The following is a 72,089-nucleotide window of genomic DNA, read 5'->3' as shown; positions in this document are numbered from 1 at the left end:
GATTCCCACAATGGACAATTGGCTGCAAAAGTTGATGGAGTTAGCAGAGGTGGTTAAATTGACTGTTTTATCAAAGAAAAGAATATAAGTACTTTTGTTTCTATTTGAAACCACTTCTAGACTTTGTGCTTGAGGTAGAAAAAAATGAAACTTTGATTTTGGGTTTTACTGATTAGATAGATTTGTTGTTATAAAAATGGCCAGTTTATACTGTTATGGAAAAGTAAGAAGTTGAGGTTTGAGGTTAATGGCTTCTTCTACTGCACCAGAGGGAGTCAGAGGACAGTGCCTTTTTTTTAACTTTTCCCCCTTTTTCTCTACACTTCTCTTCTTCCCCTTTCCCTCCCTTCTGTTTCCTACTATTTGCTTTTGTATTTTTGTATTTTATATTTATAAGCTAATAAAAGTGTTAAAACTTGAAAAAAGTTACATTTATATGTGTCCCACATCTTGATTGTTAAACGTTCTTTTTCAATGGTTCAAGAGTTCTGCAAAGCTCAACAACTACTTGGCCATTTATTTTTATTTCCAAAGAACAACTCAAGCCAAATGAATATTCCTTACAAATGTTTTCTGTTTAAGCAAGAACAATAGAATGGTGGATAGCCAGCCTCCCACTGAATTTAAAAGGAATTTCATCCCACAAAAGTACATGCAGAATGCACCAAGCAGTGTACCATAAATGGATCTCTGTACAGAGGCTTCAGATTATGAGGGGTCCTTGTGATGGTTTTCTTGCAGACATTTTATTACCCTAACTAGGTAACATCATCAGGGCTAGCAATGTTTCCTAGTTAGAGTAATTAAATGTCTGCAGGGAAACAAGAAAGCTCAGAGAGCACTAAGCTCCCCTTCATTTCAACCCTGAGCTACAAATATTCTCCTTTATTGGTACATGGGATTATACATTACATGAAGCCGTAGTTTGTTTTAAGCCTGATTTGCTTTAAAAGCCACTATAACTGGGTTCAGTACTGCATTAAGCTATATCCCATGCCATGATGCCTGGCTTTATACAAGATATTGTACTAAAATTAAGCATACCATACCATTATTCATTAGCATGATAGTTTACATTAGCATGAATAATGAACCCAACCAATGCCTTTTTCCAAAAGGCATGACAGACATGACAGACATAACCACTTGTGGTGACCACATTTTTTCCTACATAGAAAGATTAACCAATGTTAAGGCAAGCTTCTTCAGCTAGATTTTTTCCATATATATCTTGCTATTAAAAATCCTAAAATTCCCAGCCAACATGACTAGATATGATTGAGATTCCCAGCCCGAATGGAAGATAATAGGTTATTTTATTTTATCATTTTATTTTATTTTTATCCTGCCTTTATTATTTTTGCAAATAACTTCAGGATGGCAAATGGACGTTGGTAAATTTACCTGTGAATGCCCTTTCTATCCATGCTATGAGAGAGACCAGGATGGGTAGACTCCTTCTTACGACGTCATTAAGCTGAGTCTGTACTTGTATATAAAAAGCCATCCACCAGGAGAATCCCCAGCTTTGGCGAAGATATTTGACAGACTGAAGAAGTGTCTCTGAAAGCAAACAATCCAATACATTAACATGCCTTACCATCTCCAGACGAACCAAGGGAGGGGCTGGGCTCTCTCGCAGCATAGAAAGGGCGTTCACAGGTAAATTTACCAACACCCATTCTCCTCCATGCTGCAGCGAGAGCCCAGGATGGTACATACCAAAGCTTGCATGTCCATGGGCGGGTCCTCATCTGGCCAATCACTCCGACGGTGGAACCACTCACTGAAGAACCCGTCTGCTGAAGGCCGCCATCGCTGAGGCAAAGGAATCCAGACGGTAGTGTCTGATGAAGGGAGACAGGGATGTCCACGTGGCCGTTCTGCAAATCTCTTCCAAGGATGCCTGGGTGGCCCAGGTGGCTGAAGTGGTTGCACCTCTGGTAGAGTGCGCTGTTAGACCACGGGCTACCGGAAGAGCCACCGCTTTGTAGGCTTGTACGATGCACGTCCTGACCCGCCTGCTAATAGTAGGGGAAGAAGCCTTGCTCCCCAAGTGAGAAGGTGAAAAGGAGACAAACATGGCTTCTGTCTTTCTAAAAGGGCAAGTGCGCTTGATGTAAATTCTAAGAGCCCTTCTGACATCTAGAGTATTACACTTGCGCTCTATAAGTCATGGTGTGGAAGGGGACAGAAGTCAGGTAACACAATGTTTTGGGACCAATGGAACCAAGTGTTAACCTTTGGGACAAAGGAGAGGTCCAGATGGAGAACAACCTTATCACTGTAAAAGGTGCAAAGATCCTGCCTGATAAAAAGGGCGGCCAGTTTTGACACCCTTCTGGCTGAAGTGATAGAAACAAGGAAAACTACCTTTAGAGTTAGGAATTGGAGAGACACTGTTCTAAGGGGTTCAAAGGGGGGCTTCGTAAGGGCATTAAGAACCAAGTGAAGGTCCCATGAAGGATACCTGTGCACCATAGGAGGGTGTAGGTTGGAAGCCCCTTTCAAAAATCTCCTGACTGAGGGGTGATGGGACAAGGAAGGAAGCGAACCCCATGAAAGAACTGAGGAGAGAGCCGCTACCTGGCGATGTAAGGTATTGGGGGCTAAACCTTTCTCTAAGCCATCCTGAAGGAATCTAAGAACCTCTGCCAACTGGGCTGAGGAAGGAGAGAGACCCTCCTTGAGGCACCATTGGAAGAAAACCCTCCAGGTGGCATCATAGAGGCACCTCGTAGAAGGTTTGCGAGATGCCTGGATGGTGAGGATAACCCCCTCTGGGAGATTAGCCTCCCTTAGCTGCTGCTGCTCAAGTGCCACAGGGTCAGCTTGAGCCACTGGGGCTCCGGATGGATCAGGGACAGGTTGACCAGGTCTGCAAACCAGAGCCTCCTTGGCCAATGGGGTGTCAGGAGAATTAGCTCCGCTTGTTCCACCAACAGCTTCCATATGACCGCTGGAATGATGGGAAGAGGGGGAAAGGCATAGAGGAGACCCGTGGGCCATTTGCAACGAAGAGCATTGGTCCCCTCCGCTCCCTGGCAAGGAAACCTGGTGAGGAATCTGTTGACTTGGGCATTTTGAGGAGAAGAGAAGAGATCCGCCTCCGGAGTTCCGAATCCAAGGGAAAGATCCCTGAATAGGGACGGAGGAATGGACCATTCTGCCTGGTCGACGAAACTCCTGCTCAGCCAGTCAGCTTGGGAATTGTCAACTCTGGAAATGTAATCCGTTGAGATCGACAGCAGGTGTTTCTCTGCCCATAACCCCAAATGTTCTGCCTCCCTCATAAGTGCCTTGAATCTCGTTCTACCGTCTGTTGACGTGTGCCTTTGCGGCCATATTGTCCATCAACATGAGAACGTGGGAGCCAGTCACTGAGGCTCTGAAACACTTGAGAGCCAGAGAGATAGCTTTGAGCTCTAACCAATTTATGGGATGGGTGCTGTCTGATCTGGACCAAACCCCTTGAGCTATCTGACCCTCCATATGGGAGCCCCAATCCAGAAGGCTGGCATCTGTGGTGATTACTAGCCTGTCCGGTTCCTTGAATTGGAGCCCTTTCCAGAGGGACAGGGAGACTCACCAACTGAGGGACCGCCAGGCCTGTTGAGAGAGCAGGACCTTGATTGATGAGTGGCTGGTTCCTGCTCATTGAAAGGGGAGCAGGAACCATTGGAGCGATCAGGAGTGAAGCCGTGCCCATGGGACGATACCAATACAGGAGACCATCTTCCCCAGTAGTTTGGACAGCAGCGACAGTGGAACAGTCTGTTGTTGTTGAATCTGGCTGATGATTTCTGCAAGGCTTTTTCCACGATCTGGAGACAGGAAAACCTGGCACAAGGTCATGTTGATGACTGCTCCCAAGTGTAGCAGTTTGGTTGTGGGTGAGAGATGGCTCTTCTTGGTGTTGATGGAAAACCCGTGGCTTTGGAGGCAAGACAGGGTAATTTGTAAGTCCCGATGGGCTGAATAGATGGAGGTGGACAGTATCAACATGTCATCCAAGTAGCACTGAATCCTCACTGGAACAGAACTGAGTGAAGCCACCAATGCTGCTAGAATCTTTGTGAAGACCCTTGGAGCTGATGAGAGGCTGAAGGGAAGGGCTCGATACTGGAAGTGGGCCTTCTGTTAACAGAAATGGAGAAACTGGCAATGATGAGGCCAGATGGGGATGTGGAGGTAAGCCTCCATGAGATCAGTGGAAGAGAGGAGGTCACCCTCCCCAAAACTCTCTAAGATAGAATGCAGTGTCTGCATTTTAAATCGCCTGTATTTGACAAATTGATTGAAAAATTTTAGGTCAAGGATGGCTTGCCACCCCCCCACCCCCCCAAGGCTTTGGGAACAACAAAAAGATGAGAGTAAAATCCACGTCTCCGTTGTAAAGTGGGAACTGGCTGAATAGACCTTATGTCGAGTAGGTGCCGAATGGCCGAATTCATAAGGGGTCTCTTTGAAGTGTCCCGTGAAATGGGACAAATCAAAAAATTTTCTGAGTGTGACGATAAAAATTCCAATTGTAGTCCTGACCTAACAGTGTTGAGCACCTAGGCATCCACTGTTGACTCCTCCCATTTGGAGGCAAAGAAGGCTAAGCGATCTCCGATGGATGGGGAGAATGAGGTATTACTTAGAGCGAGGGAAGGCACGATCCCTTCCCCACCGAAAGGGCCGTTTACCAGCAGAAGGTTGTTTTCTACCAGGTAGTTCTTGACATTGGTCTTGGCGCTGAGAATATGCCCTCTTTGGCTGAGGAAAGCGGGAGGTGGACTCCGCCTGAAAGGCAGGTAGGAGATAAGGAGCTGGGCGATAGTCAGCTTTTTTCCCCGAGGAAAGAATCTTATGTTTATCTCTGGTCTTGATGAGATACGGCTCTAGAGCCTCACTGAAAAGCTTGTCTCCTGCGCAGGGGGCAGAGGCCAACTTCCATTTGCGGCATGACTCTGCCCGCCAATTTTGGAGCCACAGAAGTCTTCTTGCCGCCACTGAAGATGCCATGGCCCTTGATGCAAATTTGGCGGAATAGAGGTTGGCATCTGCAGTGAATTCTGCCACTGCTATAATTTTGTTAAGGTCCTGATGAGACCTGAGGTCAGAGGCAGGCAATCGATCCTGCAGTTGATGCAACCATCATAGAGATGCCCTTGTGAAAAACGATGCAGCAGTCGAATCCTGAACAGCCCACACAGCTGCTTGGTGGTTGCACTTGAGGGTCTGTTCGGAACGCTTGTCCTCTGGTTTAAGGACATCCTCTGGCTCGATGGGAGTGCCAGAAGAAGAGAATGATGCCACAACTGGAGAGGGCACTGCAAGGGCATTGGCTAGGGATGTGCTAACATTGTAGAACCGCTTGTCCAAAGATGATGGATGAGGACCTGCCAAAGGGGAAGTGCACTGTTCCTTGACCATGTCGAGAAACAAAAGGGGAGAAGCCAAAACCTCTGTGTGTACTACTGGCTTGGAGAAGAGAGAGTCTCCTTGCCCGGAGGGTTCCCCTTGTGGTTCAGGTGTTGCTTCCTCAGGTGACAGTTTGGCAGTGACCAGGGCCTTGCTAAGTAGGAGTTTAAAGAGGGCTGGTTTAAAGACTAATGCAGAGGAGGGCTGATCTGGACGAGTCTTCTTCCTCTGAAAGATTGCAATCACAGATTTCGCCCTCTTCGCGCTCTGAACAAGAGGAGCAACTGTGTTCAGATGGGGAGGCACCCTCTTCCCCTTCATACTCCTCCCATTCTGCCTGTGAAGAATGGACCCTGAGGTCTTGGGGTCTGTGGAAATCTCGTTGCAGACGTAAGGAAGCCATAGACAGAGAAGGGCCTGAACCCTTTCCAGAGGCCGAAGAATCTGTTGAAAACCTTCAGCCAATCCCTGCCTAATGGCTAAGAAAACAACATCTTGGATCTTCCTGGGCCTGTTATCAAAGGTAGTGGAGGGCTGAAGGCCAGGTGTAGTGGGCGTGAAGGTGGCTTCCGGCCTGATCTGGGAGGCTTGAACTCTGGAGGGAAGAGAGGGGGCATAGGACCCAGAAGTTTGCTGGAAATATGGCCCAGACCTGCTGAAATCCTGAGGTTGTTTCTCAAATGCCTCAGGGGACCAGACGGGGGGGTCCAAAGGCTCCATGAACAACTTCTAGGGGGGCTTCTCTGGAAACCCTGATGTTCGGCTGTTGCAGTTGCCCTCTCATTTGTTGAATAGTCTTGTTAAACTGGCTCTCTAGAGCCACATGTCTGTGTTTCTCTGCCTTCAACCCAGCCTGAGTTGTCTTCTTAGGGGCTAGAGCCTTAGCTCTGATTTTTGCAGCCACTTCCCTCTGAGTAGTACGTTGTCTGCGTCTTTTTCTTTTAGTGGCTTGGAGGGCCTGTTCCACTGGGGGGTGGGGGGGAAAGCTCTCCATGAGCACTGTCCTGATCCATTTTAAAATAAGCAAGGCTCAAGCATTGAGAGAATGGCTCTCAAAAGTGCTTAAGGATGGCAGAGGGTGGAATTGGGTCTTTGGAGCCCTAAAAATGGCCACCAGGCCACTTAAAGTGGCCGCTCACTTTGTGTCTGAAGAGACTGCACTCAAAGATGGCTGCTGCTCGTTGAGGGCTCCGAGAAGTGAATTTCGCTCCTTAGGCTATTGCAAGCCCCGAACGATCAGATAAGCCAGAGAAGAGATGCCTCCCACGTGATCAGCTGGCTGGCTGTATTATCAGTTTGCCAATCAGTTTTACGATCGGACATACTGTGGCTATGGGGAAGGTCTCAGACGCTTCCCTGCTTGCCTAGCAGCGCTTGGGAAAATGTTTATCCCAATGTTGCAGGAGAACAGAGTCCTGCTATCCTGAAGTTGCAGCTGCTCAGATCCCCGGGAGCTGATTGAAGCAAGGGTAGCTTCTGTAGAAAATCACTGAATAAAATGCTAACGCTTTCAGAAACACAGCTTGTGACTTAAAGAAGCTGAGTCAAAGCTGGGGATTCTCCCAGGGATTGGCTTTTTATATACAAGTACAGACTCAGCTTAATGATGTCATAAGAAGGAGACTGTCCATCCTGGGCTCTCGCTGCAGCATGGAGGAGGACATATCCAACACACCTTCCACCTATTTTCCCCACAACAGCCATCCTATGAGGAGGGTTGGGCTAAGAGAGAGTGACCAGGCACAAGTCACCCTGCTACTTTTCATGGCTAAGGCAGAATTTGAACTCAACAGTCTCTTGCTTTCTAGTCTGGATCCTTAACTATTTAACCAAATTGGCTAAGGGAAATCTGTGTAAAGAAAAAAAAAAGTATACATTCACAGCAATGACTATTGTATCTCCTAATGAAAAGAATCCTTGTCCTTAGACCAACAGATATAAACAGAGGTAAACATTGTATTGAACTGTCATTATATGAGACAAACAATGCAGAGCAGCCTTAGAAAACCATTTTGAACTTGTTTTATAAAGGTAAATAGCAATAGCCCTTAGACTTATACACACCACTCCATAGTGCTCAATCCAAGTTTTAATATCATTGCCATAAGATTTAATGTTTTGAATTATTCTATACAATGCTGGGAGAGAGAAAATAAATAATTTTATGAGATAAAATGTCATGGAACTTTTGGAATTTTATTTTGGAAACTGAGTTATAAAAAAAAAACTATATAAACTACACCAAATAGTTTATGTGATCCAAGCCTTGAAAAAGTTTTCCCTTTACAATCTTCTAATGCATGTTTTGGATATGTTGTGTTTCATCAGAGACCATTATGGCTATGAAACTATTCTGTGTGAGGAATCAAAACTCTGATTCAAATTAACTTGCCAAATTAACTTGACATCTGAATCAATTTGGATAATTTCAGATGCTGCTTTGCACATGTAGATATTCCCTGAATATCGTTTCCAAATTGAAAACTGATACCAAGTCTCTTCCAAATATGAGGGCTGCATCAGCCTTAAATTATCACTACCACTGTGTCACTATCATACTATAGGAAAGGCATAATTCTTGGAAAACCACTAGACAGAAAATAAATAGGCTAGAAGTATGGCCTCAGGAGCTTTGTGATGACTCTTGTGATGATTACAAAAATATTTTACAGCAGAAGAACACCTTATGTGACACCCATCCTTTGCAACACCACACTACCCAAGGTTAAGTTGACTCATTTCACCTGCTGCAGTCTTTGAGAAAACCTGGCATGGAGATCAGAATAGTTGAACCTGTACTAAAGGTTGCAAGGTTTCCTTGATGGCCATGGCATGTTTTTTGCTCTGGTTGTTCCTAATTTAATGTACTGTTTTTTTTAATTTTTTGTTAAGTCTGTCTGAGTTGCATTTAGCAAAATATTTAGTAGGATGGGTGAAAATGGATGTGTCAGTTGAAATCAATAAGTTTCCGTTCCTGAAGTCAAAGTGCAACTCTTCAGGTGGGAATCAAGTAGCAACTGTGCCACTTTCTCTGAACAATCATCAGTGTTATTTTGGGTATTTTTTCCTCCCTGCCAAAACAATCAAACAAGAATTATGAGGCAAGGCAGTGGCTGCAATGCCAAGTTTTCTATTTCTATACTGTCCAACAACATAGCTATTCCATGGTTCCTCTTCTTTATCATTTAGGAAACAGCAGGGAAATGTTTGTATACTGGCCAATCCTGCATCAGAAGGTCATGGATGGTGACCTGCCCCGTGCCTTAAATAACTCACATCAACTATGCTCATATAAACATGAAACCCTAATCACATTTTTGGCTCAGCATGACACCTGAACATCACATCACATCAAAATTTAGCAGGCAAGTTTACAGGGTAAGGAGTGGGCGGGACGGTTCCCACGGGCCATGTGGGTGGCGCAGGCACTTGTGTTTCTGTGCATCCTGGATTACTTGTTTTGAGGGGGGTGCTCTTGAGGTGAGATTTCTCTGCAGCCCACCAAAATTTTCTCACAGCCCTCTGGTTGGCGACTGCTGCTTTAATACACAAAGGTGTTAACTTTCCTCCCAGGACTTATGCCCTTTCCGAGTACTGTAACTGGTGACCAAAAACAAACCTGCTTTCAAATATGCTCTTCTTTAGAAGAAGCTCTCTTTAAACTTCACACCATGAACATGTTGATTTATAGCAGTGTTTTTCAACCTTGGCAAATTTAAGATGTGTGGACCTCAACTCCCAGAATTTCTTAGACAGTATGGCTAGCTGGGGAACTCTGGGAGTTGGCATCCACACATCTTAAAGTTGTCAAGGATGCATTCTTGGTTTATGGAGTGACATTTAAAAGCTTTAAATGGGAGGTTGTGGCACTCAAAATGTGTTGTGTGTGTGTGTTAATTATGTAACATTTGATCTCAGTGAGCCATTTAAGAATCTAAGTCCCTTTTCTGAAAAATAAAAATATTGAACTTGGCTTACGGCACAAAGAACAGTGAAAATTGATATTTATAGCACATTTTAAAGGATATACTCCTCCCCTTAGAATTGTAACTTGGCATGATTAATGATAATTAATCACATGTATAGCACTTATTAATGTACCAAGTTGGTACATTCTCTATCTGTATCTTTGCCCACATATAACAGCATGCTAAAATTCCAAGGCTATTTTTACATGGGTAAAATAACAGTTAAACCACCCAGTCACCAGATGACATTTGAACTCTGAATTTGGAAGCCTGGAAGTTAGAACACCATCAATTTTACAATTTGCCTGGCTGGCCTATGTGACACGACTGAGATAAATTGATTACAATTGACGAAACATGTCTCCTACTGTTTTATTCCTTTAAAACCAAGGAGAGTTAGCAGATGTCATTCTATTCACAAACAACACCAGTAGATGTTGCAAGGGCAATCCATATTTGACAATTTCTACAACTAAGCACACATTTTTCCCTCTTATCTGTATCAACGTAAACAATTCTGAACGTTCAGTATAATGGTCCTTACAAATTATGGAAGAACAATGTGGAGACTTAAGATTGTACAGAGTTATAAGCTGTAAACCATAAACCACAGCCCTAATTGTAATTTAATCAATAAACATGTTCAAAACATGGCTTTTCACAAGGCTTAACCCCAGTTTGAGTTAGGGCTAATGACAGAGAACATGGTTTACCTGAAGGAATGTACCAATTCAATCATTTATTATCTCCTGTTTGTTGTATCACTGGAGTTGGGAGAAAAACTCATCTAAAAACATGGAAAACTTCAGTCAATGAACAGAGGCCACAAGTGGCATCCAAGGTCCACATCTTACTGTATATCATAAAAAATTTCAGATGTCTACGAGAGCACAGGAAAGAGGTTAGAATTTCCACCCTACTGTTTGCATGATTTGGGATAGTTAATTTTTACACAAGTAGGTGTGATAAGTATTTCAGAAGCTTAACATGTATTTCAGCAGGAAATAGCATAGCTGCATTTTCTGCTATTAACAAAATTAGCACACAAAAATTAAAGTCCCTTTGCTTTCTTCTTAGCCATCCCAAGCATTATTCTGTATTTAACAACTTAAAATATGGAATTGTATCTTAAAGGATGGAACACTGTATCCAAGTTTATTTTTTAAAAGTAGTTATAAAGTCAACTGAAAATGTAGCAACACTGAAGTCTTAGGTTTGGGCTTGTGTAGGGGCTAGAAATGCTGTGGCTGACACACTCTGAAGCAGACTGACTTACATAACATCTCCCAGTCTTATGCAACAAGGTGGCACTGCAGATACTTCTCCAGAGCGCCTCAAAGGAAAATAAAAGGACATAAATGAAATAAATTGAATCGTGCAAAAGCAAAATTCCAAAATCATTGATATATCTCCCTATAATGTATTCAGGATAAGAAAATAAATTTTCCATACGGGGATCCTAAGTGTTCTCTCTGTGTATATCTTATACAGTATTTATATATCAGTTAATTAAGCACTGTAAAACCCATAGGGATTAAGGCATGATACGTTGATGGCTGATGCTTTTAACACATTTATTGGAGATTTGTAGCATGACTGTTAAATGAATGTTTAAATGATCCTTTCTTTTTACCTTTCCATTTCAAATTGTTTCCATTAGACCTCTTATAATACTGATACACAATCTTTAAAAAAAAGGTTATACACAGAGATCTCTTTTCTTGATGTTTGGCAAAAAAACAAGCCTACACTCATTCACTTGCTGCTAGGTGTGCATAAGGCTGGAAACATAAAATAGATTTAGGGACTGTTTTGACTGGTAAAGGTGTTAACAGTATATTCCACTGGGAAAATACAGTATAATTTGAGAGTGAGAGTGGTACAGTGATTAAGATGTTGGATGAGGACAAGGAAGACTAGATTTAAGTCTAGCTTAAGACATGGATGCTCACTTGTCAGCATCAGACACTTTTCTAATTGGGCTGTTCTTCCAAGAGACAACTAGAAGAAAGGAGCACTGTGTATGCCTCCTAAATCTAAGGCAGGATATAAATCAAAGCAGCAAGCTGGCTGTCTTATTTATAGAAACCAAAGGAGGCCTGAGTGAAGCAGTGGGCTTCACCATTCTCTTGAAGCAGTTATCTCACACTTCCTTCCACGAGTAAGAGTTCTAACCTACATTTTAGTAAAAATATTCTTCTGTAAGAGCAACCCAGTAAAACATTAAGAGCCATTGGCTGGATTTATAAAACTCAGGACTAACCCTTGGTTAGTTTGGGACTCCACCTGCTGTGTGTGGATCCAGGCAAGAGTGGTTATCTAATGGTTCAGTATATGTTGAGCAAAGCCACACAATTGGAGCAATTCAGGAAACCGTGGTTTAGCTAGCTACAGGTAAACATGTTGTGAAACCACTTTAACTTCTGGATTCAGGTTCAAATCTTCATTCAACCAGTGGCTTTTCGTCAGTCTCAGGGTTGTCACTGTAAAGATAATAAGGATAATAATAATAAAAAAATAGAAGTATAAGCTGCTTCTATGCTTTTAAGGAATACTGTAGAAGAATACTTGTATGCTTTAAAAAAAAAGCAACCAAAACTTCTCCATTGCAGCAGGCAGGCAGGGAGGTGTACAGATGACATCCATGTCAGGAAATTCCAAACTTCCCAAATCCTGCTTCTCAAGTGCAGCCACAGAATTGCAACAGAAAGAAGAGGCAGGGATTCCTCTCGAGTTTATCTAAAAAGATCTCCTGCACCACAACAGAAGAAATTGTGCACTAAACTGGCCAGATGTCTGAGGCCATGAATTCACATGATTTCCAAAAAGGAGATGAATCTACCGCATCTGAAAAAGCAGGCGTTTGATAAAAGATCGCCGCTTGCCTTCTCTCTTTTCCTAAAACAAGTGTGGTTTTTAATCTTCTCTTTCCCGTTTTCTCTCTTGCACCTCCCGCCATTTTCCTTTCATCTGCTGGCTTTGTTTCTAAGGCCTAGAGATAAATGATTCCAAGTCTCGCCAGCCGCGTCTTCTCCTACAGCAACCCTCCAAGGCGTTATTCCTGACAATACCAAGCCCCCACCACCACCCCCGCAATGTGCGTTTCCAAGACAGGCAAGAAAACCGAGAGCAACAGAAGAAACCCGTTCATATGACTGGGATCAACCGTTCCTTCGGCTCGCAACCGGTCCCTCTTGGAGTCTCCTCCCCGCCGCTTGGAGGTCAGCCCATCTTCCTCCACCCTCCCTCCCCTTTAGGGTCCATCTGTTGGGCTTTTCAGCAACCCTTCTCCTCTAGCGCCTGGCTCACGCGAGCCCCTCCCTCCCCGCCTTGCAAATCTTCCCCGGCCGTCACCTAGGAAACTAGCCGATACCGTGTAAATAGGCACCCTGAAAAAGCAACGCAGCCGGTAACAAAGAAGCAATAAAGGAGCCGAGCTTCTCAAATGAGACTAAGAGAAAGAAAAGAGAGGGAGGGAGCGAAGGAAGGGAGAGGGAAAAAAAAAACACAACCCAGACTAGCTCAGTTTGTCCTCTCCACCCCTTTTGATGCAGATGCTGGAAGCGAAGCCTCTCGCCGCCTTCTAGACAGAATTCGCAGCAATTTGAACCAAGAGAGACCAGATAATGCAGATGGAACGTAACCGCGGTTTTTTGTTTTCCTTTTTTTTCTCCCAGTGAAGAAAATCAACAGGCTCCAAAGTGCATTTTACAAGCGCCTGGTTGTTAATGGATTTATCCAGATTACGTTTCGGTTCGGGAGTGCCATATATTCACAAAAGGGGTCGGTTTTCTTCCACTATAGCTCTGCCGACTGCCTGCCCGCGTTCCCTAAAGGACGATAAGCCATGCTTGTTGGCACTCTTCATGTCTGCCAAAAAAACAGCAGCTTTAGGGAAATATAGAAAGTGAATAATTCATCGAATTGAAACAGCGTGTTCCCTCCCCTTTCTAAAAAGAGAGGGGTGGGGGAATGAAGATGAGAATACAAGAAACGCGTTTTGCACGAATGGCTTTCCGACCGGAGATCCATATTCCCGGAGCAGACGATACTGGAGAAAGGAATTGTATCTGAAAGAATACCGCGGGGGGAGAAATGGCAATGAGGAAGGAAGGAGGAGTTTGATGTTAAAAAAAACAAAACAAAAACACAAATGCCTTGTGGTGAATTTTGCCCGCTAGAAATGAAATATTCCTTGACCGAGTGCCATCTTGCTAAAAATACTAGAATGTTGGCAGGGGAAGGGGGCTTTGGGTTCTGAATAGCGGCAAATGCATAAATCTGCACTCATCACACAATGAAACGCGAGGGGGGAGAAGAGGAGAGAAAAAGTACATGCCATTAATCTCGAATTTTTCACCTTCCCCTCCCAAACAGCCCACCGGCTTCTTAACATTTCCGGGAATATATGTAATTTGCTCGACCCCCTTGGTATGTGCTTTGCAAGCAACGAAGCGAGAGATATTTTTCCCCCCGACGTTTCCTATGGCTCCACTGTAGTGATTTAAACCCAAGGGGTAGAAGCGGCAACTCAGCAAGGATTAAGCAGTTAAGCGCATCTGCTCGCTCTGGCATGGATGGGGTTGCGGGGAAAATTAGAAACTTGCTAGGATCCGGCTGCTTCTTGCTCTTAAGACGAGCCCTCCTTTTCCTCCCCTTTCTTTCGAAATCCGGAATCTTGCAATTGTCATACAATACAAACCATCATGGCTCCGACAAGCAACCTATAAAACGATTTAGATTTGAGCTCCGTCGAGTTGGAAGTCTTTTTCATTTACACGTGGATGCTATTTAGGCACACAAGGAGAAACCGACATTCCTACGGTACTAGCTTCCTCATTAAAAAAAAAAAAAGGTTTCGCATTCTCGGCAGTTTCCAAAAAAGATTGAAATCAGAACTAATCAGGCAGCGAAATTTAATTAGAGCTGTAGGCTCCTCACATTCCCCCCTCACTCCGTATTGTTGGGGGAAGGGATTAAGCGTTGTACCGCCAAGGTAACAGCGGCAGCTGCTTTAAGCATTTTTCACATCTGGCCTACAGACCTCATACTTTTCAATTCATGATCTCCCTTAGCGAAACTCTATCTACGTGGTTTAAATACTTTCCAAATTGAGAGAATTGAACAATTGCAACCAATTAAAGGGGGGAAAGGACCAACCCTCCCTACCTGTTGATTTTTTTTTCGGTGGGGGGGAGAAGCTGGTGTGGGCAGGGGGAGGAATAGAGGGGGCGGCAGCGGGGGCGAGAAAATGAAATCACAAACGGACACAAGTCAAACCATTGTCTCTAACTTAACAGGGGTGGGGAGGGGGAAGAGACTCAAGACAGTAAACAGAGGCTACCAACCCTGCAAGTCAAAATCTTCCCCCCTCCCCTTTATTTTTTATATATATATATATATTACGGAGCATTTGGCAGGGGGCAGTAAACACCGCGTATCTTTCGATTTTTCTTTTTAGCAAGAAATCAGAGCACAAGTCTTTATGCCACTAATTTATTTATGTTCTTCGGAGCATTAATTATCAGTCCAAGGCCGAATTCAAATTATTGCAATCGCAGCTCCATTGTTCGCTCCAATTGGAGGCCCCGCCCTCTCTTTTGTCTGGCGGGGCGTTGATTGGTGGACGGCGGGTGGGGGCTGCCGTCAGTGCTTGGGAAGCCCATTCATCTGTGCACTTGGGCGTTGGACTCCGCATCTTATTAGCGACCAGGGAGATTTCTCCATTTTCCCCTTGTCTACAGTACGGCTACAAATCTGGGATTTTTTTTATTACTTCTCCTTTTTTTTTTGTACTAAACTTGGGCTTCTGATATTTTTGCTCGACTATTTTCCTGCCTTTTTAAAATCCCCCTTTCTTCCTCTGCTGCTGTCTCTCTTTTTTTGACCTCTTCAGCTTTATTAAAACAAACCAAAAAAAAAGGAGTGCATATATTTAAACATATTCGGCTCTCTTCTCTTTTTCCCCCCCTCCTCCCCCACTGGTGTGTGAGTGTGTGTGTGCGCGCGCGCGCCTGTGTGTATATCGCTGCTCTTCAGGCTGCTGGTCGCCCAGCATTTTATACGAACGAACCTACCGTGTTCTTTGTTTGCCTTCTTTTGGATCTGCCGAGTTTCTTTGTTGAATAAACCAGCATGGGCGCCCAGTTCTCGAAGAACGCTGCAAAAGGCGAAACTACTGTTGCTGAAAAACCCGGAGAAGCGGTAGCTGCATCTCCTTCCAAGGCGAACGGGCAGGTAAGAAGAGGAGCGGCTAATGGATTTGTTACTGATTTCTGGGCTGAGTGCAATGCTTATTCTGCTTCTCCCTTTTTCCGGGGTGGGGGTGGGGGGGTGGGGGCAGGAGAATGGCTTTCCAACCGATCACAACTCTTTTTAAAAATAAATAGTGGCTGTTTATGGCATCGTGTTTATGTGGGGTTTTATTTTTTGAACCGGTTGCATGTGTATAATGCGGTGGTAAGGAGGGGAGGGGGAGACAATGCGAGATGCTTGTCTGCTGTATGGTGTCTTCTTCCGAGTTGGTCTCCGCAGGAAGGCTTAATTTACCACCATCCTTTCTTTTTTCTTTTTGGCTTGTATATGCTTTGGTGGTCGGATTGAATGTGGCCTCCCGCGGTTTCCTGTACTTTTAACAGGCTGTGTGTGTCGTCCCCCCCACCCCATCCCCGCCTTTGGCGCCTTAAGGGAGATCTAGTTGATGGTGATAGAGCTGCCGGAGATACCTGAAAAGCAAGATTGAGATTAGGGGCGCTGGAGAGTTGTCCGCGTTATAGAGGAAGGGGCTGTCGTGCATAAATTTTGTTCTTCTCCATCTTGCTTGGCTGGCTTTGCTCGTAGCTTACTGCTTGGGCTGTGGTGGCCTCTTCTGCGTTCCCTTTCGCTGGGGCCCTCTTAACGCAGATGCTCTTCGGCGACTTTAGGATGAGAATGCGGGGAGGCGTTTGTGTGTGTGAAACGTAAATGGGGACACTTCTTGGGGAACTGGCCCGCGTGGGTCCCTTCGCCGCGGCTTGAACCTGGGATAGCGGTGTGTGTGTATGTGGAGAGTCTTACGAGGGTGTTGTAATCCGCCCCGTATTTATTTAGGCGCTTTGTGCTCCTTCCAGTAGTGTGTCTAAGAGGCATGGGGACTCGTCCCACCCGTGCTGTCGGCCGGTGCCAGCTTGGCCACCCTGTAGTTGCTCCAGAAAGAAACCTTTGAGGCGCGTTCAAGCCCCAGAGCCAGAGCGAGCAACAGATGTGATCGGGTGAGTGGCTGGAAAGCGCCTCTTGCCTCGATTAAACCGAGGCGGAAAAAGGAAGGCTGGCCGTTTTCTGCTTTGGAACTAAGGAAGAGGAGAGGAGAGGAAAGAAAAGAAAACGGGCTTGAGTAGATAGAAGCGGACTGGGGAAGCTTTGTTCGCTCATTGGAGCCGGTTCTGGCCGAGCTCGCTCCTCCCTCAGCCTTGTTTCCTGGGCTGTCCCACCGTCGGCCTCGAGGTGTGCAAGACGGAGCCACAGTGCCCTCTAGAGGCCGACGCTCGCTTATTAGCGGCGGCTTGGATCTGTGGAGGGAGAAAAAGAAGGGAAGAGCGGAACGAGGGCCGTGCGATGCGTCTGGAGAATGATGACGCGGGCTTCTTGCCGCGTAGCGCCCCTTAAGAGACTAGCTAGGGGAAAGGCGGGGGGGGGCGTGGCTTGGCTCGGCTCTGGATGGCGTGTTCTTCGCAGCCTTTGGCGACACGTCATGCGCTTTGCCTCCCAAGAAAGCCGCGGGAAGGTCTGGGGCAACGTGCTGCCACAGCCCACCAATTTGTGACTTGATCTTGCTCCGCCTCTCTCCTAACGGCTTGTAAGCCTTGGCTGGTTTTTATTTTGTTTTGCTTTGTTCTTTGGGTGCATTCAAGTCAATCATGAATCCTGATGACAAGTCACTACAGTTTTCTTGGCCTTTTTTGGGGTGGGGGGAGTGATTTACCATTGGTTTTTTTCCTAGGGCGGAGAAACAGCAACTGGCCCAAAGTCGCCCAGCTGGTTTTCAGCCCAAGGCAGGACTAGAACTCACAGTCTCTGGTTTTTTGGCTTTTTTTTAAGCCTGGTGTTTTACCCACTAGACCGAAGTGAGGCTGCTGTAGATGGGGCCGTTCCACTTTTGCTTTGGAGAAGTGCCAGGCAATGTTCCACCCCACCCCCCTTTGGTCCTTCTGAATTGGACTTCAACCTCCCAGAATTTCCCCCTTGGGCTTCTTCCAGAGCTTCTGGGAGATGAAGGCTCCAACCAGAGGCTGCCATGCACTGGGTCTTAAGAGAACGTGCCCTCCAATAATACAGTCATTTTCCTCTTCCAGGAGAACGGCCACGTGAAGGTGAACGGCGATGCCTCCCCAGCAGCTGCAGAGGCTGTCAAGGAGGAAGTCCAAGCAAACGGCAGTGCGCCAGCGGAGGAGTCGGTCAAGGAAGAGCAGAGCCCATCCGAGGCTGCCTCCGAAAAGGAGACTGCCGAAGCGGAGAGCACAGAGCCTGCCTCGCCTGTGGAAGGGGAGACCTCCTCCAAGACCGAGGAGGGAGCAACCCCGTCTTCCAGTAATGAGACCCCGAAAAAAAAAAAGAAGCGCTTTTCCTTCAAGAAGTCTTTTAAGCTAAGTGGCTTTTCTTTTAAAAAGAACAAAAAGGAGTCTGGGGAAGGAGCAGAGAATGACGCTGCGGCAGCTTCGGAAGGGGGGAAAGCTGACACGGCGGCGGCCGATGCAGAGCCTGGGGGCAATGAGGAGGCCAAGGCTTCCCAGGAGGTGTCGCCTTCAGCCCCTGCCGCTGGTAGCAGCACAGAGGACGCCAAAGAGGAGACCGGGGGTTCCCAGGAAGCTCAATTGGAAGAGACTGCCCCAGAGAAGCCTGCAGGAGAAGAGGCCAAGGCTCCTGAAGAGCAGAAGCCAGAGGAGAAACCAGAAGAGGTGCCAGCGGCTCAGGTCCCAAGCGCTACCACCGAAGCCACCTCAACTGAGCCAGAGGCAGCCAAAGCAGAGGAGCCAGTGGCGGCGGCGGCGGCGGCAGCAGCTCCTTCACAGGAAGCTGCCTCTGAGTCTAGTCCAGAAGCTCCACCCACCGAGTCGGCGGAGTAAAACAAGGCAATGAAAAGAATGGCAATTTTGAGATGATTGAACTTTTCTTCCCCCCTGTTTGTTTGTTTGGAGTGGTGCCAGGTACTGGTTTTGGAGAACTTGTCTACAACCAGGGATTGGTTTAAAAGATGTCTCTCTTTTCTCTTTCTCTCTCTTTCTCTCTATCTCTTGTCTCTATCCACAGATCCCATCTCAAATCATTCTGTTACCACCATTCCAACTCGGTAGAGGAGAGACTAAATGCCTCCCTTTGCCTTGTTCCTCCTTTTTTTTTTTTACATCAGTATTAATGTTTATTGCATATTTCGCATCTTTATTCAAAATGTAAACTTTCTTTTCTTTTGTCAATCTATGGACATGCCCATATATGAAGGAGATGGAGGAGTCAATAAGGGATAGCAAATGAAGTGATGGGTTCACAATGGGGAATTAGTGGTGCAGATAATTTGCCAAGAAAATGTGCCACAGGAAATAAGGGGTTAGTCTTTTTTTAAAAAAAGAAAGTTATTACAATGTATTTTGTGAGGCAGATGTTCTATAAGGTTTACAACACTACAAGTCTTGATTAAGAAAGAAAAAAATCCAATACTCAGATTTTAAAAAAAAAATCATAGTCTTAGGAAATTCATTTAAACCATAGGAACTTTCACTTATCTCATGTTAGCTGTACCAGTCAGTGATTAAGTAGAAATACAAGTTGTATAGGCTTTATTGTTTATTGCTGGTTTATGACCTTAATAAAGTGTAATTATGTATTACCAGCAGGGTGTTTTTAACTGTGACTATTGTATAAAAACAAATCTTGATATCCAGAAGCACATTAAGTTTGCAACTTTTTGCCACCCTGCCCATTTTTTTTTTGTAAAATTGCAGTAATCTTGGACCTTTAAAAAAAAACAAAAGCCACACACTATTTTAAACTCAACCAAGCTGTGATAAGTGGAATGGTTACTGTTTATACTGTGGTATGTTTTTGATGACAGCAGACAATGCTTTCTTTTTCCAGTTGTCTTTGAAAATAAAAAGAAAACAATTTCAGATGCAATGGTTTTTGTGTAGCATCATGTCTATCATGTTTTTTGTAAATACTGGAGAAGCTTTGACCAATTTGACTTAGAGATGGAATGTAACTTTGCTTACAAAATTGCTATTAAATTCCTGCTTAAGGTGTTCTAATTTTCTGTGAGCACACTAAAAGCGAAAAAATAAATGTGAATAAAATGTAGAATTTGGCTGTGTTTCTTTTTCTGGATACTCTTGGTAGCTTAGTTGATTACTTGTATTGTTTAAATTTGTATAAAAAAGGCACTTGTTTGCCCCTTAACATTACTCTCAATTTCTGTAGTATAGATTGCATGGCCTCCTGGCCCTATTAAAACTTATATCTGTAGACAGAAGATCTTTAAGGCCTTCTAAATAGATGTGTGAATTGGATTTTAAACTGGCCCTGCCAGTGTGGACACTTGATTGGCTAATTCTGAGTTCTGGGGAGAAACTAGATTAAGAGACCAAATGTGTTCACAACATGTTTGCACCAGTTGACTTCAGCTAGAATGGGTATGTATGTAATCAAATCCTTAAGGATCGCCTTAGTATATTAGTTATTTCTTAGCTTGAGTTGACTTGACACTTTAGCTGTGGTTATTTGGAATGTCTTGGGGCTGAACCTGAGTTTTCCAACAGGGACACCAGAATTCAGGTGTCAAGACAGCAAAAGGTCCAATCTTACATGCAAGTTCTTAACCATTTTCAACATTACTTCAGTGCCTAACTTGAACACAACCTTTTCTGGAAGTTTGGGCTAGAGTAAAAAAAAAGTTTGTTCTACCAAATGAATGAGCAATACTTTTTGTATATTACTCCCAACTATACATTAACAAAAATTGCTATATTTGTCTATAAAAGTCACTTGGTGCTTGCCTTTTAACTGTTTAGACATTTGGGCTAATTTCCACCTTGCTGCTCAGGGCAAAACAGGCCTTAATAAAACAGTAGTAGGCTTTTGTAAAAACAAATAATGGAGTATTAATGTTATTGGAGGATGGACATTGATTCAAAGAAGCATTGTTCCTTGGTTTATAGATGAAATTTAGTGTTACATTTAACTTCCCTTCCCTCTGTTTTCAGCTGTAACTTGCTTTAGAAGCAATTACACTTATTTTATGAGCGAGTGGCACATTAGCACCTTGTTCCCTGAAAAACGAAATCTGGGCTGAATGAGGTTCAATGGATTCCATTCCGAATACATACTCTTACTCAGCTATCCATATTTTTTTTTTGCTTGTATATATACTCTGGTCACCCTGGTATTTCTCTGTAGTGTTAGAAATGTATTGACTATTATGCTTTAAATGGCCATGGGATGAAATAAATGGATGTAAAATCTTCCATACCAGTGTCATTTTTGGACTCCATCTGTGAGACACTTTTCTAATCATAATTCTTGATAAGTATTGATGTGGTTGTACACCTGATCTGTGACTCTTGGCCCATCGTGTGTTTTTAAGTCATTAAAAAAATAATAAAACTAGCTGTCATTTACATCTGCATACAGAGTGATTTAAATGGAATTATTATTTTTTGTCCCTCTACCCAAGTTGGTTCGGCTGGGCCAAAATTGCAATGCAATTTATGCATTGCAAATGGTGGGGTTGTGTCCTGAGGGATATACCAAGGAGTCATCATTTGCTGCAACTGTGTAGAGTAGGGCTGTCAAACTTGTGGGCCGGATGCGCCACACGCTGGCCACGCCTATGACCAGTTTAGCGAAGAGGGAAAAGTCGTGATACATCATGTGATGCCACGAGTTTGACACCCCGAATGCAGAGTAACATTTAGGATTGGATTTGTCTATGTAGAATATGTGGTCTTAGAGCTGAATGCAAGTTGCAATGTTTTTTTTTTTTTTTTAAAGATGGCTTATTGCTGTTGTGCCAAATTCTTAAAAAGTAACCTCAAATTCTACTAATTTGCTTTGCACATTTTTTTCTTGGAAAGACATAGATTAAGTGCATACATGATACAGAAAGTAATTTATGCAAAGCCATGTCATGCTTTGCTTTTGCGCTGCTTTATTTCTACCAATACATCAAATTCTCCAACAGAAAGCAAAGGTGTAAATCTAATACAGTACAATTTTTAATTACACAATTAACATAGAAGTTGGATAATTTGTCTTGGTATTGGAAACTGGTTTTAATTTTGCCAGCTGCCTAGTAGGACACCTAATGTTTTGAGCTTGGCCTTACCCAGTATGGCCAGTGGTGAAAGATTGGGAGGATAGTGAGAATGTTAAGAAATGCCTTGTTCCCTCTTTACAGCTTGCCTACATTATTCAGGAAAGATTATTCAGGAAAGTCGTCTAATCTTAACTCCATTTTAAAATATAAGGCTGTTACTAGTACAACTATCCCCTTTTACTGATTTTCCATGAATTTAATGCACTAAAATGAAAATTTCTGCAGCTTCTGAAGAATGAAGCACAGGTTAATATTTTTGGAGGGAGAAGACCAATAGACCAATTTTATGCTGTAAAACTGGCACATGTGCGTGCTAAAATGAAAAATTTACAGCATATTTTAACAAAACGTAAGTTACAACTTTTGAACACTGTAACTTAAAACTATTTTCCTAATTTACCTAGAATAAACATTTCAATAATATTAAGTATCAATACTTAATATTAATTTTAACATCAGCTCTTTAGCAACAATAGAGTGAACAAATCCAGTTTGTAAAGATGTATTAGAAATCTCATAACTATGAATAGACTTCATCTCTCTCAAAAGAAAACCATAAAGAGCTGGTTCTTTCACCTGGCACTGGGCAAGATGGATGCATGTTTGGTGGGAAACATCCAAAGAAGTTAAATGAAGTGCTGGGGTTTTATTTTTATGTTTTTTTTATTGTGAGCTGTCTAGGTATGTGTTCTAAGATGAGAAGCCATGCAAACCTTTTAAATAAATGAGTATAAGTAGCCATCAAAAGCAACAATGATTGATTGTAAATCAGTGGTTCCTATTTTTTTTTTCATTACCCATAACCACAAATCAGCCCTTTTTACCCAATGTGGCTAAACTTCAATTTAAAAGTCCCTGTTGTGATTGTGTATTGGATTTTTGCCAATACACAAATCCATTTTATCCAATTTTGAATAATTTACCAAGGTTTGGGAAGCAATGATTTAAGTTTATATGCCACCTGACTCCCAACGACTCTGGGTAGTTGATAATTAGAATATACAGTGACTAAAGACTGTGCCAACCATGAGTGATTATGAGAATTTCCATGTATCCCTAAAAATTTAAAATTATCTCTACTGAGTATTACATGCAATATTTGGTAAATAGGATTTTGAAAAGATTTCCAAGACTTTAAGCTATTATAAATACTGCATAGCACACACTTGTTCATTTTAGAAAATGCCCATAATATATTAAAGGGAATGATTTTAATAGTTGATTCAAAATCCCAAAGGTGCTTTTTCAAAGAAGCAACTGGACTTTCACTTCTCATCCAAGAAGCTTCTTCAGCTCTGACTGGATGGTGGGAACTGGAAGGATATAGACTTCTTACAGACAGCTGGTCATTGTTAACGTCACCTGGAGGTTTATCTATGTCATCATGGTCACTTGAATGGTGCAATTGGGTGTGGAGCCATTTTGGTACTGTTGAAAGGACTGTGTTGTAGATTGGAGATGGATGATGTCATATCACTACCTCTGTTGAGAGGGCTGTTCAATTTTGACATAGATGGCCTATTTGTCCCCTTTCAAACCAAAATATGGACTTTGCTGTCTTCAAAACAGTGGCCAGTGTGTTTTAAATGCAAATGGACTGCTGAATCTTGTCCTGATGTGTTCTCCTATGTTGTGCCATGCAGTTATGAAGTAGTTGTTTTGTTTCCACAATGTATGTTTTGTTTCCCCATCTATCTCCAATCTACAACAGAGACCTTTCAACAGTTCCAAGAAGGTGCCACACATATTTGCACCATTCAGATGACCCTGATGACACAGGTAAACCTCTAGGTGATCTTAACAACTTGCTAAAAGAATGCAAATGACCAGCTGTTTGCAAGGAGTATATATCCTTCCATTCTTCACCAACCAGTCAGAGCTGAAGAAACTTCTTGGATGAGAAGTGAAAGGTTTTCAAAGAAAAAAAACAGAAAATCTAGTTGCCTCTTGAAGAAGCACCTTTGGGACAACCATGATCTGGATGACTAAGAATCTCCATAGACATTGATTCAAAATTGAAATATGGTGAAGAAATAAAGCATTTTGATAGTTTTTTTAGAAACTTTTTCTTCTGATGCATAGTGTTGCACATAATTGTTTTTGAATAACTTTTTCTGGAAAGAGTAGAAAAACTGCTGTATAACTCTAGTGATAGTTACTTTTGAATGACAAAATAACAATACTTGTGTATAATTACAAAGGATAATGTAGAAATAAATTGTCAGTAACCAATGTAACTGAAATTATCTAAGTAGTAAATATGTATTTGTTAACCACATGCCTGTCAGAATCCTTTAAGACAGGTGTCAAACTGGTGGTCCGCAGGCCAGATGCATCATGCCAACCTTGGCTCTTTAAAGGCAAAAAATATTGCAATATGTCATGTGACATCACATGATGTGAAAGAGTTTGACACCCATGTTTTAAAAAGTTTGTATTTTAATATGGATATGTATTGACTCCATTTTAAGAATTAGCTTGCTGCCTATGCAGTGTGATCTGCATTTTTTTTAAAAAAAAACTAGTTCTATTTCTTAAGCTAAAAAAGAAATCCAAGTCATTGTTGCTTCAACAGAAGACGAATTAAAGAAAGTTAAAAGAAATGGATTCAATAGAAGTGGATTTTTAAAATGTCCTATCAGCACAAAAGCACCGTGTGGGTTTACAAATCTTAATCTTGATATACACTTTCAGAAATCCTTGGAAAAGTATGGGCTACTGTTTTTATTGGATCAGAGCCAGAGGTCTGCTTTTTTTCCACCCAGACCTTAGCTGAACTATTTTTATTTGTTCTTACTTTTGGATACTGCAGACTGTTATTCAGAAACTATGCTCATCAGTATTTGAGATCTTTGGCTGATACCTTGATGGCTCTGAAGTGCCTTTGTCTCACTGGCTGGAATGTACTGTACTTGCTTATTATTAGTAGCACTGTTACTATCAACCTGGAATGATGAAGCTGCAGAGACAATAGCGAGAAAGCAAGAGAGCAAATAGACTGAAGCTGACTGGACACAGGTGAGGACAAACTTGGAATCTCTTCTATAGGAAGAATCATAAAACGGCTGATTTGTCTACTGCTATTTTATTGGTTCAACGTAATTTGCATTTGTTGGAGTTATTCTGATGATGAAATGGTTGTTATCTATCGCCTTTGACGGAAGCAAAAGATCCTGTTGGAAGCCAAAGTGACATATAGTGAAAGTTATCACAGCAATCCCAGTGCAGGGAATAAAGCAAGTCGAATAATGTGAAAATAGCATAATGTCAAAACAGTAAAAAAACAAACAAACCACTATTTGGTTCCCCATTTCCCAGTTAGTTATTGATGGCCTGAATTGCAAGAGTATTAAGTAAGAACTGGTCCTGATTTTATATTGTCCTCTCTTCCTCCCCATTCCTCATGTATGATGTCTTTTAGATGCTGTATCTGAAATTCTTCCTGTTTTAAACAGAGAGCTATACATATGTTTAAGCCTTTCTGCATTTCGCTTCAATGGAACTGAGAAGTAGAATACAAGGATTCAATCCTTTAATTTTGGGAGATTGATCCATAATTTAATGGTTATAAACAATTGTACAAGCGCAAGTGTATCAGCCACCAATGGACTGATACTATCTTTATGTGCAAATGCTTTAGAATTCCCTGACCCAGCCTGGTGACCACACCACTCATTACAGTATTCCTAACTGGAGGAGTACCCTTTTCATTCCTATGGATGTTTGCTAAAATACACTTCAGCTTCTATTTGCATTGGGATTATATTTTTTCCAGGCTTGCCATTGAAAAGAAGAAGATAGAAATCATCTGTAATTTGCAGACAACCAAAATTCAGTTTCATTGTATAACTTTTTTTTTTAAAAAAATCAGTGCCATTTTTAAAACACTAGTGGTAATTTACTCAGACTCTTATTCAGAAACTATGTTCAAATCTAGCACAGTGCTTGAAAGCAGATTGTGTTTCCCTTTGGATTAGAAAGCAGATCAGAGCTTTCTCTAAATATTAAATATAATTTTTGAAAGATTCAAAATGGTTTTTTAAGTGGATGCCCATTTATGGAAAACCTAATAGAGTTTGGACAGAGAAGCCACATTACAATTAAATACATTCACAGTACACACTTAAATTATTTACATAATATACATAGCCTGCTTTCCCCCCCCCTCCAGTTGGGTCCTGGAATATACAGTTCTTCCTTCTCTGTCCTCCTCTAGTCAAATCTTCACAATTTCTTTATCTTCCATGTTACTGAAGGCCGGTTACTGGTCTTACGTAATTATGGAAAAATCTGTCAATAATCAATCTGAATTAAAGAGGGGAGTGAGACACACCTGTAGATACGCTTGTAGTTATGAAGGGTTAATGGCAAGCCATACCTAATGAGCAGATTGTGCTTGCCCTTAAACTTTATACATTCTGGAATTATTCGATTTACATGTGTAGCCTGAGATAGGGCAAAATTGAGACAAAACTAATTCAAAGGACACTAACTTGCATTGAAACCCATTTTTGAGGTTCACCTATAACATTCTTTGCTGTGGTCATAAAATGTGTCACGTTGGGACCATTAGAAACTGTTGTAGATTTCAACCATTCATAGATTTGTTCTGAAAATTTACATGAGTTTTGTATTATACTGTAATGTTTTGTGGGCATGTATGTATCTCTGTAGGTATTTCTTTCTATGGAAGATAAACAGAACTGCCCCTAGAGGGATATTTTCAGTTCTCTACATGTTAATTCAAACTTATATTGGAGATTTTATTTACAATACTTCTAGCTTTTCAGAAAGCAGGATTCAATAATGGCCAGGCAAATACATTTTTATTAAGATTAAATCTTTATACAGAAATTGGGCGGGGGTGGGGGGTGGGGGGGGCAGATATGTGTTTCACTGACAGCTCCAAGAGTGCCACCAAGAGGCCACTGTGTTGCATTGCTGGGGATTCCCATTTCCTAGTTTGATGATGCCAATACATTGCTGCTTGACTTGGGAAAAACGTGAAAATAATAAGCTGGAATAGAATGTACCTTCTAGGTTTTCTCAATAATATGTTTTATTATTGGCATTTCACAGAGGCAATGCTTTTATTAGGCCACTCAGAACTATATGAACTAATAATTTATTTGGGCAAAATAGGTAAAAGTGCTGCCTTGCCATTCTCTGTAACTTTTTCTCACTGAGTACAATCCACAAAGTTATTTACCACGTAGTAAGATTAGCAGACCTCCCAGAGATATTCCAGCTGTTGTGTGTAAAAAGAGTCATTACAGAGGAAATGCAATGCCAGCAGGAATGTTTCATATCCCTATCACAGCCTAAGCAGAGTTTTTCCATCAGGAAAAAAATCCACAATGCCTGCACAAGTAAAGTTATCTAACATTCCACTGAAATCAGTGCAAGTAAGCAAAGTTTATTTATAGCCATTGATCAGTCAGATACAGTATACCTGATAATAACAGAAAAATGAGAAAATTAAATATGAGAATAACACCTGAAATAAAAACAGAATAATAAACATGATAATATGGTGCAAAGGGATTAAGCTGGGCTTTACAAATTTGGGAGACCCTCTGGATCATTGTGAATTAAACTTCAATGTTTTTTTAAACTCTGTACTTTAAAGCTACTGATTTTATGGGACTTAGTATTGCCATCCAGTAAATAAATAAAGCCATATACTAAAATAAATGGGACTTAATTCACTTTGATGAGCTGCATCCATAGTCTCTCTTTCAAAAACTTGCAGTAGGTCTTTAACTTTATTCTTAATATTTCATATACTGCTCATCCCTCTTCTCTACCTCATATGAGCAAACATGTCATTCCAATCATACACCGAATTTGGCTTGAGCAATACTCTATGGAATGACATCTACTTTTTGTCATTAAGCCTGGGATCCCACATCATGCTAAACCAATCAATGATTTGTTTGGTTCGGCCTCAAGATTCAGTTCGGATTTGGCCACTGATTAAATTGATAATCCAACAACATATGGCTTAGCAAGGATGGATCTGGTGAACACCCATCCTTAGAAGACATTGCCTGACAGCTGACAAGTCAATGGGAAGCCATCTCAAACTTGATGCAAGTTTGAAGATTGGGCCTCCAAAATCTTTATTTGTGTCTCCATGGATTGATGCTACTGTACCTACTCAGTAGTTTTGTGATCAGCTGGTAGCATCAATGCACACACATTGCTTGACATCAGATTGCCTTTCCCTTCTCAGTTTTGCTACACGAGCTCCCTATAATCATTTGAATCATAAAAGAATCAGAAAACTGACCTCACCTTAATAACTTAGAACATCTGCTACTTCACGACATCTTCTGTTGTTCAGAATATGCTGGCAAAGATCTCTTTAATATTGATCTGAACCTGGAAGGTTACATTTAGATATTCCTGTATTTCCATGGAGTGAGGCTTGAAATATGCTTTGTTTCTAAGGACTTCTACTATATATTTTAAAACAGTAATGTGAACAAAACCTGTCTTGAGAAGAGAACTAAATCTAAATACAGCCTGTTAGATTATCAAGAAAATAAAAATTTCTATGCAACTGCATTTATCTGCATTTATTTAGACTCCTTGTGTGGGCTGAAATTTTCCAGTGTGTTGTGTTTGTAGATGGCCATGCTGATGAGGGATTCAGGAGTTCCACGACCTCACTTATTTGGGGGAAACCAGAGAGGAGAAAAGTACTTTTTAGATTTCAGCTTGTAGGGATTTCTGAATGTTAGCTAAACAATTCTGTATAGCTAAATAGTATGTATAACTCAATTCTATAAAACTTTATCCCATGTCTTAATCTCCATAACCATAACTCGTAATTTTTTGAAAATAAAATATTGATAGTATAGAACTTTTTAAAAAAAATATATATAAGTATGAGCAGAATCATGTTATCTTTGAAATAAATTGCAATATTGTCAATGCAGACTTTTCTTTTTAATGATATCTCAAAGATTAGTAATAATTTCATGATATAATATAGACAGAAGAATTTCTAAAAATTCAAAGAATTTAAGGCAAAGTGTAATCTGTATCACTTTATAGATGCCCAGAGTCATTTTACAGGGGGTGGCATAAAAAATTAACAAATAATATAAAAAAAGAACAGGTGAAACTGTACAGGAGTAACAATAAAGTCACAAACCAATCTATGATTGAAGATAATATTATCACATACTAAGAAACTCCATACTAAACTGTATATGTTTGTGGGTGTGGATGTGCTTGGATTTATATACAATTAAATCTCACTGGCAAAGCAACAGTTTTTAGATGGTTGAATTAATTTTCTGATTCGCAAAAGTTTCATTCTGAAAAATGGCATGTGATCATTCTGCATTAGCAAACCTTTACAAGCAGGAAACACCTTAGACCTATCTATGGAATTCTTTCTGCTTAGGTAATTAGATGTGTCATGCAACAGTCAACCAATTCACTCATCAGCAAAAAGTTCATGGCAATTATTTTATCTTCCTCCACTAAAACTGAATTTGTGATTTATTTTACATCACATTACAAGATTTGTCCGGCAGACCAAATTTGTATTTGTCCAATGAAAGCACAAGGCCATTTACTAACCTGAACGAAGAGGTGTCAGTTTTAACTGTAACATAATCTATGTTCTGCAAAGAAAAAAAATATTCTGATGTTTAAAAAGAAAACAAAGAGAGAGAAAACTAAATGTATCATCCCTTGGCAAATATCCCAGCACAGAGCATAGATATTAGTTTAAACATAATAAATCAGTACCTTGTTCATGGATGTTTGTTCAGCATTTGTCAAAATCCAGCAACTTTTTCTCCCTTTTCACACACACACACACACACACACACACACACACACACACACACACCTTTTTTTTTTAAAGAAATCTCTGTGGAAATGCCATAATGATGATATAGTGGATATCAAATGGGCTGAGTTGGGTGGGACACACAAATAACATGAAATAAGAGCAGAATTATAGCCTTAATATTTTACTTTGTTGTTTGTTTTTTCTTCCTTTGGAGTGGAGGGGTTCATGTTTCCCTCCTATTGGGAGGGAAGTCTTCTTCTGTCAAAGAAGCTGAGACCAGGAATGTAGTGACATGGACAAATTACCTATGGTGAAGATTTTAAATAGGTTTCCCCAGTAAGAGAAAAGTGTTCACTTATTATTATTTTTTGAGGCTCTTATCTAAAGGAATGCATAGAGTTAAATCCTAAATATTCAAATGGAACAGAATTAATTCAAAGAGCATTGAAAAGATGAGAAATAGTCACCAATATTCTACAAACACCTGCATAAATACTAATAGAATAATTCATTCTGTTGTAGAATAGGAAACCTCCTAGCCTTCCAATGGCTTCTAATTTAAACTGTCATGCACTGTAGAATAAGCTAAAGAATGCGTTAGGAAATAATGTCATTTTTCTCATGTGGTAAATTTTTCCCATTCCTGGAATAAAAAACATCTTCTACTTTTGCATGCTTCTTTACATTCTTTAAGCACTTTACTGTTTTTATTATATCTGAAGGGAGAGCCAGCATGATGTATCAGTTAAGGTGGGTGTTGGCAACCCACGGCTGTGGAGCCACATGCAGCTCTTTCATCTCCCTGCTGTGGCTCTCTGTCAACTGAACACACCACTCACTGGCCATGCTCCTTGCCCTCCCCTCCCAGTTTTCCTCACCTGGCCTGAGAAGGTAATGGCGACGGCAGGGGATGGAGACTTGCTCCGCGTCATAATGGGCTCCAGGAGGAGGCGGGGATGCCATCTCCCCCATTGTGAAGCATGCTAAATTTAACTGTGCTGCACAAGGCAGCAGCGGGAAGGCTATGAAAGTGGCCACAGCAGTGGGCCAGTGTCTTGGGGTAGAGAGCAAATTGCACATCTCCCTGAGCAACTGAGGTGTGCACAGCACCAACAAGGGCCGAAAGGGGAGGCAAGTACAGGGGCGCTTCGTTCCTGTTCTTGACTATGGAGCGAATCTCCATCCCCCACCATTGTTCTTACCTTCTCAGACCAAGCAAGGAATGACTAGGTGTGGAGGGCGAGGGGCGGGGCCAACCAGTGGTGGGTTCAGTCAACAGGGAGCCACAGCAGTTGGATGAAAGAACTTCATTTACCTGGAAACCTGAAATGACTTTTGATTTAAATCGTATGGAAATAAAGCACCCAAAGAAGAAAGAACATCAGCAAAGAAACAACAACCCTCACCTGTTTAGGGAAATGGTTTAAGTGGGAACACACATGAGGGGTCGGAGAGAGAAAGGGAGAGAGAGGGAGAGAGATACCTGTTTCCCACAGAAAAAAACTACCCAGAAGCCACAAAACTTGGGTAGGCGTGGCTGGGGGTGTCATATGACTGGGTGGGAGTGAGTTATGTCAGGTTGGCTATGCCCACCCAGGTTTTGTGGCTCCTGTTTTCTTCTCTGTGGCAAATGGGTCCAAATGTGAGTTTTTAAGGTTGCAGACCCCTGGGTTAAGGGATCAGGCTAGGAACCAGGAGACCGTAAGCTAGTCCAGCCTTATGTATGAACGCCAGCTGGGAGAGGTTGGTCCAGTTACTTTCTCTCAGCCCTAGGAAGGAGACAATGATAAACCATTTCTGAAAAATTTTGCCAGGAAAGTTGCAAAGATTTGTCCAGAGAGTGTCTAAGAATCGGACGTGATAAAACATAAGAAAACAAAAGTAATTTCCTCTTCTTCCTTTTTCTTAATCTTTAAGTTGCAATAAAGGCTTGATGAAAAGTAATTACAAAGTTTCAACATACTGCACTCTTTTTCAATGAAGTGGAACCATCTGTTCTTTTCCCACAACATTTCTGTGAGCCCAGGGTGGAACAAAGTAGAAACCTATGCTTTAAAAATATAGTATTGAAGCAATAATGGTACAATAAAAAAAAAGAAAAAGGAACACTGAAATTTTCCAGTACTGTACTGTGGTGTGTTATGGTATCTTTTTGTGTTTTGTGAGTGCTAATACCTAAATTGGCTCTGAGTGACAACTCTCTTTTCTGCCATGAACACAATTAAATGGAAATTACTTGAGGCTCATTAGTTTGCTTTCAGTGAAACGGCTGCTTTTATCTACACATTTTCAACTCACTTCAAAAGGAGGACTTGGGGCAGTTATCTTGCTTGTGAAGGTTTTCCACTCTGGTTGAAGAATCATATTTTAATTTTCTACATTTTTGCTGCCAAATTGTGGCAGTACATTATACAGGGCTCTGGGACTACAAACAGGAAGGCTGGGAACCACATGTAATCTCTGGCCCAGAAGTTATTCTTTATTCTATTAATGAGTGACATAAACAAGAGCATATTTAATACTGGATAAACTGTATCAGCTGATTAAACTGTGGAGTTTTGCATGCCCAAGAAATGTCCCACATATCTCAGAAGTTGGAACACATCAATGGGCTATTGAAGAATCGGTATTAACTTAGGAGGAAAAGAAAATCTAAGGGTAGAGATGGGTAAAACCACCTCTTTCCTTTCTGCAAGTTTCAAGTTTTGGAAAGCTGAAGTCCGCTTTGTCCTACTCTAACATCAGTTTATAATTCGGTAGATGTATGCAGTTTTCACTCAGGAAACTGTAGCACATTATTTGGAGTTCCATTTTACCTGAACATTATAGTTAATGTGGGTTGCGTATTAAATTGTAAATCTCTCTCTCTCTCTCTCTCTCTCTCTCTCTCTCTCTCTCTCTCTCACACACACACACACACACACACACACACACACTAGAGAGAGAGAGACAGACATTGTTGTGGTGACTGCTTGAAACTATCTGAAGTTTTCTTGACAAGATTTCAAAAATGGTTAGACTTTCCTTCCCTTTTCCTAGGGCTGAGAGAAATCACCCAGTTTTTTCATGCTTAAAATGGGACTATAACCCATTGTTTTCCAGTTTCTACTACAGTTCCTACTTTGGTTTAACCACTAAACCAAACTGGCTCAACCCTCCCCTCTCCTAAAGACATAAAATAGGTTTTTTTCATATTAAAATGTGCATTAAATAAACATTTCTTCTGTATTTATATAAAAGACGCCCTGGGAACACAAAATTATTTATCAGCTCTTTTCTGCAGTCTCTTGAAAACTGGTTTATATTCAAAAAGAGAAACAGCCATATAAATGTATTGGTAGTTCATCCTTCAGTAAGTTTCAGGAAGATAATACCACAAGAACCATGTGAGTTATTGAAAAATGATTTAAGTCTGTCTATCCATCTATCCATCCAATCTAAATCTATTAGATGCTTGCTTCAATATTTCTAGAATATCTATATCTATTACATATACATATTCCAGAAATATTGGAGCAAGCATCCATGTTGTTTCTTCACAATGCACAAATAATAAAAATAAATAGGGAGGTTGTTGTCCAAAGTCCATGTTAAAGACCTCAGAAGAGAAGAAGCCAGTTTCTGACATGAACTGCTGAAATGTGCCAAGATATATTGAACCTTAACAATCTCTATGGCTACAGAAACCTAATTTTGAAACTATTCTTATTACATACTGGTGCAATGGACTTTGCATACAGTGGACCAAGTTTTTGTTTGTGATTGGTGTAATTTGTGAACAATGTGTCAAGGTAATTTATTATATCAAGGTGGTAATAAGGTAATAAAAGTATAGACAATATAAATACTTGTACTGCTACACTCTTCAATTGAAAGGATATTCCTGGATGGACAATCCTTCCTTAGTTAGACCATAAACATAAAGTTTTAAAGGAAAATATTTGTAATTCAGGGTTGAAATGTGAGGTCTTTGGTGTTCTTTGAGCTTGGTTGTTTTCTTGCAAATGTTTCATAACCCAAACTAGATAACTAGCACTGACAATGTTAACTAGTTTGGGTAATGAAATGTCTGTAAGAAAACAACCCAGCTCCCTCAGTATCAAAGATCCATCAACTGAAGCTTTGCTATATTTTCAATATCATGTGATCTACATTGCTGGACTGCAGTTCAGATTAGTTTCCTTCCTTGACCACACTTGTAAAAGATAGAAGACTTTTCTTTCTTTGAAGAAATCTCATTAAAAAAAATCTAGATTAGGAATTGTGCATATGTTTTGTTCTGTGTTAAACTCACTTTGCTGTAAACAAAGGAATATAGTTTCTTTCTTATCTTTTTGCATTTCAACATCTTTTAGAATAGAGTTTAAAGAATTATGTAAGAGATTTTCAATATAAAGAGCAATTGACAGGTTTGTTTGAAAAAGCTACCATAACTCTGATCAGTCTGAAATGATTACAGAAATATTCTTATCAAAGAAAATGAAAAAAGGGAAAAAATCTATTCTTTGAAAAATAAAATCTTTGGAAAGATTCCAAAGCATTTCACTCCTTTTTAACCCTTTTCCCCTTTTCCTTTTGCAAGTATAACCAAATTCTTTAACATCATAGAGATCTCAAAGGTAATTCATATACAATTGCATTTTAATTGAGCATTTTAAAATGCACAGGAGATACCTGCTTTTATTAAACAGCCAAAGTTAATTAGGTACATAATTCAGGCAATTTTTTCTGTCCATACAACCTGTGTAAATTCTCTAGGTTATTAATCATAACATTATGCAATTATTTTATTAACCATGTATTTGGTTGTGCATACACACATATGCATGTACATGTGTTATACACACATACAGCACACATAGAGAAATCTAAGTTATGTCTTCTAATAAACTATCTGACTGGCTTGCAATAAAAATGAATACCCTATAAAACAATCCCATATAAATGGACTAAAATAGTCTATAAATCAATACTATAAATAAACCATAGTAACATTTAAACCCCAAATGTAGGGTTGTTTTCTTATTTTATCTGATGTAAGAAACACATTCAAATAGAATTTGAAGCTTAAATCCAGCAGCATTAATTTTGTTTGTCCATATAATTCCTGAAATTGAATTAACCCATTTTGCAAGAGCGGGATGGTTTGGGCCAGATTCAGACACGGTTGATATAATACCTTTTCTGATTTGTTGACCAGTAACCAATGTTCCTTATATACCACCAATAACCAAATACTGTAAATGTTACTCAACACTGAAATTTCCCCATTCACTTTCCCCTAATTTTTTCCTCCTATTCCTAGTTTCTAAGTTTTTCTTACAAAGCACCTACTGGTTACCTATTAAGCTTTAAAACAAAGAAGTGGCTGTATACAAGAAGATAAACTTCACTATTATTTTTCCCATTGCAATTGCTTTGAAATCTTACCACTTTAAAAGCTCATGCTGCAATGGAGGATTTTCGATAGTTTATAAGATGAATAATGAAGCCTTTTCTACAAGTAGCCATCAATCTGAAAATATTTCCTGAAAATATTAGATTTTTTGAAACATTGCCATTAAAGAATTACTAAAGAATTTTAAAAACAACTGTTATTATAAAATGATATACATTTTCCTTGTATAAATATCGTTATGTACATTTACCTTGTATAAAAAAATATAAAAGATCAAAAGATAAGTACACTGGATCCACAAATTATATCTGCATCATACATTAAAACTCTTTCGTTTCTGCTAGTATAGCTTCTGTAGCAATAAATGTTATCATATTAAACACATTGGCTGATCTCTGGAATTTAGAGGAGACTTAATTTGAACAAGGAACTAAATTCTAAAGGTAATTAGGAGGTTAGAAAAGATTTTGTCTGGGACCTCAGATCTTGGGAGTTGCTGGTTTTTCTGAGAAGTTGTAGGAAATTAAAGTCAAAAGATACCTAGTGCAATGGTAGCAAAAAACTAAGCCAAAATGCAATCAAAACAAAATTGTATAATCATATTTGATAGCATTCCTTGGTGATAATGACAGTGAAGTATTTGTTTCTCTACACTTACTGAAACCTGACTCTCAGAATCAAGGTTGGGCATTTTCCTCCTCACTCACTGCTTCCTTTCATGGGTAAGCTGGTGTTTATCTAATAGCTATTGATATATACTTCAAAGCTATCTCTATGCTTATAACAGAATATCAGAGTTGGAAGGGATCTTCGAGGTCTTCTAGACCAAGCCCCTGCTCAGACAGGAACCCTATACCATTTCAGACAATAGTTATTTGATCTCTTAAAAACTTCTAGTGTTGGAGCATTGACTTCTGGAGGCAAGTTGTTCCACTGGTTAACTGTTCAGTCAGGAAATTTCTCCTTAGAGAAATTAGTTTCTATCCATTGCTTCTTATCCTGCTTTCAAGTGCTTTGGAGAATGAGTTGACCCTCTCTTCATGGCAACCCCTTTGATATTGGAACACTGCTATCATGTCACCCCTGGTTCTTCTTTTCATTAGTCATACTCAATTCCACCAACCATTCTTTATGTTTTAGCCTCCAGTCCCCTAATCATCTTTGTTGCTCTTCTCTGCATTCTAGTTTCTAGAGTCTCAGTATCTTTTTTACACTGTGGTGACCAAAACTCGGTGCAGTATTCGAAGTGTGGTCTTACCAAGGCATTATAATGTGGTACTTAAAACTTCACAGGATCTTGATTCAATCCATTAATGCAGCCTAGGATTGCATGGTCCTTTTTGGCAGCTGTATCACACTGCTGCTGGCTCATTTTTAAGTGATTTTTACTGGGACTCCAAGGTCCTTCTCAGTTACTGCTCTTGAGCCAGGTACTCCTATATTTTGTGCATTTGTGTTTTCTTGCCTAAATGTAGAACTTTATAGAACTTCTTTATATCCATACTCTCCCGAGTAGAGATGGAAGAACTTTCCGAAGAATACTGTGATATTTTTGCAAGTTTTTTTGCAGATAAAATTGCTTGTGTTTTCTTGGAGTTTGATGCTACTTGGTCAGAGGCTGACAAGATAAATGAACATTTGCCTGCAGCCTAGCTCATTTGTGTGCTAGTCCTGGCAATATAATCAGGAGGAAAATATTGGCATTGAACATCAATGAAAGCTATTTGGCAACATTCATTTCTGTCTGCCCATTGCCAACTCAGATGTCCTGTTCTTGGCATCCACCGGATATATTCTCAGGGTTAATGCATTATTTACAACCCAGAATATCAAGCAATGTAGCCAAAAACTCCTGAAGATGGTGAACAGCCAAATGTTAATGCTGGCCACTGTATATTTTTGCACCATCTGTGCAGGAGTATATGCCAATCAGGTTGAGCAGCGTGATGCAAAGAATTTCCTATAAATAGAAATTTAAATATTACAAAATATTAGGGGGATACTTAACAACATCAACAACTACACTACTCTTCGGACCTGTTTAAATGTAAAACTCTTGCAATGCAAGTTATAGGAAATGCTTAAATATTTATTATATTCTAAAAATAAATCTCTAAAAATACTTGACAACTATGAAATCCTGTACAAATTGTGTACTAATATGGTTAACCACAAATGCTTGTCTTCAGGAAGAAGCTGTCATGAAAAGATTAAAGTTGGCCAAAGATAGATAATTCCTATTTTTTTTTATTCTAAATGCTGATGCAATTGGCATCTGCATTGATTTATATGTTGTTAGAATAGTTTGGTGAAATTTTGAAGGCTGGTTGCTAGAAAATGATTGATAGCTTAATAGTAAATTATGAATACATTTAAATCAATTGCTACATGTAAATTGCTTTTTAAAAGGCAAGGAATATATTTCTGACCAAGTGTCATCCAAATTTGTTGGAAACTAGATTTTGAGAATTGCCAAGCTGTTACGATACACTGACTTTAGAAATGAATGACATCAAAAAACAGAAGTTTAAGCTATTGGAAGTGCTTTAAGAAGCTATCAAAGCAATAAAAACTGTGTTTATGAGGCAAATTATATTATACCTGTGCCTCACTGAGACTCTAACAATGTCTCTACAACGACAGCAGCTCTTCAGAATGATCTCCAAAATTGCTTTGGAGGACACAAGTTCAAATAAACACTTCTCTGCATCATCTTTATGCGGCCATTTATTTTCTATCGTTAACAAAATGAAGCCTTGATTTAATGATTTAATCCATTTAGTGGATTTCATATGCAAGAAACTGAAGTTCCACCTGGATTTCCCCAAACAAGGACATGTTTGCTGCATCTGAAATAATCTGGATGAGACAATTACATTTATCTTACTTTTAAATTAATTCGATGAACATTTGTGACATAAAAATGTATATTGCAGAGATGATGTTGCTGGTGTCATGAAGCAAATGTCCTATAATGTGTGAATTTGAATATAACAGACATTCTAGAAATAACAATCTAGTCTCACAGCAATGTGTTAAAAGTGAGGATTCATTAAACTCTCTTCTCCTTATTGAAATCATTTTTAAATAAACATAATTTTACAGTTAAACAAATTGTTAAAGTAACTGTTTTGGCTCTTGTTTTGCTGAACTTGGAAGAGAAGGAAGCAGAGTAGTGGATTTCATTGTGATTTTATCAACATGTTTGTTTTTTTCAATAATTATTTATAATTATTGAAATTATTTATTTATGAAATTATTTATAATTATTGTTTTTGTGAAGAAATAAAATAAAATAAAATAACACAATTTGTTTCAATTTTTCCTCAAACAATCCACCTATAAATAAAGATGCTACTTCTGGTTTGTAAAAGAACCATGGCATAGGTCATATTTAGATGTTACATCTGGAATGCTCACCTGATCTGCTACTCCTCACTCCCGCAAAAGGAGGCTGTGACTGTCAGCAGAAAAATACTGGTCTGCAGCTGTATGCTATACACTTTCACATAAGCAAAGACTGCATTGATTTGGGGAAATAGAAAACAAAAACAAAACTTTCCTACTAGAAGATAGATAAAAAGAGTTATATGAATTACTGTATAGTCATAGATCTTTAGACCTAAGTGGTTTTATCCAATGGCAATTATTTTAAAGCTGGGGCATTAACCAATATATTTTTCACCAAACTCAATTTAAAAGTTAAGGCTTTTTTCCTAACAGTAGTGTGATACATACATTTGTATATACTAGGTAATAATAGACAAATCAGCCAAGTACAGTTTGTTTGTTTTTTAATAAAGATATAATTACAAAAAGGGGATAAAATCAATCCGGGAAAAGGGAAATTTTAATAGATCAGTTTAGACGTTTAACTACATCTTAACTCACATCCATTTTAAATAGTATTACATAAAGCCTGGTGGAAGGAACAAATTTTGTATCATAATTGAGGAATTCACAATACAAGTTGCCAAAAATCAAAACACAGTTGTTTGAAAATAAATATGCTCCATGCCGAATTCTACTAGATGAAAATAAAAAGTCTCTTCCAGTACGAAAAGTTTCTCTTAGTATTTTTTTCATTATGGTATTGGGTCCTTTGACTGACATACTGTAAGGCTTTATGTTCAAGGATTGCTTAGCTGTTCTGATTTTGTGCTGGGGGGGGACAGAAAGAAAAGACAGTTATTAGTATAGGTCACATGTTAATACTGTGTGCATTTATTATGCAAAAAGTGCAGTCCAGAATCTGAATGCAGGCTATAAATATAATTTCTCAAGAGCCTCACAAATGGCTTGGGCTGTAACCTGGACTCATTTTTTGATTCTGGAGAACTTCTATGGGCCAAAGTGAGCGCTTTAAGCTTGGCATTTGTTTAAGGAATCTATTGCACCTTCAGAAAATTGTAGAAATTGCCTCCAAATGGGAATAGGCTGGCCTCACCCATTCAAGCATATACTATAAACAAATGCAATTGTTACCAATACAGAATTATTGTAATTTATAAGGGGCAGCAAGTAGATAATTAACATTTCAATAACATTTTAAAAGCAGATGGAGACTGTTCAGATGGAATATACTTACCCTTTGGTATCTACTTTCTCACTACTATTATCTTTAGATTTATCTTCTTCTTTAATATCTAGATAGAAAAAAGAGTAGCAGAATTTGCAAAAACAGTATAAGTAGTTATATGATGAAGAAACAATCTTCATTCAGCTTAACAGGACTCCCAGGGTAAGTAAATATAAGATTGCAGCTCACATAAAACTGAAACTGCACCTCAGAAATTAGCTATTAATTTCACAGTCAATTTACATGCATTGGGGGTAATCTAGAAAATATGACAGCTCACCTTAATATGTACTATTAACAGTATTACAAAATTTTTATGACTTCAGAAAAATCTACACACGTTTGGATCCTTCCTCTCGACCCAGGAAGGCAGCACTGCAGTTACTTTGGTTTAAGTCATAAAATGTGAGCTTTAGCTGGCTATTATCATACAAAGTTTTCTTCATCTAATCAGATGAACATTGGAAGGGTTCAAAGGGAAGACAGAATTAAGTTTTGTTTTTCTTTTGAGCTACGTACATGACTGGAGGCCTGAAAGATAGATAGTTTTTTTGGTTTTGTTTTTAAATTTTGCACAGCTTTGCACATGAGACAACTCTCCAGGAAGCAGGTGAAACAGGATCTAAGACCATACTCTTATTTTTAGCATAATTGTTTACATCTTTGTCTGAATGTGTGGTAGTTTAAGAAAACAGATAATGTGTCTCCATGCCTAGTCCAATTGTCTAGCTATTTATTCATTCAGTTGAACATTGGAAAGGAGCTATAATTATATGCAAAACAGATTACAAAATTTGCTTACCAGTGAATTTGGTATGTTTAGCTTAACAGAAAATATGTTTAATTTAGCACTGACTTACCTGCTTTTTTGTCTTCTGCCTCTTTCTTGTCTTCTTCTAAGCGTGCTTTCTTTGCCCCTTTCTTATGATCTGTAACATTTCTGCGTCCACCTTCTCCTTCATCTTCAGAATCAGAAAATTCTTCATCACAGGCTATCCTCTTATCAGAAGCACGAACTAGAATTAATATGGAAATTTAAAATAGATTATTCCAAGATTTTTCATACCTCTTTAAAATGTTACCTGATGACATAAAGGCTCTTCAGCAATGACACAGTATTTAACAACAACAAAGCCACGGTAACCTGACACCTACTGATGTAGATAAATTCAGCTGTCTTGTATTCAATTGTGCTGTTATAGTTTTTATGTTCAGGCTATCCCAGAAGGTCTGAACAAACTGAATGAATTTTAACACATTACTATTATTAATTGATAAGATACTTGTAATCTGTTCTCTCATGAAGCCTCATTTGCATAGCCACCCACCATCCCTATTTAAACGTTACGCCAGTTACAGCCATTCCACGCATCTGATGGAATAAGATGCAACTCATAAAGCTTATGTCTTATAATAAAATTTACTGATCTTAAAAGGTGCTACCAAACTCTAGATTTTGGGTTACCATGGAACAAATGTCTATAAAAAGAAACAAAATCATGTGAATACATTTAAACCAGTAATGACATATCAGTAAAAAAGCAATTACTTATTTATATCAATCCACAAGCAATTACAAAGAAGCAACGTGACTTTTTCTTCAAAAAAGCAATTGCGCTAGGATTGTCTTTTAATTATTTTCTTCTCAAAAACTGGAAGCAAAATCCAAAAATTCAAGGCCAACATTTTAAGCATTATCTATAAAATTTACTTACTAGAAATACGTTTGTCTGGATCTTCACCATCTTCATCACCACTGTCTTCATGAACAGCATCTTCTGGAATAGCCTGCATCTGCACACCAGGAGCATGGGGTAGCATGCGCAAGTTCTCAAATAAACGCTGCCTGCAAAGAAAGCAGTTTATTGTGAAATAACTTAGTTTTTCTCTTTGAAATTTTTAAGTATCGACAAAATTAGCTTTCTGATTGCAAGAAACTACTATAGAAAAATTGTATGGCAATAGGACTTCAAATAATAGAAATTCACAGAAAAACATGACTAATGTAACAAATATTTCTTCTGTAACCATAAAAACACCTGCATAAATGTTCACGCTACTTAAATACCAGCTTTGAACAATTATCCTGTTTTCAGTGTTCAATGTAAACTTACTGAAAATTGCTAATGTAACTTCATATTGATAACATATTCCAGTTTTCAAAATAGTATGTAACCTATGAACGTTAATGATAAAAAAGATTTCTTGAGACTTACCAGAGTTTACTTTCTAAGCAACAATGATTTTAATACAGGTAAGCCTCAGTTTAGAATAGGAAAAGTGATTTTTTTTTAGTTACTAAATGGGTAAACTGTTAGTTTTCATTTTCTATATTATTTAAGATTCCAGATATAATTAGAAAACCTAGTCCTTGCTTTCTATTATTATTGATAATTTAATAAAACATTTACAAATTTTCACAGCATTAATATCTTTACTAAAAATAGGACATTAATACTTACTTAATCTTTTCCATATATTCAGGAGTGTTTTGATTTGTCATATTTGATGGGCTTATATGCAGTTTGAAATCTGGTCCAAAGTACTCAAAATAATCGTTATATGGCAATTCTGTTAAAACGAAATTGAGATATAACATTTTTATCCTTGCTGAATTCCATAACAGGCGTATATTTGAAAGTATTACTATAAAATTTTCCAGTTATCAAAACAATAAATGCAATGATTTACTCTAAGAGAAACATAAGTTAAAGATAGTATGGTTCAGAATTATGGTTTGATTCAAATAGTATTATATTAAGTACATGCAGAATACTTATATTCGGTAAAAGAAGAAAAGTAGGGTTTGCACTGTCATAGGAAGTGACTTCCTTCAGTCGTGTTTTTGACACCTAGAATTTTGGAATGTATTCATTTAAACACTAAGTACATGTATTCATTTAAAGCTGTGCAAGTACAATATAAGTAGGATACAAAAGTTCTACAAAAGAGATATTTCCACACTTACATCTATTTTGAATTACTAAAGCTTGAAAGAATGAATCAGTATTGTGTACACTGGAAAAGACTTCAAATAAATCAATTAAAATAATTTACTTCAAAAATTTAAAATGTGTTTTATGCATAGTATCATACACAGTACGTTGATATAAGCGTTTAAAAATGCTGGAGTAAAAAAACTGGGAGGATAGCAGTGTTAATTCTGACTGAGGCATGGAAAACAGCCAGGTGACCAAGTCAGTCACTCCCCAAGAAAGAAGGCACTGACCAAACACATCTGAAAACGTCATCAAGAAAACTGGCCATTTCTATATACTGATTGGAAGGACTAAATAATTAATTTGAATCACTGTCTTAAGTTAAACAATTTATGAACATAATTACATACAGGGTTTTATGTGTTTTATTTATTTGCAATATTATTAAATTATTTTTAATAAGTATTATATTTATAAACTTGCATTTAAGAAACACCAGTTGAACTTTTATTTTTAAATAATTATTCAACCACAAGTAGAAACTTCAATAGGCAAGTAATTGTTACAAAAAGAATGTCTCTTTTAGTCAACAAAGGAATAGTAGAATGATATAAGCCTTATGATAATATATATATACACACACACATCAAATATTAAGGATGCCTTTTAAACAGTGCAAAATCCACTGGATTCAAAAGGGGAAATAAAACATATTTATACTTACTTTGGGAACATATTATAAATATATATTATTTTAAGATATAACATTTCCCACTCCTTTAATAATAAAAAAAAATCCTTACACTATAATTGTAACAATTACAAGTTACAATTACACTGTATATTTTAGTGTATAGTATAAGCTGTACACTGTAAATTTAATGATGTTTCCAGAGAGTGAGATCCCTGAGAGCAAACAGACAACACAGATTAACAGAGGAGGTGGAAGAATAAGGAAGATGCAGGCAAAGTACTGTTTTTCCATAATATGACAGAGGTCAGTCCAACAAAACAGACCAGGCTGAAAATTAATACCACAAAGATCAGGACTACTTTTATTGTAACAGCTATAGTAACAGAATCTTGCAAGAATGAATCCCCTCACTTTATCTTTGTGCAAATTAGGAAGGGGCTTATTTGAGATGTTTTCTTGGCCCAGGCTCAAGATCCTCTTATATGGCCATTGCATTGGTAGCAGTTCTTCCTCTTGCCCTTCAAGGTCATTCCCATTTCCCTCTATAAAACATTACCAACATTATTCAAACCCACCAACTATTCATTCCTTTTGATTCATATGGGGACAAATGGTATGGCCAAAAGAGATCCTGAAAGAATCTTTGGAGATTACAAAGCCTTCAGTTAGAAAATAAAGGAACTGGGAGTATAAATATTATTTTTGTCCGTATTTCCAATTGATGGTCGTGGCCCAAGAAGAGGACAAGATTCTGGAAGGTAATAACTAGTAACAGAGATGATGTTTGGATTCTACAATAATAGTGTATGTTACTTTCATGAAGGACTCAGGGGAAGAGATGAACGTAGGAAGTTATGGGAAGGGTAACTTTAAAGGGTACCTTACAGTCCCTTTCTGGACAGCATGAATCAAAACAAAAATGTTGAGCATAGCAAAAACCAAGAATCAAATATGCCACCATGTTTTGGAGCCAAGAAACCGAAACATAGAAGCAGCAGCAGGGGTAGAATTGGGTCTGAAGAACTTTGCAGGAAATTAGAACTGTAGGGCTTTTGGGTGGTGCAGTATTCCTGTTGGAATCAGGAATTTGTTAAGGCAGAGAAAAGTCTAAGTGACTTATATTAATTATAACTTTAAATTATTAAGCAATCTGCACTTTTTAGTATAATATTTACCATTAGGAATTTCGCAGTCTAAGGCTACAGCAGTCTCATATGTCCAACATCGAGCAACATTGCGTATGGTATAGCCACCTCCTCCAAGCATCAAAAGAGGCAAGTTGAAAGTCTTTACAACTTCCACACATTTGGCATGACCTGCCAGAATCATCGACATTTAAAAAGGAAACATGCAGTTATAAAAGACATACATATTTAATATGAAGATTACCAAATAAGGATTTTCTATATTGAGAACTCATAACTAAACAAAGTATATCTGAAATGATAGAAGAATAAAGTGGGGTGAAGCATATAGTACTTCAGTCTTAAATTCCAGATAATTTATTGATCTTAAGGACAATTAAGATGATCAATACTGTTATGATTACCCAAAATGTTTTAAAGTGTTTTGCATTAATGCACTGAGCTACCTGTATGTAAATTGTTTTCCAGGTTTTAAAAAAGGCACATAAGTGCCCACAATTAAGTGTAACTAATGAATGATTCTCTAAGAACTATGTTCCATTAATGGAACAACTTGTTAAGCATCAGCAACTTTATATAACATAATGCTATATTTAAGGAAAGGCTGAAAGACAATCCATAAATCAGGTCATTGTTTAAGATATTTCCTTTCTTTAAAAAAACAACAGAATGACCACAGATGGCAAAACAGCAGTGGGAGCAGGCGCAATTCCATCTTTCAGTTGGCTTCCTAACAGACTTTCCTCGTTGGAAGCTGGCAGGGAGTGTCAGAAATGTGACTACAAGCAGCTCAGTAACATAGCAGTAGTAAAGTGCCCACAAGTTTGCCAAATTTCAATCTCTTGAGAGCCATGGGTCATGGATTTTGGACACATTCTGGGTGTTGATTCAAAATCTGTTGCCCTATCACACAGTGTTTTAGCCAATTAAAGTTTATAAACAATCACATAGACACAAGAGTCTTAGTAGTATACTAGACAGCCTGTGCCCTGTTGGGTCATCATTTCAGAGACATTTTCTTAACTAAACAGACAAACAGAATGACCATGGGTGGGCAAAACAGCAGTGGGTACGGGAATTATTTCCCTCCAGGTTCCCCATTGAGCTTCCTTGTGGGAAGCTCCCTCCCTCCCCTTTCCAGAATTCTGGACAGCTTATTTTGCTTGTGGGAAGGTTGCAGAGAGGTGAAACAGTACGAACACTGGGGAAGCCAGAAAAAAATGGCAAATCTAAAGCCAGTAGGCAGGTAAGTGTCACAGAATATTGTGTATATGACTGCAGCAGCCAAAATTTCCCTAAATTTCATTCAGTCATGTATCCTAGATTTCAGATGCATTCTGTAAATTAGCCCATTTAAAATAACTTGGTTCAAAATGGTTGTCCTATGATGCACCATTTTGCCCAGTTAAATATTATGGAAACAAAGGTTTTAGTAGCATATACATTCTTCTGCATGTTTATGCATATGTATTTCTTCACATGCCATTTGATAAGCAAGGCTATCATATGTTAAAATGCTAAAATGAAACAACTTTTTAAGTTATTCCTTCAACTGCCTACTGTGTACAAGAAGGTACATACTTGAACAAATGTCAATAACAGGCATTTGAAGTTTTAGAAGGTGATACAAATTTTCTTAGAGGACCCTTTAATTTATATACAACACATTACAATTTAACCATAAGTTACTTAATTACTATTTTTACTTCAGCATGAATAAATAGTTTGATGGTTATATATAAATCGCTACATAAGCATTACAAAATACAGCTAAAATAAAAGAAAAATGTCTGAGATTGTTTAGAACTGGAAATCCATTGTAAGTCATAAAACTGAATTCTTCAGTGAATTAAAGCTCATAAAACACTTTCACCAAGAATTTCTAATGTTTTCAATAATATGAAACTGTAATGCTTCCGTAATGTTTTGTTCCCTTACCTTTAACAGTAAGATTAAAACATCCCAGTCGATCACCAGAGAGTGAATCGGCCCCACATTGCAATACTACTGCACTAGGTTGGTACATTTCCATCACTTTAGATATAATCTACAAAAAAGCAGGAATGATAGTAAACCTTTTGTTTACTACTACAATACCTATTTTAAAAGGTGTTTAGAATGTACTCACTGGTGACTTCCAGGCCCTTTGAAGGGCTTCGGCAACAGACAGGAATCCGCGATCGTTCGCGGTTTCTGCCTGGGCTCGCCGCTGGAGCGCCCCGAGCCGGCTGGTTTCAGGGCTAAGCCACCCCGTAGAGGTGGTGAAGAGGGGGGAGACCACCAGCAGGGTCGAGGAGAGCCACATCTCTCCTCCTCAGCTGGACATTACTCCCTTTCCCGAAGGCGGTAGGAGTGGTGGTCAGAAATGGCCACCTCAAAGAAGAGCTCAACCGGAAAAGAAAGTGCAGGAGGAAGATAAGAAGTGAAAGTTTTGGCTGACCGGGCTAACTTGAAAAAGCAACAACTAAGATACCCTGGAATTTAAATTTTACAAGAAATAACATCGCTCCCAAAGAAGAGTTGGAAGCAGCGAAAGAAAGTGAAAAGGGAAAGGTTTGGCTTTTTTCCCCCTCTCTCTCTTTCCTTATATTGACAACTAAGAGACCTAAATAAGAAATTGGAAAAATCCGCTTTGGCTTCAATAGGCAATTAAGTTGAAAATATAACTAAATGCCAAAGGGATAATAAAGATTTCTGGACATTTAAAACTTTTTCTTCTATAAGCAGGAAGGGAGAGAAAAAGAATAAGGGCAGCATCTGGATCTAAAATTTTAAAATGTATCTTTTAGAAGTCTTGTTATAATTTAACTTTAGATTCTTTTAAAGTCCAGGCAGTCTCCTCCTTCTTCCAGATCCAGATGCTGCCCTTATTCTTTTTCTCTCCCTTCCTACTTATAGAAGAAAAAGGTTTTAAATGTCCAGAAATCTTTATTATCCCTTTGGCATTTAGTTATATTTTCAACTTAACTGAAACTTTGCAACTAAATAGTAACCCCAGGAAGAGAAAGTGGAAAAAAAGAAAGAGCAAAAAGAAACAGCTTGTGTGTATTTGGATTACTTGGTGACTTTTGGATTTTTGGTTATTATATTTGAATGACTAAAATTAAACGGGTGGTTGTTTAAATTTTTTTTACAATGGCATCACTTTTGGATGAATTGAAAATGGAACTTAAAAAGTACAAAGAAGATGCACAAGAAGGGAAGGGTTCTTTTGGCTTCGTATTTCAATTCTTAGAAATGGAGATCTGGAACTATGAGAAACAACAAGACTGCAAAACAAGAAGATTGGGACAAAGAAGAAGCCATCTTTAATGAACAAGTAACTTTACGTGGGGAAGAAAAAGGAAAGGAGGGAAAGGGATGGAGAATTTAAGATTTAAAAAACAACCAAAGAAAAGAAAAATAATTTGAAAAATAAGTATAATACTGGAAAGCAACAGAAAAGGGGAATACAGAAAAGGGAAATTGAGGTAGAGAGACAAAGGGGTAAAAAGGAGAGAGAGAAGAAGAGAGGGAAGAAGGAAAGGAAAAGAAGTTACAAAGGTCTGGAGCAAGATATAAAGAAACAGGACCTATTTAGAGATAATGGGTGAAAATTTAACTGAAAAAGGGATTCTGTAAAGGTACATAAGATTGTATTGTTGTATTTGTAATAGAAGTAATTTTAGAAAATTGGAAACAACATATGATTAGAATGAGGGATAAAATAGTTACTGTAATTTAGTGAAATGTTTGTGAATAAAATAAGTGAAATAAAATAAATGAGAAAATTGAATCAGGAAGAAACGGGAACATTTTAATTAGTCAATGTCTTATAAAATATAAGTGAAGAGGATTCCCACAGAAGTATGATATCTAATTGAAAAGTAACATGAAAAATGTTAAGACTAATGAATAATAATATTAATGATAGAATTGAATTGGAATGTTGTTTCAATTATGTACATTTATAACTTTTTCTTTCTTTTTTAAGAATACTGTGTGTAGTTTAAGAATGTACCAAGCAGAATCCGAATGGAAGTTATGTATTATAGTGAGTGTTATAATTTTAGGGGAAGATATAAAGGCATCATACTCCAATCAGTAACTACAGGAGAAATTTTGTGTAATGAGAAAAGATGATAGACAATTGAAACAGGACAGACAAAAAATATAAATATAATGATTTGAATTGAGATGAAATAAATAAAATAAAATTGAGAAAATTAAAAGAGGGAAGAAGCCATGTAGAAAATGTAAAATAGTAATAAGATATGGAATAGAATATAAAAATGAGCACTTGAATTTGTGTCTGTATGAAGAAATGTAACCCGGGATTATGCTGCTTTCAAAAAAGATGTTTTATTTGTATTTCTTTTTGTGAAAACTCAAATAAAATTTACAAAAAAACAAAACAAAAAAGAATGTACTCACTGGTTTAAATATTTGTCCATATGACTCATCATCTATTCCATCTCTCATTGGAAAGTTAACTGCATAGTATTTGCCTTTTCCAGCTCCGATATCCTATAAGAAAAACACAAACAGAAGGCATTGCACATCAGTAGCCAAGGAGAGAAAACAGCATGGTATGCTGCATTTAATTCCAGATCAACATTGGCCATTATAAGTGATTTAAAAATGTTGCTTCTATATTGTAGCATGTGAGAAATATTAAGTAGAAAATAAACACAATGTATACCACAGAGGTATCAAACATATTTTACATGAATTTTTTTCATACACTATAAAGCATTTGATTTGTGCAATAGAAAAAATGTACAAAAGAAATATGTTCAGAGAAACAGGCTATAGACATGTGACAATACAGAAGAATCAGACCCAGAAGCAAAATTAGGATGCAATTTATCTCAGCAAAGCATGATTTGGAATCACTGTACAGGCAAATACAGTGTCTTTCACCAGGAATGAGGATTGCTTAAAATGCAGATATTCAGGCAGTTTAGATTTTATAAAACAACCAATTACCTGGGGTCTGCTCTGTCAGATCCGTAAAATCACATGCTATTTTATCTACAAGAAATGTGCCACATTCCACTAAGCAAAAGACACAAAAATAATATTCTTTTATGTTCATTCCTTTGTATTTTTATATAAATTCTAAATAAATCCTTCATTCAGTAATTTTAACAACTGCACTTCTTTAAACAATGGGTACTTTTCGTATTCACCAGAATGAAGTTACTCTTTATTTCCAGTGGAAATAACTTGTAATGTAAAAACAATGCAGTGTACCCAGAATGATCAACTTCTCAAAAATCTTTGTTTTGAACATAATTATCCCACATCCAACATTTCCTTTTTTTTTTCAATGTAAGTTATTGAAAATATTGAAAAGAGTCCTCTAGAGGAAACAGATCATTTGGACTTCTTCCATCTGGATTCAGGCTAGGCCCTATAAAATTGGCTGCTTTGGTGGCTGATGTTTGCTGTGACCTAGATGGAGGAAGTGCAACCTTTCAGATCTTGTTCAACTTCTCAATGGTATCACACTGTCAACTAACCCATTTTTGATAGGCATTCAATAGTATTATACTCGTAATCATGTGATTTCTGCTCAAAATCACCTGCGTTTAGCATGAAGCAATAGTACCATCTTGTGGTAAAACAGGTTGAAAAGAGTTTCTTACAGTTATTAAACTATTGTATTTAATTCCTATTAAAAAGGTAAAAGGAATGGAATTCCACCTTTAAAAAGATAAATTGGTATTAGTGTAAACATCAAGTCCATTATTAGTCTTAACATTTAATGACATCAAAAATCACCTAGTTTCTCTAATCTCAGAACACAGCCCTATTGATACCAAAGATTCAGCCAACCTGAAATTGGCAAAATAAGAATGTGCCTATTTTTTTCACAACTACCAAGAAACTCTGAAGCAATAAAAATTATCTCTGTTTTCTTAGCTGTTATAGTTTAGAGACACAAGCTTATGCACCCATATATATTATTATAGCTAGTTATTCTACTCAGAAAACTTGATCATAACCAGATTTATTATGTCTATTGCATTTATATTTTGACTTTCTTTTACAATTTTTAACATTATGTACATGGGCTTTGCCCCAATGCCCTTTCAAGTCAACCAATCAGCTTTCTGATCAAATGGGGAATTGAACTCAAGTCTCCTTAGTCTCCAACAATTTAAAACACTATACTGGCCCAACATTATTAGTATAGTATAGCATTACATAAGAACACAGCCATTGTAGCTTGTTCATCAAAACAGTGCTTAAAACATGATTTCTTGCAATGTCTTAAGGTTTTTGTGAAATATTTTTACTTGTTATTCTTTTAAGGTTTTTTAAAGCAGTATATTCAAAGGAGGCATTCTGTTTTTCAATGTGGGATACTAAAAAATAATAGCCAAGCATTGGCCCAGACTCAAATGTGTTTAATGGATTCTAGTGATACAGTAACATTTGTCATGGATACATCCTTAAATAATTATGAATTAAATTGTGTTTTGACACTGGATTATCTGAATTAATAATAGACCTTTGTTTTTTCCTGTATTCTGCCTTCTCTATTAAGCTCAAATTTCTATAATTCCTTTATAGTAACGACTGTTGTACAATGTAGCATTATCTCCAATAAAACAATACCCATTATACAACACAGTGAGTGTATTTATTCATGTTTTATAGGAACAAAATAAAGGCATATAATTTTTAATGCTAAATGTTATGTTTGCTGTCATACTAATACTAATCCTTGTAAATGAAGCAATGACTCTCTCTGTATTATAAATTATAATTATTGAGAAATCTTAAAGACATCTTGGTGTCTATTGGTTTTGACCAGCCATTTTTAGGTTTTTTGGATATTTATCTTGCAAGTGAAAATGGAGTCCAGATACTAGATTGGAAGAACTTCACAATCACTCTAGATCAGTGATGGTGAACCTTTTTGGCACCAAGTGCCAAAAAGGGAGTGCACGGTTTGTGCATGCATGCACATTGGGGACGTGACCTGGAAGAGAAGTTGCCCAGGGGGCATGCGCACACCGGGAAATTAACTTCCAGTTTCCAGCGCAAGTCTTCCAGTTACTGGCACATGTAACAACCAGCTGCACAACAGAAATTGGAAGACTAGCTCTTCCAGTTTTCGGCACTGCCCTACGCACAAAGGACAGCTGATCATCGTGCATGCATGTGTGCCAGAAACCTGGAAGAGGAACGGATGACTCCACACAATAAAATAACTTTTATTTAAAACATTAGTACCCTTCAGATGCGACATCTAATATAAAAAATGTAATTACTTTCAAAACATTATAGTACCTCTCCCACAAATGAACAAAAATAAGCATCTGGATTTACATTAATGTAGACCAATATCATATTAATGTCAATCTATTTAAATCCTGATGAATTTTAAATGAACTTAATGGAAAAGATGGACAGAAATTATTAACTAGTTTAACTTGAGAATGAGGCTGAAGAATAGCATTTCTAAAATATTATCTTAAATAAGCTTATAACTGAACTTACCCTTAAATCTCCTGTTCCAGGGAAATATTCACCGTATTTATGGAATGATACTGTCATAACTCGATCTGTGGTATAAAAAGCTTCTTCAACACCATCACCATGATGGATATCAATATCAATGTAAAGAACTCTTTGATGATATCTGGGCACAAAAGAAAAAAGAGTAAAGCAACAGAAAAAAATCTCACTACTCTTCTTCAGAGGAAAATGTAAGCTAGAAAAATTCTTGATTTTGTTTTCCATCCCAGATTTAACCAATTACCTTTAATATGCAGATTTAAGTTCCACAATACAATCATATTTTATTCTTGATGCAACTCCAGTAATATTAGAACATTTCCAAATATTAGCCTAGATGATAGTATAGAATGCAGTACTGTATATGCAATGTTATATGCATATTTAGTATATAATATGGACTATATTGACAATTGCAATTGACAACTATATTGACAATTGCATGTTAAGATTGCAAAAGTACAATTACGTACTGTTCCTTTTTTAACTCTGTGATATGCCTATTTTAGGTTTATGTTATAGTTTTTATATTTCCACTTTAAAGTTGAAGGAAGTTGTGCTATCAATTGTTGGCAGTCCTTGTGAAAGAGGCCTTTTTTCTTTAGGAAAAAAAAGAATAAAGTGCTTCAGGTCATCTGCAATGATACTTGTTTCTAATTTACAACCACCACCAATCATTCATGGTGGAAAATATCTTGTTTCAGATAATGATTTATTTCTTCATCCCTTGAATTAACCCAAGATAATGGACTTAATTTTATCGGTAATCAGGATTGCCAACTAATTATTGGCACATCAGTCTCTTAAATGTAATTAGCAAGCTTTATGTCAAGCATGTATAAATTCAACTCTCAACTGGCCAATATGCTGGCTGAAAATTTTTAGAAGTTATACATCAAGTTATAGCACTACCTTGAAAAATATATATCAAGTCAAAATTAGTGCTATATTTTACTGATATTAAGCTTGATTGAGCCATGGAGTGTAGTGGTTAGAGTGCAATATTGCAGGCTACTTTTGCTGACTGCTGATTGCCAGCAGTTTGGTACTTCAAGTCCCACCGGCTCAAGGTTGACTCAGCCTTCTCTCCTTCCAAGGTGGGTAAAATGAGGACCCAGATTGTTGGGGCAGTATGACTCTGTAAATTGCTTAGAGGGCTGTAAAGCACTCTAAAGTGATATATGAGTCTAAGTGCCATTGCCATTGTTATTTCATTTTATTTCCACATTTTAAATTGTAGTACAAATTAAAAACTATAGTTTAAATATATGTTTTCTCTGTGAGCTGGCATGATTTAAGTGGAGTCCAATGCATGCTTATGTACTGTTTTAAATTGGTTATAGCTACTACCTTTTACTTTGTGTAAGAGTTCTGATATTGGTTAATAGTTTTCAGTTGATTTGAAGAAGATTTCTTTATTAGAAATTGCTTTTCACAAGGTACTTTTACAAGCAGGTTTATCAGCTCTTAAATAAAATGTTATGCACAGAAAAAGGCAATTCAATCTGTCTGCCTTGGAGATATGTTTCTGACTCCCCCTTTTTATAGCCAGCAAAATATTTAAATAAAAATTCATAACCAATTTCAGAACAGAATTAACCTAACACATTTTGACACATTCTGTTTTTGACACATTCTGGCTGTTTTTGAGGGAAAATTCAGAAAATATAAAAACTCTATACTTGTGATGAAAGGCAATTGAAAATATGGTAAATGTTTCCTGCTGTCCATTTTATAAATCCCCACAGCTATCTTTTGTAATTTTCTTTATAACTAATTTTTCAGGACATTCAAATACATCCTTCATACGGCTGCTGTTAGCTAACTGATGTGACTAAATTTGAATGTGGCCAAGTTCTGTTTTATTATTTCTAAAATTTATTTAGACTGAATCATACTGTAAGTTGTTTTATTTGTAAGGTTTTTTTTTAAGTTTAGTTTGTATTATTTTTGGCATTTAATAGACTGTTGTACCAATGAGTGCAATAAAGGCTGTTTGGTACTATACATATACCCTTGTATTTTAGTTTCCCTTTTAATGTTATTATTTTTGGTTATTTTATAGATGAGTTAATAACATTAAAAAGAATCTACCAAAACTTTGGAAGCGCAGGTTTGGCAAATTCTCCTATCAAGTTTGGGGAAGGCACTGGATAAAAATTCTCCTTCCACAAGATTCGTGTGTGTGTGTGTGTAATTCAAAATGTAGCAATACATTTTAACATTAATTCACTATTTGATTTTTTTTCTTAAAGTGGAAACTACTTTCTTGAATTCTGTAGACAAAAATGCTACATATGACAGAAAAGTATATCCATATTATTTCTGCATGAAGCTATGACAAATCTTACCATAATTGCTGCCCCTCCTTGTATCATATTCCCAAGCCATACAACTTGTAAACATTCTGCAAATTATTTTTAAAATTAATCTATTTAAATTAGGTAGTCCCACTTTTTTTTGCAGATACAACACTCCTTTTTCTCCTAATCACACTAGTAACATATTTGGCAGCAAAATACTGATTTTCAAAGGCATGAATTTTGCAGAACATTATAAGAGTGATAGTGAAAATAAGGTAACGTACATGAAGCCCCTCTATATGTAAACCCTATTTCTTTACCTTTTACTTTCTTTTTACTTCCTTTTGTATTTTCTTTCTCTCTTCCTTAACTTCAATCTGCTTGCTGCATGCAATTAGGTCTTCTGTGAATCTCAATTTTCCTTGTTATATTTTTTGTTTAAATGTATATATTCTTTACATCATTTGACTTTAAAATTTAGCCTTGTTGCTATGATGCTTCCCAAAAAAGCCACTGCTTTAATGTGAAGCTGCTGATATTTTAATTACGCAATACCAATTAATCTTTCTTTTTGGGGGGGAAGAGAAGATGAATGTGCATATCTACATTTACACATAAGTTCTTTTTAAGCTTCAATTTCTAGTTATGGGTAATTTCATCTTAATATGGTGCCCATGAATATATTTTTAAGATCCTGAAAAAGTACTGTTTAAATATACACCTACACATCTGTGTTTATGACCATGTGTGAAATTGGTAAGAGTTTAAGCATAGGCTGATAATTGAATGGATAACTTGTAAATTCCACCTTTATTATGATTGCTCTACTTGTTATGATAATATTCATTCATAATCTTAGATTTAAGAAACTGGACTTTCCCCACTTGTATTTGTTAATCCAAAATAAGTAAACTAGCTATTTTAAATTAATTTACACCTTAATTTTATAGTAACATAATTTTGCATTTTTATATGAGACTGAAATAAACAGACTTAGCCAATTTTGTTTGTGTTATAAATTCATCAATAAATTATTAGTGAAAATGATAACACCAAGTGCACAGATACGCTGAAAGACTTTACAGACATCAAAAAAATCTGAAACTAAATGTAGCTATTAAAATATTAAAATTGTAATAAAGCTATTATAATAAATTAGACCAAACCATAATGAACTGATCTAAAGGTATAATGATTATCTATACTTTAAAAAAACATTCATGTCAATAAAAGCATTAATAAGAATCATATACTGTGAGGAACTATAGCTATCACATGACTGGAGATACAGGCTTCTTATAACTGTTCTTTCACTTTTACTAATTATAAGATTACAATCATAGTTTTGGAGTAGAACATGATATTTTTAAATTAAATTATTTAGAAAGAATGCATAAAGGAGAACTCAAGTTACCAAAAAACCCTTTCCTAACTCTGCTATTTCTTTTCTCAACATACTCACTTTCAATGCAACGCTCATATTTTCAACTTATTTACTGGGTAAGTTATGTATATAACCATACCAAAAACTTACTTCAATAACTCAAGAATGGCAAGTACAATATCATTGACATAACAGAAACCAGATGCCTCTGATTTCTTAGCATGATGAAGTCCTCCTGCCCAATTAACAGCCATATCTGTTTGTTGTCTATTCAATTTTACTGCTCCAGCTAAAGAAACATGAGAAAATGCAGTTAAAATATTTTGCAGAAATTAAAGACAAGATATAGTACCTAACAAGAAAAATAACAGTTTCACAATTCTGTTCTGGTTTGAATTTCAGCAGGCTTTTTTTTAAGCACTTCTGCTGCTGTGTTGCAAATCACATACAGATTGTGGTTCAACTACCACAATTGAGACCAGTAACTCCATTGTTAAGCAATGAGGTCATTAAATGAAACATTACTTGACTGCCCTACTTAGGAATGACAGAATCCCATGTAGCTGTTAGGCAAGGATCCAACTTGATCCAAGCCATTCTCATTTTGGTTTCATTCATCCCCAAGCCTTAATTCTTCCAACCCTCTTCAACTCCCCACCACTGTCAATCCCCACCCCCCAAAAAATATCTCTTTTTGTCTGTCTTGCAAAGTGATACTATTCAGAAGCATGAATTGGGACAGCCTGCTGCTACTGCCTCTGAGCCTCTACTTCTACTGAGGAGTACTACCTCAAGCCCCACTGCCACTGCATTTAGTCTCATTGATACAGTGAGGACAGATGCCCCAGCCTATAGTCTTCCATCCCATGAAGTCCCTTTGCCATACAGGAAGAACATGCCAATCACACTAACAGGGAGAAAGGGAGTGCTAGTCATAAATATGATCATGCTTGAATTTTAATCACGTAACCAGGGCGGTGCTGTGCTGGTTCTAAGTTTGAGGGCAAAAAGTCCATTTTTTCAATACCATTGTAACTCCAGTTAGTGAAAAAATGGATGTAAAAGGACTCCTGTAATACATTCAGTATGTCACTTTTAATAATGCTTTTTATTTATTCTACTGTCTTATTTTACATTTGTATTAATTTTCTCTCACTTAGCAATAAAAGCACAATTCCATTACCTATATTTTTGCCAAAAGTTCAGTATGTCACTTTTAATAATGCTTTTTATTTATTCTACTGTCTTATTTTACATTTGTATTAATTTTCTCTCACTTAGCAATAAAAGCACAATTCCATTACCTATATTTTTGCCAAAAGTTCAATGTGAAAATACCTTAATGTGAATAGAAGTGAACACATGGACTACAAGTGACACTAAGGTTTAATTTAATGGACCTCAGAGTTTTGCAACATTGTGCAGTTAAAAAGTATTGGCCAGATTGCCAAACTTCAGCAATGTAATTCCCTCACAGAAGACAAAAGAAATAAGGTAATGTAGTAGCTTAGCACTGTAAAAATGGCAAACTAGAAACAAGCCAACAAGTAAAATTAAAGCGGTGAGTTATTTCTGTTTATAAAGATGCTATCAAAAAATACATAATGATTTTAAAAATCTCCCCAACACAGAAAATGAAAAGATATCTAAAGTAACACTGTTAGTGCTACTTAATTAACAAAACTTTGAAAAACCAGTAAGAAAAAGAACTAAGGATAATAAACTTACCTACAGAGCCTCCTGTTGACAGCTGACAGAACTCAAACAGTCCATCAAACACAGGACAATCTTCCCCAACATTAACTAATAAAGAAAACTTCCATTAATCATTTAAAGTTCTCTCTCAAGGTACATGTACATTCTTTAGGTTTGTTTTGCTAATAATTTTTGACATTAAGAAACTAAAAAAAAAACAAATACTAATATTCCAAGTGAGGTCACGTTACCGGTATCCATTTATTATAGAAGTTAATTTTGTTTCGCAATTTCATTTCACTATAGATGCTGCACCTGTTGATTACCTTGCTCTAACAAACTTAATAATATATTCACATCAGAAGTTAAAAGAACTGTGGCTTTCCTCCTCCGATACATATAATCCTAAACTGTAGAGCAGAAATCTTCATTTTAAACTAGTATAGTTTCATGCATTTCAAACTTCATCATTAAAAAAAGATTCAAACTAATGCTGCTAAATCTCATAGTGTTGCCCTTTATTTATTATATCCTTTCCTGTTCATGCTGGTGCTAAGCAAATAACTAACTATATGACTAAAGGAAATAATTGCTTTCTGCCTCTGTTAATGGTGTTAGAAGCAATATGGTTATTCCAACAGAAGTGCATTGCTACTTCAAAATTCATTTTAACTAGAGAAAAAGCTGTGAATCCCAACAGAAAGGAACAACTGAATAACTTTCAGTACTTCAATTCTACAGAATGGTAATTAGGAACATTTTGTTTGAACAAAGTTTTGATTATTCTCCATATAACAGGCAATAAAAGAAATAAAACTATTGAAAATGCTAACAATTACTACAAAATCCAATAAGTAATAAAATATTTTGTAATTTTCTTCCTTAAATCAATTCTGTAATGTTGAAGAAAAATTAACTGCTTTAGTGCTCAGATTTTCTTTGTATGCAAGACATAGCATTTCTTATGCTATTCTTTTATTTAAAATCAATGGGAGACTTACATCTCTGCATTTGTTTGCTGTATTCAGACATATTGTCAGGTCTTATTGAACGAAGAAATTTGATGTATTCATCGCTGTGGTATTTAGTCATTTCTTCTGCTGTAGCTTTATGGGGACGCTAATAAGCAACAAGATTGACATGGCTGAAGTACAGGAAAACAGCTAGCAATATTTTAAGTAAATTTCATCAGACACATTAAACTGACTCAAAAAAGAAGATAATTTCAATTTTGTCCTTGCCACATAAGTATAATAGTTGCTGCATATATTTTATAATATAGTAGAAAGTAAGTATAGATTAAATGCAAAGTATTTTTGATCATAAAAGAAAACATACACCGCTCAAAAAAATAAAGGGAACACAAAAATAAGCATCCTAGATCTAAATGAATGAAGTATTCTTATTAAATACTTTGTTCATTACATAGTTGAATGTGCTGACAACAAAATCACACAAAAAATATCAATGGAAATCAAATTTAGCAACCCATGGAGGTCTGGATTTGGAGTTACACTCAAAATTAAAGTGGAAAAAAATACTACAGGCTGATCCAACTTTGATATAATGTCCTTAAAACAAGTCAAAATGAGGCTCAGTAGTGTGTGTGGCCCCCACGTGCCTGTATGACCTCCCTACAATGCCTGGGCATGCTCCTGGTGAGGTGGCAGATGGTCTCCTGAGGGATCTCCTCCCACACCTGGACTAAAGCATCCCACAACTCCTGGACAGTCTGTGGTGCAACATGGCGTTGGTTGATGGAGCGAGACATGATGTCCCAGATGTGCTCAATTGGATTCAGGTCTGGGGAACGGGCGGGCCAGTCTGTAGCATCAATGCCTTCGTCTTGCAGGAACTGCTGACACACTCCAGCCACATGAGGTCTAGCATTGTTGTGCATTAGGAAGAACCCAGGACCAACCGCACCAGCATATGGTCTCACAAGGGGTCTGAGGATCTCATCTCGGTACCTAATGGCAGTCAGGCTACCTCTGGAGAGTGCATGGAGGGCTGTGCGGCCCCCTAAAGAAATGCCACCCCACACCATTACTGACCCACTGCCAAAATGGTCATGCTGGAGGATGTTGCAGGCAGCAGAACGTTCTCCACGGTGTCTCCAGACCCTGTCATGTCTGTCACATGTGCTCAGTGTGAACCTGCTTTCATCTGTAAAGAGCGCAGGGCGCCAGTGGCGAATTTGCCAATCTTGGTGTTCTCTGGCAAATGCTAAACGTCCTGCATGGTGTTGGGCTGTAAGCACAACCCCCACCTGTGGACGTCGGGCCCTCATACCACCCTCATGGAGTCTGTTTCTGACCATTTGAGCAGCCATATGTACATTTGTGGCCTGCTGAAAGTCATTTTGCAGGGCTCTGGCAGTGCTCCTCCTGTCCTTCCTTGCACAAAGGTGGAGGTAGCGGTCCTGATGCTAGGTTGTTGCTCTCCTATGGCTTCCTCCACATCTCCTGATGTACTAGCCGGTCTCCTGGTAGCACTTCCATGCTCTGGACACCACGATGACAGACACAGCAAACCTTCTTGCCACAGCTCGCGTTGATGTGCCATCCTGGATGAGCTGCACTACCTGAGCCACTTTTGTGGGTTGTAGACTCCGTCTCATGCTACCACTAGAGTGAAAGCACCACCAGCATTCAAAAGTGACCAAACCATCAGCCAGAAAGCATAGGAAACTGAGAAGTGCCTATGCTTTCCACCTGTTGTCTATTCCATTTGCACAACAGCATGTGAAATTGATTGTCAATCAGTGCTGCTACCTAAGTGGACAGTTCGATTTCACAGAAGTGTGATTGACTTGGAGTTACATTGTGTTGTTTAAGTGTTCGCTTTATTTTTTTGAGCAGTGTATATTGTATCAAGTATATATCAAATAATTAAAATCAAGTTTTAGAGAACAAGGCGATGAAGTCCCTAGAAAAAAAAATCATTCTACTTTCTCCAGCATAAAGAAAATCATTCCATGAAGTGTACAACCTACAATTATCTCCCGCATTGCCTTGCATAGGATGCCATTACCTTTTCAAGGTGAAGCTGGGAGATTTTTTTCCAAGCCCATTTTGACTCATTCAACATGGAACACCTTCATCTCCCCTGACCCATCAAGAAAAGTATAAAATGTCCAGGTATAGCTGATTTTGAGGGCCTTTTAAATGCCTGTGTTACATGTCCTACAAGAACAAAGGCTAATATCCATATTTTCTCTCTCTCCAGAATTCATGCTGCTACACAGCATAACTCTTATGAGCAAAGTTCTGACAATTTTGGGTGCCTCTTTTCTTTCCCTGTCAGAGAGGGTGCAGGGTAGCTGAGATGAACTTTACCTATAGTGTTCACCTGAAGCATTGTGGCAGGACAGATCACATGAGTTTGAAATCTGTGTTCCAACAGATCACAGATTTCTTATTTTGACGTGATATCTAAAAAAAACCACTTCGTGTCTCCACAATAAAGTATAGTGTTGCATGGAGTTTAAAATTTGAAGATGTACAACTATTATTTAAAGGGCTATATTCTTTTCACTGATCAACTTTTAAGTGATAGCAATAAATGCATACTTACATAGATTTCCATTTTTCTGTACAAGCCATAATTTAACAATAAATTATGTGTCATACGGATTCTGTGAGGCTTCATTGGGTGACCCTGGCCATAATAATAGTTTCCAATGTCACCTAGAACCAAAAAAACAACAGTCCTATTATTACTTTTTTCTAGTTTTAAGTTTTATGATACATTCACCAGTCATCTCTTGTGTATCACTTCATTAGTGAACATTCTTTAAAACAAAACTAAAAACCCACTGGGGTTTGGAACCCTTCAGAATTTATACAGACATACAAACATTGCAACTCATTTACATATTCTTGACACTGGAAGAAACAGTGATAGCTACCAATAATTGATGGCTTAACAGTGTTTAAAACAGAATTATGGCACAAATTATGTTACTACTTGCTGCCATCCCCATCTTAATGCAGACTAAAGCTACAAAACTTACATAACATGTTCTTGACATTCCCAAAGAATCATACTTTCGTCTACATTCTGAAAATGCCCATGGAATAATTTCTCTCTAGTGCAAAGCTGATAAATGAGCTGTGTGATCTGCATGTGCAAACTATTATTTGAACCGAAGGCAAAATATTAATCCTGGTAATATTAGTCTTATCTCATATTCAAAACAGGTATGTTTAACAAAAGCCGTAAACTGCATTTAATTTTTTCAATTAAACAATAAACATATTAAACAATAAATTGATGAAATATACTATTATCCTTTTAATTCTTAAGCCCTAATCAATAGAGTAATAGAGATCAATTCATAATTGATCTCAATTTATAATCTCAATCAATTCATAATCAATTCATAATTGATCGTTTAACAAGCGTTTGCAGCCACCATGGTTTCAGAACAGGTCCTTTATAGCCTGTAAAGCATTTCCAGGTATCATAAAACATCAAGGTGCCCTCCACTCAAATTACTTCAACTTGGGGACTTAGCAACCTGTTGTTAATGTACAACTGGTTGAGAATATTTGCAAACCTTTCACTTGGGAAGCCAGCAGGGAAGGTTGCAAGCAGAAGTGACATTGGATATGTTGGGTATTCCCTTAGACTGAGGGATTTTCCCTCCACTCCATACAGGGAGGGAAAAATCATGCTGTGCAGTGCAAGAAGAGACTTTAAATCTGATGAAAAAGCTAACAAATGTTCTGAGCCTTTCAATATACTGGTGTTGTCTAGCATTTTCCTCTTTGGAGGGGAAGCAACCAGTCTGCAAATATTTCTATTAGTCTGTCAGAGAAAGAATAGAGAGCTGAACATTTATGCTGCATGTGGAGGAGAAACACATTTCTCTAGTCTTCAGCCAGTCCTTGATATATGAACACAATTGGGACTGGAATTTCAGTCACTATGCAGTGGAATAGTTAAGTGAGTCACCATGTGACTGGAGCCATTTACAATCATTCTTACTGTGGTCATTAAGCAAACCAGGCTTCTCCTTCGATATTGCTTGTTAAGACGACAGCTGGGGAAGATCACAAATGGTTGCATGTATCAAGACTGATGATCTGACGAAGGGGGTGGTGTAACAATCATAACTTTAGGGGCAGATTGCAAGTCATGTTTTTCAATGCCATCATAAACTCCACACAGTCATTAAATGAATAGTCGTAAGTCAAGAACTAGGTGTATTGCATTTGCAAATTTTTGCTCAGTGATTTGCATGGAATTATTGGTTTTAAATGCCTACCAAGCATTTATCTAGAATTTAAGCTAATGCATTTATCCATTCATTCAAAGTTCTTTAAACAAAACAGTGATTTTTAAGTAAAGACAACAATAAAACTGTTTTGTTATTTTTAGGAAATTATGAAGGGAATTTTAACTGAACAATCCAAAAACAGTCAACTTTCTTTTTACTATTTAACATGCCATTCCACATCACAAGTGCAACAATGTATTATGATTATTACTGTTAGAATGGGGTAAATATAAAATGAATCAGACACAATAAGTCTATTATTTTGACTCTCAGTTCCATAATACTGAGTCAAATGTAATATAAAATGTTAATTTTTATATAGAAAATAGTTTTTTCTAACTCCTGCTCCTTTATTTCTTCAAGAATTCTTATTATGTGCCATCAAATTAGCATGGATTCTTAGCAACACTTTCTCCAGGTCAATGTCTTTCAATCCCAGCCTTCTGGTTTTCCAGTGGTGTGGCTACCACTGTTATAATCAGCTCCTTCTACCAGCTCCAGGAATTTTTACTGGTCTTATTGTGTAGGCTGCCATATTTTTGTAGATATGAGGTTCAAGATTTCAAAGCAATCCCACAACTTCTTGAAAATGGTGTGTATACATTTAAGATTATACATTTCTCATTAGATCTAGTTTCTTAGCTAAAATACTAAGAGACCACTAATCTTGTGGTTCCCAAACTGCACAATGCTGCCTTAACAAACTCATAGGGGCACCATAGGATATTTTACTACGTAAGTAATGAGATTTTCCTTAGCTTCCTTGAGGTAAGTACACATTTTGGGAACCATTGTGTACTATGGTGTACCATGAAATTATTAAAATATTAAGGGCACTGTGAATTGAAAAGTGTGGAAGCCTCTGCATTAACCTAAGCATTTCCTTTCCAGTAAGATTTAAACAGGAAAGAGATATTTTATTTTTCTACATTAATAATTTCAATACTGACACATTATCCTCATTTTTTTTAAAAAAAATATCCCTGTCAATTTGGGGTTCTGGGAAAATTGTTCACTCATGAAACATACAAGGCATTTGTGCCCCAAGTTTTAATTTTTTTCCATAGTGATTTGAGCACAAGACGACAAAAAAAGTTTACATCATGTCAGCTTACAACAACTTATTCAAACAGATCAGCCACAACCTGTAGGATTTCATTTGGGCAATTATCTCTACTTTAAAGAACAGCACAAGGCTGATTCTCATTTCCCTTTAATTATGGCATGAACATGGTTCATTTAATATTTTTAAATGATATGCTCTCATGACATTGCATGTATCTCATCTCTAGCCCAATTTTTTTTATCTGTCCCAGTTTCAAAGTAGAAGACACCTCTTCTTCTGATGCAATTTTCAGTTAGGACATATCTATCACACTTCACTAACTGAAGTTTAATTGTTGATGCAGTCAAGATTTAAGATCTGCTACCTCTTTTAGGCTGCTGCAAACATGCTTCTTACCAACTGGTTACATAGCTATTTTAGCTTTGACTACATGATAGGCTGTGCAGAAGAACTGCCTCTGGTACATCAGGCTGGTGATTTCTGAAGAGATTTTAAAGTTTTATATAGGCTCCTTTATGAATAAGTATGCTAATCTGTATTTCTGAAAGAATATTAGATATTTACTTTTACTCACTTTTGAGTGACATAAAATGTATTATTCAGAATGAGCAAGTAGCAATAAACACCACAAAGAGACAAGGAGCAAGAATAATAGTATTAAAAAAACAGCGAACCCTGCAACATGTTGTTTAGGTTATTTTTAACATAGGTACTTTCAGAAGAGCCAAGTTCATACTAGCCAGGATAACAAGTCACAACCACAAAGAACTAATAACTCAAGGAATATAAAAGATAGCTAAATCTTACATACCCAATACCCCCCTATGCTCCTTCACCCATTAAGAGGAGAATTTTTCCCATTAGCAGCCAAGACTCAGAGAAAAAACAGTTATGAGGATCTACCAGTACATTTGATTTTCTTGAAGTATAAGGACAGCAACACTTGCCAGTTTGATTCCTGAGGCAGAATAGGAATCAGTAGTCAGGACAACAGAGTTGATGGCAAAATACTTTCCAGGAGATTGAAGGACTGGAGGATAACTTTTCAGCATGATCATTAGGAACAGCCCATCTTTAATTTGTGCCCTCCCATCATTATTCAAGCAGCAGTTACCTGTATCTTATATCACTGTATTCATATTGTGAGAATCATTCTACTCTGAGAATATTTGTTTTCAATTAAGACTTTAACAATTCTTCTAAACAGAAACTTCTCAGTAATTTCCCCATAAAAACACTTTTTGCTCATTCTTGGAATTTTTGCAGGCTGATAGTTTTACTATTCTTTTACTTTGTGTGGCTTGATCAATTTATCTGAGGAAAAAAATAGCTATTGGAAAATTTCAAACTGAAATATTTGATCTTCTATTGATTAGCTCAGATGTCCTATTATATATTCCAAATCACAAGAAACATTTTTGATTTTGGATATTAACATTAAAAATACCTGGAGAACATTTTTAATTGTTTTAAATGCTGTTTTGTAATGGGCTTCCTCTGATGAGGGACACAATCTTACATTTCTCCTTGTAATGGGAATTAAAACCTTTCCTTTCCTTTTCAAAAACAACCTGAAAAACTTGAGAGAGTTTGCATTAATCTTCTCAAACAGTAAAAACGGTTATTTGATGACCAGGAAAATATCCTGTTAATTAAATCAATTCTCCCTGCCAGTGGTATTTATTTTGCATTCTATTGGGAGGGGGAGGGCAAGAATCAGAAAAACAAAACCCTCCACGGCGTTTTCGAGAGCTCTGCGTTTTAAGGCGGGTTTATTTCTGCAACTTTGGAGTTCTCCGTCCCATACCCCAACGGAGAGCAATTCCCATTTGCAGCAGTGAACGCGTTTATTTCGGAGTTGTAGTCAAAATGGGATAACGACAAAATGGGAACGGTGGGGGCGGGGGGAAGAGGGCAAAAGAGCCACCGGTTTTCCATACAAGGGTTATGCGCGGACTTTTGCAAAACAGCTATTAAGTTGAGCTGCAGACTGGAAGAAAGATTGCAAGAGTAAAAAAAAAAAAAAAAGAAGGAATAAAGAGCGGGGTGAGCAGAAATCACAAACGAGACGAGCTACCAGCCGCGTCTCACATCCAAATGCACGCCAGGCAAACACAATAGGTAGAAGCAACAGTACCAGACAAACTAGGGGGAGGGGATGCCTGCGGCGCGTGCGCCGGGGAAAAAAAAAAAAGAAGGCGCGCGAGGATAAGAGGGTGTATGGGAGGGGCGACGCGAGGAGCGCAACCAACGAACACCCTTCAACGTTTAAAAGGGGGGGTGGGGGGTTTCAAGTGGACAGACAGAAGGACAGCAGTCCTTGGGCATATTACACCCCTTTCCTTGCAGCCTCGCCCTACTTACACCCTTCTCTCACCGTCATAGTAGTAACAGACTTTCTTCTTGCCGCCTCCCTGACTATACGCCATGAAGCCGTCTGAAGGAGGCTCCCTTGGAGGGGACGGGAGGGGTAGATTCGATTCGACAACAGGACCGAAGCCGAACTATCTGGGAAGGCAGCGAACGGCACGGCAACACAGATGCCGGAGCCGGGAACAGCGTAAGGGAGCTGGGGTCCCGCCTCCTCCAAACGTGACTGCTGTCAGCCGAAGGTACCATTGAAGAAGAGGGGAGGAATTAAAGTTTTGGGCTCGTTTCACATAGTACTTTTATTTTTAAAAGTTACTGTGTGGTTACACACTGCATAGTAGGAAAGATCACGTTAATTTGTGGGCGCTACAGAAAATGTGATGGGAAGACACCCAGTGGGGAAAAAAAATGTAGGCTACTCGTCCCCCTTCTCAACATAGATATATTGGTATGGTCTGCGTAAAGAAGCAGGCCGCTCTCCTCGCTCTGCCCATTTTAAACAACGCATGTGCAAAAGCTTCTTTGGGTGGTAGCGATGCTTTGGGCCTTACATTGCAGTAAATAAAAGTTATTCTTTCCCCCCTGCTCATCAAATAGGAACGAGGAGGGCTCTGTTTTGAGATAAAAAGGAGTGAGAATTAGTGGGTAGTTTATGCTTCAGCTCTGATGGAAAAAAAATTAATAAAAAAAGTTTCGAGGCGTGCATCTTTGTTTAGGCTTTTTTTTTTTGAAAACCTTTTATTCTCTTAAAGCTTCAGTCTATCAGTATTTTTGAAACTGCTCATTGAGAGCTAGTCCTTTAAGAATCAGGCCCAGTAAGAAATAAGTAGTTATAGTGGAACAAAATATATAAAGGAATATATACATATAAATGTACATATAGTTAAAATCTATGTAAATATATATATATATACTGATATAGAAGCGTTGGAATGAATGGAAAATGTTGTAAAATAAGGAAAACTGATTAATAAAAAAGATCTTAAAAAAACAAGCCCAGTAAGATCTGTTTTATGTAAATCCAAAAGAACAGTAAACCTTTGAATAAAGTAAACATTCCTGCTTTGGCCTATAAACAAGAATTGCCCCTCATCTGAATAACAAGTGGTGGCAGAAACTTACTGATGGGGAAAGCTGCCTGTTCTGTTGTTTGTCATCTGATAGTTGGCTTTATGAAAGAAAAAATGGAGTCCTGAGAACCAATGAAAGGGATGGGTCAGATTGTGAAGTGATTCATTTCTCTTGATTGTGAACCCTAACTGCAGAAATAGTGGCTTCACTCCCTCTTCTTTTAATGTTTAGCCTCCAATCCCTTCTGAGACAAACAAGTTACTAGGAAGAAATATGCCAAATTCTTGTTTTTATAAGTTTTTCTTGCTAACAGGTTTGGCTTTTAGGAGCTCCTTGTAAGCATCCTAGTCCTTGATTATGTTATGTAAAAAATACCGGTAAATATATAAATATGTGAAGAAATGAAAAATGGGATACATGTATTGATGAGTAATGTTATTTATTTATTTATACATCTTTTTAATAGAGGCTCTTGATAACTTACAAAATGAAAACCCTATATACTTCATAACAGATGAACCTATAAACCCTAAATGTCAAAGTACCACATTTTCTGAGGAACCATCTCATTGAAAACACTTCAAGAAACAGCATTTTAGTTGGAAAAATAATTCATTCCTACCTCAGTAGGATTTGTGACAGTATTCTTTTAAGTATTTCTATAGAGAAGAATGGCAACAACTGATTCCTAAATATCAGTACAATGTTAGGGCGCCATAGTGAAAAAAAACCCAGCATCTGTGTATTATAGCACTTTATGTTGCTACACAATTAAGAAACAAATCATGTTTGTTGTATAATCATGATATTAGGTTCTAGCAATTAGATGCAATATGATATGAAATTAATTGGTTTCCGATGTAAAAAGCACTGAAAATCTACTTCCAAAATTTGACTGTGAGGAAAAACATGAAACTTTTTACTGTCTTATTACTTGGTGCTGGATATGTTAAAGTAGCATTAAGCCTAAAGGAATATATCTGGAAATTTTTGGATGAAAAGTCAACAAACAGAATCAAGTTTATGAGCAAAGAAGGATTAAGTTCCTTTTTTTCTGAATCAATGCATCCTGGAAGAAAAAAAAAAACACAAGTCACACACGCACACACGTTAAATGTCCTTACATTTTAAAATTGTATTTTTGAATAGAATAGAATTCTTTATTGGATACACAAGTAATTGGTCTTGGTGCAAATGCTCTCGGTGTACATAAAAGAAAAGATACATTTGTCAAGAGTCAAGAATCATAAGGTACAACACTTAATGATAGTCATAGGGTACAATAAGCAATCAAATACTAGGAAACAGTCCATATAAATGGTAAGGATACAAGCAACAAAGTTACAGTCATACAGCCACAAGTGGGAGGGGATGGGTGATAAGGAGTGATGAGAAGATTAATAGTATTAGTAATACAGACTTTGTAAATAGTTGGACAGTGTTGAGGGAACTATTTGTTTAGCAGAGTGATGGCGTTTGGGAAAAACCTGTTCTTGTGTCTAGTTGTTCTGGTGTGCAGTCCTCTAGCGTCGTTTTGAGGGTAGGTATTGAAACAGTTTATGTCCAGGATGTGGGGGATCTAAATATTTTCACAGCCCTCTTTTTGATTCATACAATATACAGGTCCTCGATTGAAGGCAGGTTGGTTTTTTTTGCAGTCCTAATTACTCTTTGAAGTCTGTGTCTGTCTTGTTGGGTTGCAGAACCAAATACTTATACTCTATCAACAATGAATATATTTAAAATACATTGATATTTTTCTATTATATAATCTTTAGAAATTGTTTTTGGGAATCTGGGTCAATATTATACGAATGTTTTTCTTAGTTACATGTACTCTTCAACTTATGGCTGGTTGTTTTGCGACTGTTCAAAGTTATAATGGATCTCTCCAGAGCTACTCACATCTTGGTTTCAAACTTCTAATGCCCCACCTTTTGGTGCTTGGCAACTGGCCCACATTTATATTTATTTCTAGTTTCTGGCAAAAAATGCCCATTGGATACAATGAGTTTATCTAATGACTATTGCATTTACTTAGTGGCCACTGCAAAAAATATAAAATCAGACATGGTCACTTGATGACCTCCTTAATGACTGCCACAACCATAATTCTGGGTTGTAAATTATGGTTGTAAATTGAGGACTACCTGAATTTTATAAATAATTTAAAAATAAAATATTAGAAACATTTCATAAACACTCTGTATGGAACTGCCCATGAAGAAAGGAAGAGAATCAGCGTAAAATACTGCAGTCAATCCAGAAGGATACCTTGATTGTTTTTATTAAAAGCTGCAGAGAAATGAAGGAATGTAATAGCACGGCCAATTCTGTCTTTAGGGGTGGGCTTCAAAAATTTCAGCAACGGGTTCTCTTCCCAGTTGCAGGGTGGGTGTGGCCATAGTGGGTATGGCCCAGTTGGCCTCCTACACCCCGGCAGGGGGGTTGTTTTCACTTTCCCCACGCTCCAAAGGCTTTCCTTGAGTCTCTGGGAAGGTAAAAACAGCCTTCCCTGGGGGGAGGGGAGGAGTGGGTCCAGCCAGCCAGGGGTGGAATTTGGTGGTTCGTAGAACCACCCATAATGTTAGCAATGGGTCTGACTGAACTTGTACCAGCCCACCCCGGCTGTCTTCACACTAAATCATGGTTTCAAAACTGATTGAAATGGTTCCAGATCATCTGCTTCCTCCAAAATTCTCTGTGATTGTTATTCAATGCTCTATCAACAACATCCCCTAAAAAGGGAAGGCTGGAGACAGAACAATAATTGCACAGAATTTCTTGATGTAAAATGACTCCTTGAAGAGGAGGTACACTACTGACTCCTTCAAAGCTGAAGCACCATCCCTGTTTCAAGGAAACTGGCCACAGCATGACCCATCTACAGCTTTTTAACTACCTTAACAATTGAAGAAAAAGCTAAACTTTTGGTCAAAGTAACATTCTGGAGAATCCTGCCTATTTCCTCAAGAGTCACTGGCTCTAACTCTTCTCAAGTAATTCCATAATACTGGACAAAATTAAGGGAATTAACTGACTTGATCATCAAAATTATTTTTCCTAGAGGAATGAACAGTTTGATACAGTATTAGTAAAACATTGGTTCAATATGATATTTTAAAAGACAATATAAGAAAGATAATTCTCAGTAATTGTTAATGAGGGGGCACTCATCTTCCTAGATTTTAAGGTACAGAAACAGTTCACATATAGTGGACTTTTGGTTGGCCATTTTGGGAATAAAATAGTGAAGTTCATTTATCCATTTGTTGTGATTAGCTGGCTGCAGGTGCGGATGGCTGAGGAGAGCGAGACTCAGATGAGGGGCCAGGACCAGTAGGCGGTAGACTGCTGCCTTCAGAGATTGTGGGGGCTGGCAGCAGTGATGAGGAGGTTCCTGAGGAGCCTGTGCCAAGTACGCGTGCACACAGGATTACTCACAGGAAAGAGCAGCTATAACAGCACGGGCGACTCGGGAGTAAGGTTGCAAGGTAATGGCCCCTCCTTCAAGAAGATAAAAACCAGCTGTGAAACAAACGTTCTTTGCAGAAGACAAAGACGTTTTGAAACTCCAGCCTTGTGGACATTCCAGTATCCTGAGTTTGTATTTGAAGATTCTTGTATTGCAAATTATTTCTTGCCTGTTATCTTTTGGCAAGTCTTGCACCGTTTGGCAAGGCTTGTGCTTATCACAGCTAATTATTTTGCGAAGCATTAAAAGGTTTCTGTTCCCTTTGGATTGTATTTGATTTGTTGGAAAAGGGCATGGGTTAGAACACCACTGGAGCTGAATTGACCTGATTATATGGCTAAATTACAAAGAGATGAAATTATTTTTATATCTTTTTGTTATAGTTACATTTTTATTACTTATCTATAATCTTCAAAATGCAGTTCATATCACTGTCATTTTCTCAGTTGCATTCTTCTTTTAGAACTAGAATTGTTTTCAGAAAATCAATTCTGAATTATATTGTACTTTAGATTCTTGGAAATTTATATATTTCTCGGTGCCGCCCAATTATAATTCTCAATTGTCTTGGCCAACATGGCCAGTAGTGAGGGATGTTTGAAACTATAATTTAACAACATTTGGAAAGCCATATTCTTCCAGCTTGAATTAAAGGAATATTTGGACTGCTTGATTATAAAGTTTGAAGCAGTTATTATCTCATTTTTGTAATGGTATTAATGTTTGCATTTGTTCTCACTTAAGTAGATTGTTCATGGATTTAACTTTATTTGGCCATTATTACTTATGAGTGAAGTTCATACTGTAAAAATATTTGAAATTATTGTAAATGTTTCATGTCAATTAAAGCATATAAAATTCAATATACAGAGGTTTCAAAATTGGGAGTTTAGGTTTCTTCTCTTTCTATGAAACGCAAAAGAACTGGATGTATTTTTCACAGAGATAAATAATTTATTTTAACATAGGTCATAATTAGGAGAATTATATATTATATGGAGTCGTGTCTTGATTTGGGAATCTGCCAACAGAAAATAGCTTTTATTGGTAGATATTGGGAATATAATTCTTATGCTACTGGCTATTCTCATCTAATAAATGTCCTCTCTCAGTGTATGGAAGGTAAAAGAGCTACTGTAATTTTCATGAATGTACACAAAACTATTGTAATTTTTACTCTAATTATAAAGAAGAGGATACCATAAAACCTTGATTTTGGTTATGCCTTTTTAATAATAAGCACTTTTTAATTTTTCAGACATTTGATTAGTTTTTGTTCATTACAGGGGGAAAATGACATTATTAAAGGATGTCCTTTAAAAGGAACCTGTATTTATAAGGACTGTGTCAAATGCCCCTCCCTTTCTCTGGTGAGAACCAGGTATAGTTCTAAATTGATATGTAGAAAAGATTGATAAAATAATAAACTAGTGCATTCAGATCAGTTGTTTTAAATCATGTTCTATAATTTGCTAATAACATTTCTCAAACATTTCAGTCCACATTACATAGTAATGTTAGCTTTTTTTAAAAAAAAAAAGTGCTTACAAGTCAGTGTTGACTCTTGGCAACTGCCAGGACAAGTCCATGCAGTTTTCCTACTAGCATTTTCAGAAGTAGTTAGCCACTGCCTCCTTCAAGGCC

At 37.8% G+C, this 72,089-nt stretch overlaps 2 protein-coding genes across 2 annotated transcripts; one reads left to right on the top strand and one right to left on the bottom strand.

The window, feature by feature from the left end:
* Positions 1-15,051: 15,051 nt before the first annotated feature.
* Positions 15,052-20,866, top strand: MARCKS (myristoylated alanine rich protein kinase C substrate). The gene is made up of 2 exons (XM_026726589.2): positions 15,052-15,614; positions 17,708-20,866. The coding sequence occupies exons 1-2, from the start codon at positions 15,513-15,515 to the stop codon at positions 18,476-18,478; spliced, it is 873 nt and encodes a 290-aa protein (XP_026582374.1). The 5' UTR covers positions 15,052-15,512; the 3' UTR covers positions 18,479-20,866.
* Positions 20,867-38,705: 17,839 nt separating this feature from the next.
* On the bottom strand, positions 38,706-66,127 carry HDAC2 (histone deacetylase 2). Its single transcript, XM_026726588.2, has 14 exons — positions 65,907-66,127; positions 60,756-60,868; positions 58,181-58,298; positions 57,213-57,287; positions 55,635-55,773; positions 51,780-51,921; positions 48,699-48,791; positions 46,224-46,332; positions 44,316-44,456; positions 41,970-42,078; positions 41,223-41,353; positions 40,368-40,523; positions 39,517-39,574; positions 38,706-39,089 (listed from the first exon to the last, which is right to left on the bottom strand). The coding sequence occupies exons 1-14, from the start codon at positions 65,956-65,958 to the stop codon at positions 39,059-39,061; spliced, it is 1,467 nt and encodes a 488-aa protein (XP_026582373.1). The 5' UTR covers positions 65,959-66,127; the 3' UTR covers positions 38,706-39,058.
* Positions 66,128-72,089: the final 5,962 nt, after the last annotated feature.

This window comes from Pseudonaja textilis, chromosome 1 (genome assembly GCF_049901715.1).
Source record: "Pseudonaja textilis isolate UNSWEBS1 chromosome 1, rPseTex1.2, whole genome shotgun sequence".
NCBI classification, from domain to species: domain Eukaryota; kingdom Metazoa; phylum Chordata; class Lepidosauria; order Squamata; family Elapidae; genus Pseudonaja; species Pseudonaja textilis.
This window is presented reverse-complemented; position numbering and strand designations above follow the sequence as displayed.

Coding starts and splice junctions, on each gene's coding strand:
- HDAC2 (XM_026726588.2), bottom strand. CDS start 65,958: ATGGCGTATAGTCAGGGAGGCGGCAAGAAGAAAGTCTGTTACTACTAT. Junction 41,354..41,969: donor GAATATATGGAAAAGATTAA/GTAAGTATTAAT, acceptor CTTTCTTTGCAG/GCAGCGTTTATTTGAGAACT. Junction 40,524..41,222: donor TCCAGACAAACGTATTTCTA/GTAAGTAAATTT, acceptor TATTAATTCTAG/TTCGTGCTTCTGATAAGAGG.
- MARCKS (XM_026726589.2), top strand. CDS start 15,513: ATGGGCGCCCAGTTCTCGAAGAACGCTGCAAAAGGCGAAACTACTGTT. Junction 15,615..17,707: donor CTTCCAAGGCGAACGGGCAG/GTAAGAAGAGGA, acceptor TTCCTCTTCCAG/GAGAACGGCCACGTGAAGGT.